This window comes from Cornus florida, unplaced genomic scaffold, assembly GCF_030987335.1.
Source record: "Cornus florida cultivar Cherokee Brave unplaced genomic scaffold, ASM3098733v1 CherokeeBrave_3.0.0_Hap2_Chr07, whole genome shotgun sequence".
In the NCBI taxonomy this organism is placed as follows: Eukaryota; Viridiplantae; Streptophyta; class Magnoliopsida; order Cornales; family Cornaceae; genus Cornus; species Cornus florida.
This window is the reverse complement of record NW_026775577.1, coordinates 52214668-52286756: the sequence shown is the minus strand read 5'-3', so window position 1 is coordinate 52286756 and position 72089 is coordinate 52214668. Positions and strand designations below refer to the sequence as shown.

The window sequence follows — 72089 nt, the reverse complement described above, 5'->3', positions numbered from 1 at the left end:
GGATAGTTGTATATGTATATGTAATAAATAAATAAATAAATAAATAAATAAATAAAAATATATATATATATATATATATATATATATATATATATATATATAAAGAAAGTCATTTAGTAATAATCGGATGTATATTTATTTATTATATATAAAAATAAATATACATAGATTATACGAAACGTATATTTTAGTTACCTTTTTAGTATTTAATTTTTTTTATTATTATTATTAGTTTGACTTGGATTGGGAAAAGGAGTATGGTTATTATTTAGCCTATAAATATATAATTATAGGGTTAGAAATATATCACGTAATATATTTTAGAGAGAGGGAAAGAAGGAAGAGGAAGGAATATAAAGAGGAAGAATGAGGCTAGGGTTTTTATCAAATCCCTAAAGGTAAGTTTTAATTATTCTCTTCTCCTTTGATTCGTACCCTATGCATGCTAGATTAAATATTTTAAAAGTTAGTCTAATTAATGTTGGGATAGTAAACTGTTATTATTGTTTTTGGTTGATGGATTAGTATTAAATATTTTTTTATTAGATTCATTAAGAATTGGATTGCATGATTTAAAATACTCATACTAAGTATGAAATTTAATTTAAAAGGTTAAATTAATTAAATAAGGTTGAGTTAAATTATTTAAATCAATTATTTGGGTTTAATTAATTTAATTAGATTGTGGAGGAGTGCAATTAATTGAGAAGCATGTTAATTTCTTATGAGGTAAATTAAATGCATGATACTTAGAATTGTTATTTTTGTTCAATTAAATGTAAAAGATGTATATATGATTTATATCATGTTTGTGTGAATTATTAGATGTAGATGTTGTTTGTATCTTTATATGGATATGGAAACCTTTATGTGGTTATATTGTGGATTAATGCAGCATTATGGGATGGGGGCATATAAGAGAATGGATTAACTAATAAAGTTAAATCGTACTTATTTTCCTGTTAGGTCAACGGAATAGTTGGATGACATATTATTAAAATAATATTTGGATAGTTTATTTTGATGGTTGGATAGGACGGATTTTACATATATAATTATACGGCATGATATGAACTTGAGTCTTAGTATCAGTGGTTAAGGTGCGTATATTGCCAGGAATGTGTAGCTAGATATAGTGTAGTTGTGTACCCTAGTAGGTCTAGGTACTCATACTAACTATATGTGCGTTTTGCATGTATTCAGGTTGAGACAACTCTATAGTCTAGTGAGGTTCCTTTAGTGTGTATATATCTATATATGGACTATTTAGTTATTGCTGAATTAATTAGGATGTGTACATATATCAGGTCTCTATTTGGAATGTAGTAGATTTTAACTTGTTTGTGGGCCTAACCCACCTTTATTTTTCAGGTATTCGTCAGTTTGAGTCTTAGAGATTGCTCATACCGAGCAAAGACAGTCATTCACTCTTCTGACTCTACGTAAAACTCTTCTTCATGTTTTAGTTATTGGATTTATTTCAGTTAGGATATTATTAGGGTTCTATAGTATAGATTCCCAAGTTGTAGTTTAAATAATTACTAGTATCAGAGGATTAAAGAATTTTATTATGGGATTTTAGTTATTATTTATTTAAGGATTTAGTTCTCTTCAACTTGTTATTTATTTATAATTTTATTATTCTTTTTGTATAAAAATGCTTGTTTAAATATTAATTGTTTGATATCCTTTGTATTCTGTGCTCGGACTTGATCACATGTGGCTCTAGAATCAAGGGGTATCACAATCATCTTCGTTTAGTTGATTTAGTTAGTTTATTTCTTATTCAGTAGACTTGGACGTTATTTCAGTTATGGGTTTTATTAGGGGTCCAAGGCATTCGGATTCCCGAGTTGTACATTGGAGATAATTGATATCAAAGATTTACTATTTATCATTTAGTTTTTCTTTTCAGCGCGTGTTATTATTTATTTTATTATATTATTCTTGTATTCTGTGTTCGTTTATTATAAATTGTTTTTTATATCCTCAAGTTTTTGAGTATGGGCCTCCCAACCTAAACGTGAAAATTCGGTGAAATCACAGTCGCGGATCTATATGAACATATCCCGTTCGGTCCACCTGTTGGTTGACATCTTCTACCTCCACCCTCTCAACCTCGAGCGGTGGCAAATCCTTTCGCTCCATCCTAGACTTGAGTTCAACGTTCTCTTGTCGCAGGGTCTCGATTATTTGCATTAGCTCATCATGCCTGGTTCGCTTGTTCTCGTTCTGTTGATGTGAGCTTCCTACGCCGATCATGGTTCTCGATTGGAACTGAGTCATAATTCAGTGCGAAAATCGATGGATCTTTATTTGGTTTCCTGCAGACGGCGCCAGATATAGGTACAAGAAAATTCTCTTTCTATTGATGGAAAGTTCTCTCTTATACCAAACACTCTATCTCTTTCATTCTCTTCTTTCTTTATTTATAGTACATTATATGTTACCCTAATTCCCTTTCTTGATTCGCAAAGTGGGGGTTGATTGGCTTTTTTTCGGCGTGGCCTGTTTGGGGTCCATTCTTATTTCTTTGTGCCCGATGTTCATTGTGCTCAGTCTTTTCTTTGGGTTAGGCCCGAGGGTTGCTAAATTATTTTCCCGAATAAATGGGTTGGCCTGAAACTGGCTTTCAGGTATTTTTGGTCATTTCACTCGTGTTATGACATTTCTTTCTATTTTTTTATGAGAAATAATAGGTTTTTCGACCTCAATTGTAGACTCCTTCTCCGAATACAACGTGGTTGGATCACGTTGGAACTCTTAAAAAAATTTCGTAAACATCTCTTTCTCTACGACTCATTCCGAACTACATTATATTAGGAGGAGCAATCGACAATTGAGGTCGAAAGACCTATTATTTCTCTTTTTTAATATTTCTGAATTACGCTTTCGGTGTTTCATATTATTTGCTTCTCTATTAATTCTCTCAGTCAGCAATCTTTTACTTTTTGCTCTATCAAACTTACTAAAAAATCATTTTGTGTAACTTTAATGAGGGTTTCTCTTACAATTTATATTTGAAACAACGAGAAGTTAATTAGTAATTACTGGTGTCACCAATGCCTAGACACCCAAGTCAACCAAGTAATATTTTTAATTAAAATGAGGAAATTCTAATGCCTCTGCCAATCTAGCCATTTTATTTTTGTTTTTATTAATTCTTGTAGAGGTTGATGACACAAAAGGCTTGCATGAAAGGTATTTATTTATTTATTGTTATTATTATTATTATTATTTGTTTTATATAATCCTTCACTACTCATCAACTTTGTTTAATCAATTATTATTATTATTATTTTTAATTTAAATTTGTTTCTTTGAGTAGATCACACGCACATCATAATTATCAATTATGGAAAATTAGATATTCAACTTTTTAGTTGAAAAATAGATGGAATGCTACTGAAGTTAAATTCTAGATATTTATTATTTTCTATATAATTATTGGAAGGAAATTAATTACTCGATAATATGAAGACCCGAGATTAATTAACAATCTGACATATGCAATAGTAAAATTAATTAACCCAAGACTGATTCAAGAATATAACGGTGAAAGAACGAGAATTGAACAAGACTTAGAATAGAATAAATAAAGAATAATGATAGGGAAAACGAAAAGGAATCTCTAATTAACACCGAATTTGACATGGTTGAATATACTTATCGCGTGTTAAATTATTATTTTTTAGAAATTATTTAAGTAAATGAAATAGACAAAAATACGTCAGATTTAAAAACTTATTTAAAAAAATTATTTGGTGAACCTATCATTTTTTATAAATAAATGTAAGTTTTCTTTCATGCCCATATGACATCACAGTATAATTTATATAATCATCGGAAGTTACCTAATCTTGTTTTTTTTTGGAAAAATAAATGGACTTTATACAAGTTGTCATATAAAATTAAATTTATTTCTTTACTCATTGGGTCACATCATATAAAATTAAATTTATTTCTTTACTCATTGGGTCGCATTAGTTGAATTGTCTCATCTTGACGAGTGCATTTAACATCGTAAATAACATTTAATTTTATACAACTTGTCCTATAAAAATTAATTTATTTCTTTACTAATTTGGTCACATTAGTTGAATTGTTCCGTCTTGAGGAGCTCAATTGATAATGATAAATTTAATTTATTATAAAAGTTGTCATATGGTTTATAAAGACAATTGGTATGATTGTTATAATTTTTTTAATCAGATTAAAAAATTTAAGTTATTAGATAATATTAACATTTAATTTATATATAATCAATTATTTTTCTGTTTAGATTTTATGTAGGATAAAACCACTTCTAATTGTTGCGTGCTTAGAAATTTTCACTTTTGTAAATATAAAGAGTCATGTCGGTCCATAAAACTGAATATAATTATAAGAGAGAGTCTTTGGGTTCGCAGTAGCTGAGAGCCTTAAGAGTGATTATTCTACTTGCACTCAGATCAATGCCATCCATTAAACTAATATAGAATAATTATAGCTGTCAACCATCAGTTTTTGTTTTCTTTCTGTTCTGTTTTTGATGTATCAGGGATATAATGCATATAAAGATTCTATATATTTTAGACATTGATTCTTTGGGTAATGTGTAGTAATATAATAATACAATATAATATATATATATATATATATATATATAAATAAATCCTATGTAAAGTGAGTGGCCGACAAAATCACAGAAGTAATGGTGTCACTTTTGATATATTAATATAATGTAATATATATAAATCCTATGTAAAGTGAGTGGCCGACAAAATCACAGAAGTAATGGTGTCACTTTTGATATATTAATATAATGTAATATATATATATATATATATATATATATATATATATCTAATTGGTTAATATACCGTTCAGTTCCAATTCTACCGTCTGCAGGACTTGGAATCGCAACCGAACAGTAATACAACATTCTTTATTTTTAGAATCGGAATCGGAACCGAATCGTGAAGATTCGAATTGAAACATCAGTTTTGATTCGATTCGATTCAATTCTCGATTTCACTATTTTTTTGTGCACTCTTAATTATTAATGAGAAAAAGTTAAAATTTTTTTTTTCAAATTTGGACATGGGTCCCGTGTTATGAGAATTGTGGGTTGTAGTATTAATCCTTTCTATATACTGTTTATATGCATGTAGGGGCCGTTGCCTGGTTCAAGGGAGTGAGTGGAATAGAGAGATCCAACGAGTTGAAATAAAGAGAGAAACATGGGAAAGAGATCAGAGCACAGTGAGGGTATTTTGGAATTTTTATAAAATATTTGATCAAAATTTATGATTAGGGAGTAATTGGCTCAAAAGAGTAATAATTCATAAAGTTACAGTAAGAGTGTTTTTATATGAGTGTTTCTTGCACATTTTTTATAGGAAAATGACAGAGTTACTGAATGATTTTTTTCGAATAAGTCTCGAATTAACGTGTTTTTGTCCACTTCATCTACTTAAATAATTTTTAAAAAATAATTATTTAAGACGTGATAAGTATAGCCAATTACGTCAAATTCGATGTTAATTCGGAGATTTCTTTTCGGTTTTCCTATCATTATTCTTTTTTATATGAGTAATGATAGAGGAACCGAAAAGGAATCCCCGAATTAATATCGAATTTGACGTGGCTGGCTATACTTATCAACGTGTTAAACAATTATTTTTTGAAAACTGTTTAAGTAGATGAGACGAACAAAAACACGTCAAATTCAGAACTTATTCGGAAAAATCATTCGGTAACTCTATCATTTTTTTTAATTTTTTTTATTATATATATATATATATATATATATATATATATATATATATAATGAGGATATTTTTTTTGTACTTAACCATCGCATAAATTATAAAGTTTAAACAAAATCAATTAATTTTATATCTTCAATTAGTCGTCTACAAAGGAAAAAAACCAAAAAAAAAAAAATAATAATAATTTACTTGTCCACCTGTATTTTATTTTATTTTTTATTATTATTGCAAATGCACAAAGCCCAAGTCATAAATGATGGTCCACATGTGTTGAACCTGGGAGAAAAATCGTCTTCATTCGTATCTCACTGGAACCAGTCCAGTGCTGGGCCCTCGACTGATGTGGCAAATGAGGTAAATTGGGTAGTCACTGTAGTTTTGCTTATACCATTTCTATACATACTCCTACTTCCTATACGCCCTTTCTGTACTCCATTTCCTTTGTGTATTTTATTTTAAAGTTAAAATTCCCCCCAAAACCAAAATTAAGGTTGGAGCCAAAACTGATCTGATATATGTATACAAATATATGCCTCTGCTTTACTCTATAAACCAAAAACACAGAATCGAAGCCTCTGCTCTGTAAAACAAAAACTTTCTTCTCAAACTGGTCAAAAACTCTCTGTTGTATGAACATAAAGATGAAGATACATTAGACACATAAAGATGAAGATTTATGAAGAGAAGGTCCCTGTTTAGACACATAAAGATTTTTGAAAAGAAGGACCCTGTTCAGAAGTTCGGTTCGAAAAAATCACCATACATTCCAGCAATAAGCTGAACTTCCGATCATCCCTTCCGACGAGAAGCTGAAGCTGCGATCATCCATTCCAACAAAAAGGTGAAGGATTCCGGCAAGAAGGTGAAGGTCCGATCATCCATTCCGATGATCAACTGGAGCTCCGATCAACCAGTCCGGCGAGAAGCTCTGATCATTATAAGTATTAGATTATTATTTTGAATTTCTTGTAACTTTATTCATAATGATATATCAAATCCGGTGGGGATTATTGGTAATCCAAAAATCTGAAAGCTGGGTTATTAGTCCTGATGAGTATGAATTATTCTTATTTTCAAGCAACCTGAGAATTAGGAAGCTTGTTGTTATGCGTATTTTATGTTCCTATTTATCTGTTTTAGCCTTTTTTTTCTTTTTCTGAATGAACCCTCTTAGTCATCACCGAACAAAGAAATTTTACAATTGTATATGCATATACTAGATTTTGAAGTTTGTTCTTGTGCCTATGATATGTCCATATTTATCTATTTTAGCCTTTGTGAAATAACTTTATTTGTAAATGAACTATATTAGTCATCAGTTATAATAAAAGTTTACGATTTTATATGCATATACCATTTTAAAGCTTGTTCTTGTGCCAATGTTATGTCCATATTCATCTGTTTTAGCTTTGTTCAATCCTAAACTTTATTACTTTTCAGTTTGAATAAAATTATAGAATAGTATTTGTATATCCCGAATATTGAAAGATGTGAGGTTATTTTTATGAAAGTGTTGACACATGTTATAGAAAAGTTGTGTTGTGAAGGTCAACATATGTCACATGTTATAAAACGGTTACATTAATGGCAATGCATTATAGTAGTGTAGAAGTCAATTATATGTGCATATGTTAGGTTTACCACCAATTGTGTGCATATATAGTGTACAGTTGTCGTATTTGAGATGTATTTGATCTGTTAACATATGGCACATGTTAGGAAATGGTAGCATGAATGGTAAAGCATTGTAGTAGTGTATAAGTAAATTTTATGTGGATATGTTAGGTGAAAGATGTGATATTATATTTATAAAACTGTTGACATATGTTATAAAAAAGTTGTGTTGTGAAGGTAAAATTATGTTTGCCAGAAATTGTTTGCATATCTATGTTAGATGTATTTGTTATGGCAACATATGCCACATGTTAGAAAAAAGTTCCATTAATGGTAATTCATTATAGTAGTGTATAAGTAAATTTTTAAGGATATGTTAGGTCAAATATGTGATATTATATTTATTAACTTGTTGACATATATTATATAAAAGTTGTGGTAAGAAAGTAAAATTATGTTTATCAATAATTGTTTTGACATCTAATGTACAGTTGAAGTTTGTTATATGAATTTGATTTGTTAACATATAGCACATGTTAGAAAATGGTTGCATGAATGCTAAAGCATTATAGTAGTGTAGAATTAAATTTTATGTGAATATATTAGCTAAAAGATGTGATATTCTATTTATGAAACTGTTGGCATATGTTATAAAAAGTTGTGATGTAACGGTCAAATTATGTTTGCCACCAATTGTTTGCATATCTAATTTAAGCTTGAATTATGTTAGATATATTTGTTATGGCAACATATGCCACATATTAGAAAAAAGTTTCATTAATGGTAATTCATTATAGTAGTGTAGAAGTAAATTTTTAATGGATATGTTATATCAAATATGTGATATTGTATTTATGAACTTGTTGACATATGTTATATAAAAGTTGTGGTGAGAAAGTCAAATTATGTTTGACACCAATTGTTTTGACATCTAATGTACAATTGAAGTTTGTTATATGAATATGATCTATTAACATATAGCACATGTTAGAAAATGGTTGCATGAATACTAAAGCATTATAGTAGTGTAGAAGTAAATTGTATGTAAATATGTTAGCTGAAAGATGTGATGTTCTATTTATGAAATTGTTGGCATATGTTATAAAAAAGTTGTAATGTAAAGGTCCAATTATGTTTGCCACCAATTATTTGCATATCTAATTTAAGTTTGAATTATGTTAGATATATTTGTTATGGCAACATATGCCACATGTTAGAAAAAAGTTTCATTAATGGTAATTCATTATAATAGTGTAGAAGTGAATTTTTAATGGATATGTTAGGTCAAATATGTGATGTTGTATTCCTGAACTTGTTGACATATGTTATATAAAATTTGTGACAAGAAAGTCAAATTATGGATGACACCATTTGTTTTGACATATAATGTGCAGTTGAAGTTTATTATATGAATTTGATTTGTTAATATATAGCACATGTTAGAAAATGGTTGTATGAATGCTAAAACATTATAGTACTGTAGAAGTAAATTTTATGTGAATATGTTAGCTGAAAGATGTGATGTTCTATTTATGAAACTGTTGGCGTATGTTATAAAAAAGTTGTGTTGTGAAGGTCAAATTATGCTTGCCACTAATTGTTTGCATATCTAATTTAAGCTTGAATTATGGTAGATGTATTTGTTATGACAACATATGCCACATGTTAGAAAAAAGTTCATTTAATGGTAATTCATTAATGTAATGTAGAAGTAAATTTTTAATGAATATGTTAGGTTAAATATGTGATGTTGTATTTCTGAACCTATTGACATATGTTATAAAAGTTATGGTGAGAAAGTCAAATTATGTTTGACACCATTTGTTTTGACATCTAATGTACAGTTGAAGTTTGTTATATGAATTTGATCTGTTAACATATAACACATGTTAGAAAATTCTTGCATGAATGCTAAAGTATTATAATAGTGTAGAAGTAAATTTTATGTGAATTTGTTAACTGAAAGATGTAATGTTCTATTTATGAAACTGTTGACATATGTTATAAAAAGTTGTGCTGTGAAGGTTAAATTATGTTTGCCACCAATTGTTTGCATATGTTGTGTGTACACTTGAATTTTGTTACATTTATTTCTTATGGTAACATATGACATATGTTACAAATTTCTTGGCTAGATATTAATGCATTATAGTAGTGTACAGCTAAATTTTATATAGATTTGTTATGTTAAATATGTGATGTTGTACTTCTGAAACTGGTGACATATGTTATAGAAAGGTTGTGCTGTGAATGTAAAATTATATTTGCAACCAATTATTTGCATATCTAGTGTACACTTGAATTGTGTTAGATTTATTTGTTATGGTAACATATATCAGATGTTAGAAAGTTCTTGTTTCAATGTTAATGCATTATAGTAGTGTAGAATTAAATTTTCAGTGGATATATTAGGTAAAAGATGTGATGTTGTATTTATGTATTTTACAGCAGTGTACAATTGTAGTATGTTGCATGTATTTGTTATGGAACATGTTACAAAATGGATGCATAAATGGTAATGCATTATAGTAATATAGAAGTAAAATTGATGTGTATATATTAGGTGAAATGTGTGATACTGTATTTATGAAATGGTTGACATATGTTATGCAAAAGTTGTGCTAGCAAAGTAATTTTATATTTGTCACCAATTGTTTGCATATCTAGTGTACAATTGAAACATGTTAGATATATTTGTGATGAAAACATATGGTACATGTGATAAAGTTCTTGCATGAATGGTAATGCATGATATTAGTGTAGAAGTAAATTTGATGTGGATATGTTAGGTGAATGATGTGATATTGTATTTATAAAAGTGTTGACATATGTCATATAAATATTGTGCTGTTAAGATATACTTACCTTTTTGTCATGTTTTTATAGGTCTGCTATTCTAGTTATGGTTATTGAAGAGGCAATTATTAACATTGAAGAGACAGATAACGATTCAGTTTGTGAAATTCCTGAAGTAGAATGGATACCCCGCGTTGATATGCAATTTGATTCCGAAGAAGCGGCTTATGATTTTTACAATGAATATGGTGGCAGAGTGGGTTTTAGTATTCAGAAAGAGTACAAAAACAACAGTCGAAAGGATGGAAAAGTAACATCTAGAAATTTTGTGTGTAGCAAGGAGGGAAAAAGAGGTCAAGACAAGAGGGACAGGAAAACAAAGAATTGAAGGGCTGAAACACGCACCGATTGTCGTGTACGTATGCTTATTGCCTTTAATGTGGAATTTGGTAAGTACATTGTCAAAGATTTTAAAGATACTCACATCCAACCCCTCATCAGTGAGGATTATGCCCATATGATGCCGTCGCAGCGAAAAATCAAGTCAGTGCAAGCTATTGATGTGGAGTTGGCTGCCGATTGCGGAATACCCGTTTGTAAAGCCTTTGAGTTAAGTTTGAGATAAGCTGGTAGTAGAGAAAGTATTGGCTTCACGAAGGTTAATGTACAAAATTATATTCGGACGAGAAGACAGAACGACCTTGAACTTGGTGATGCGAATTGGTTGATGAATTATTTCCAGACACAATGTTTGAAAGATCCATCATTCTTCTATGCTGTGCAATTGGATAGCAGTGCAATGATAACAAATATATTTTGGGTCGATTCAAAAATGATATCAGATTATGTGCATTTTGGAGATGTGTTGACATTTGATACCACGTACAAACTTGTTCATGGGAATCGGCCTTTTGTAGTTTTTCTCGGTTTGAACCATCACAGGGAGACAGTTGTGTTTGGAGCAGCTTTCATGTATGATGAGACAACTAATCTTTTGGTTGGTTATTCAATACATTCTTGAATGCCATGTCCTATAAAGCACCAGGGACGATCTTGACTGACCAAGACACTGCAATGGCAAAGGCATTAGTCCAGGTTATGCCCGATACAAAACACCGTCTATGTACATGGCACCTAATGCAAATGCCCAAAAGCATCTTGGGAATTTGTCTGTTGGTGGAAAAGGCATAAAAAGTGTGATATCAAAATTAATATACGAGATTGAGGGTGAGGAACAATTCTTAGTGGAATGGGCGTGGATGGAAAAGGAATTTGCTGTAGAGAATAACAAGTAGTTGGCCAATTTATTTAGTTTGAAACATGTATGGGCCAGGGCATACGTCAAACATGTGTGGTCGACTGGTATGCATACTACACAGCTTAGTGAGAGCTTCAATAAGTGCTTAAAATAGTACTTAGCAAGACAATATGCACTGCTAGAGTTTTTCAAGCATTTTGAAACGTTTTTGTTCGACATGCGATACAAGGAGTATGCAGCTGAGTATAACTTGCTACATAAGATACCTCGGCTGAAAACAAGGTCTCCTATTTTAGATCAAGTCGGATGTCTGTACACTACTAACATCTTTGACCTTTTTCAGGAACAGTTAATAGTAGCTGGCATGAGTGAAAATGTCCGTAAGTGTAACGACCTTGGTAATGGGGTTTTTTCATATGAAATTGCAGTTTATAATGATAACTTCCATCGGCTCGTCACAAGGACACATGACGACTTATTAGTATGTTAATGTGGAAATTTAAAATGGAGGGTATCATGTGCAGGGTATCATGTGCAGCCACACTCTGAAAGTCCTTAAAGATATGATGTATGCCAATGAAATACCCAGCCGCTATATTTTAAAAAGGTGGACCAGAAATGGCGTCTCCTATTTTAGATCAAGTCGGATGTCTATACACTACTAACATCTTTGACCTTTTTCAAGAACAGTTAATAGTAGCTGGCATGAGTGAAAATGTTCGTAAGTGCAACGACCTTGGTAACTGGGTTTTTTCATATGAAGTTGCGGTTTATAATGATAACTTCCATCAGCTCGTCACAAAGACACATGACGACTTATTATCATGTTCATGTGAAAAATTTAAAATGGAGGGTATCATGTGCAACCACACTTTGAAAGTCCTTAAAGATGTGATGTATGCCAATGAAATACCCAGCCGCTATATTTTAAAAAGGTGGACCAGAAATGGCAAGGACGGCAGGGTGGAAGACATACTTCGCAGCAATGTTATTACAGATCCTAGATTGGAAATTAAGCGACGACACAGGATCCTTTGTCGTTATCTAATTGAAATTTCTGCTATTGCATCAGTGAGCAAGGAGGGACTCAACAATGTTTTGGTACAAGTGAAAAGTTTGAAGAAGATTGCTCAAGGAGTAGAACCTAATCCTAGGCCTGCATGTAACCAAACCGCATGAGCCAATGCCATGGGAAATAGCTTTACAAATATAGAGCTGAATAGTCATGCGCAAACCATAGAAGGATTGGCTCTGAAAGGGATTACCACGAAAGATACATTGAAAGGAAGAAGGTGTAAGCTCATACCTACTTTGGAAAGAGCCATTGCGAAGAAGAGAAAGGTCGTTGTGCCAGGTTGCAGTCCTACTACGACAACCCCTACGTATATTTTAAACAATGTGAGTCTTGTTTTGTGTTTTATATATCCCCTACTTGATCTATAGTCTAACATACTGATGAATTGATGATTTTTGGTGAAGGGTGTTGAAATACAAGTAGAGTTTTTCTGCTCCGATGAATGTTATATGCCACCATGTTCAACACAGGGCCACGATTGGGATAACAGTCCGGTTACTTATTTTGGTCAGCCCATGACTCCATGAAATAACCAGGTATGTGGTTTCATCTAAATTAATTAAAGTCATGAAATTATTTAAGAAATTTAACGACCTCTTTTTGCATGTATGTGATATAAAAAGGGAGTTGACATAGATGTTGTACGTGACACAAATTTATCGCCAATGATCCAAATGCTAAACATGAATTCTACATTTGACCAACAAGGGTTCCAGGAATTACCATGATATGGTAGAATGGTATAAAAAGTGTACTTCATTGCGATTTCATCGTTATTGCCATGGTTGCACTTCCTTTATTTTGCTGAGTGCTCAAGATATTGTAGGGGTATCACTGTACATGATATCTTATACTCCAGTAAATTTCTTACGTTAAAAATATTGTATTTAAGTTAGAACTGCACTTCCCTTTTTATAGTGAACACTTTATATTTGACCATTTATTCTTTGTCTTCATTGCAATTGAATGGTTTGTTTAGAACATTAAAGACCCTACTTATTGATGAGCGCTGAAAAGTGCGTATTTAAACCCCTTAAGCTTAACCATTCTAGTACCTTTATCTATCTTACTTTACCGTTTTAGATTGATTTCGTATTATTTCCATTTTCAGGCACTTATCCCGAAAATAAGCTAACTCAGCCAAATAAGAGCTTAATTGAAGCAATTCTGGGATTAAACAAAGAAAGGAACAAAGTGGAGAAAGAAAGAAGCAAATGAAGCCAAAGGTGAGAAGCAGCAAAGTTCGATCGATCCAACTTCAAGGTTCGATCGATCGAACACTGATCGATCTTAGTACTTCAAGATAGATCCAAGCCTTGGCCCAGAGCAAAAAGTCCAAAGTTTGATCAATCCAACACCACCCTTCGATCGATCGAACACTTTTGTCCTTATTCAAATGATTGATCCTATCTACAGCTGTACCACCCACTAACCACTTTTGTCCTTTTCCTAAAAATATCTCCCAAAATATCTCGGATTTGTCTTTTCCCAAAAAACTCAACCAGTTGGATCGATCCAGGTTAGGTTTGATGGATCTCAGCCAGTTCGATCGATCCAAGTCCAAGGTTCGATTGATCAAACTTCCTCTAATGCGAAAAAGTTAAATTTCCATCTCATTGAAAATTGTCCTTTATCCAATCATTAGGGAATATTGTGTGTACGACCCTAGCTCATTTTTGGGTGTCATTTGACCTACCTATATAAGGATAAGGATTGCTTTTTACAAAGGGAGCCAATATCATTTTCATATCATCTCTTGGAGAGCAAGCTTAGAGGAGGAGGAGGAGGCTAGAAACACCATTGGAGTTCTTCATCAACAAGGAGCAGATTTCTTCTATGGAGTTAGCCCTTGAGGGTTGGAGCAACATCACCATGAGTGGCTAGACATCCTCTTGGGGCTAGAGTTAGCCCCAAACATGCTTTCTATATCTTAATCGTGTGTATTATTGAGGGATTAGTGTTGTAATTGATGTTTTGACACTTTGATATATATAGATCTTGATTATTCAATGATTTATGTGGTTAAATACTTTTAATTGATCATTTCATTCTATCAATTCGTCTATGTATGCTAGAATAGATGTTCATATGCTTTTCTCTAGATTTAGTGTTATTGATGCATGTCTATGTGTATTGATGCTATAGATTTAGAGATTGTCAAAACATAGTGCTTAATGGAATGCTCTTGTAATATTCTTGATGGTTCATACTTATTCCTTGATGGATTGTGCCTCTCCCCTAGTTTATTTTCATGCTAGTAGTGTAGATGTAGTGTAGTTGTAGTGTAGTGTTAAATGGAAGGACAATCCATGCTTGTTGTTTGATGATCCAAGCTTTTGAATACAAGTAACATATGTCTCTAACCTTGTGTTGTATTTAGATTGTGAGCTTAATGAAAGGTTTAATAACTTGTTTTGATCTATTGTGCCTTTCACATATTGTTTAAACAATATATGCTTCATTGCTTAGATATATTGTGCCTTTCACATGATGTTTAGACAATACATGCTTAACTAGTCATCCTTGCTTGTTGAATCAACCAAACACACACACACACCAAAATTGCAACACACCATTTGCCCTCATTAGTCATTTGTCAATGGTATAGAAATGCATTGCTTGGTGGTGATCTCTAAATCCCAAGATCTCTCTATCTCTTACTTACTCTTAATTGCATTCTTTTGTTATCACTTAGTTTAATTTAGTTGTTCTCTAATTAACCAACCAACCAATTGTTTGATCACTCGACCTACTAGCCCTAATAGCGATTCCACAACCTTGTTCAGTCCTCATAATCCCTTGGGACGATCCCTACTCGCCCTAGCTATATTTATAGTGAAAGGTAGTAGTGGCTTTTATAAATGTAAAACTCTTGGCCCTCGCCTTAAAATCCACACTCTCTTAAGCTTGACGGTAGTGTGGCAGACCGGTCAGTTTTTTGCTCCGTTGCCGGGGATTGATTGATTTGATTTGGCAACATTAGATGTATGGAATCAATTAGGATTAGTACTCTTTTGATCGTGTCTTTACTTTATTTTTATTTTTCTTTTTGGTTACTTATTGTGTTGTTCTTACTTGACTAGGTGCATTGTTGGAGAGGAAGTAAGCAAAGGAGCATTCAAGCTAAGCAAGCAAGAAAAAAAAACTAAAAATTTAAAAAATTTGCTAAGCTAAGCTTTAAATTTGGAGTTGAAGTGCTAAAGAACCTTTGTGAGACTTTCTTTACTCAATCCCTTAGTTAAATCGTTGGCCTGCGTAGAAGCTTATTTTTATTTTTTTTTGCAACATTATTGTTAAAGCATGGGAGTATGAATTAAGTATTTGTGGAAGAAGTCTAATTGCATTGTTGTGAAGGCATAGTGTCTGTCATTCTTTATGATTGTTATGTTTTGCATTGTGCATGCATGGACGTCGTTCATTGAGACCCACTCTTGTCCCTCTTGATTTGCATCTTGAATCCATCATTAGAAATCCTAGGGGAAGAGGAAGTTCAAATAGAACCAATAGATCAATGGATGACTATAATGATGATCATGTTGAGGACCTTGGTCACATAGACCAACAAGGTATTCTTCATCCTAATGTGCACAATGAGAACATACAACTACCATTAGGCATGCCTAGGCCATTCATTCACCAACCACCACAACAACAAAGCCAAGTTCCATATGGAATGCCTAGGCCAATGTATGCTCCGTAACCTCCCATCATCAATCAAGGAATTCAAAACCAAGGTGTTCATGTTACACCTCAAGTAGCTAATCCACCTCTTGCTTTAAGAGACCATTATGTGCCTAATGAGTATAATGTACCTACATGCATCCAATTGCCTCCATTTAGAGCACATCATTATAAAATTAAGTCACAAATCATTCAAATGCTTCCTAACTATCATGGACTTCCAAGTGAAGAACTGTGATACCTCTCGATTCTAGAGCCACGGGTGATCAAGTCCGAGCACAGATCCGAGGGATATCAGACAATTCATATGTAACTAAGCAAGAATAAAACTAAATTAAAAATAAAATAATAATGCGCTGGAAGAAACTAAAATGAAAATCCTCGAGCCTTAAATAATAAATTAATATAATTTAAATCCGTACAACTCGGGAATCCACCTAGTGGACCCCTAATTCCAAAACTTTAAATAAATTTACAGAATTAAAATCCAAAACCAAAATAGAAAGGAAATCCTATGTAACCGGAAGAGTGAGTGTCTGTATCTGCATCAACACGATCAAACTCTAAGCCTGGTATTGGCGAATACCTGAAAAATAGAAGTGGGTCAGGCCCACATGCAAGTTCCAATCTACTACAATCCGTACATAAACCCGATATGCAGATACATCCTTGATAGCTCGGTAATATCTACAATAGTCCATATATATATATACACACTATAGGATGCTCACTAGCCTATAACATAGTTCAGCCTGAGTTGAAGGTGACATATAAAACACGCTTTTCAGCGGCCAAGTACCTAGACCTACCAGGGAACATTAGCTATATCCAGCTACTCAACCTTTGCGATATACGCACCCTAACCGTGATCAGGAGACTCAAGCTCGTATCACGGTACCATAAATATATATATAAATTCCTTCCTAGTGCAGAAAGATAAAACAAATATCCATTATGTCGTTCAACTGTTTTAGTTGACAGGACATGCATCAATGTAGGATTTAACTGTTTTAGTTAATCCATTCCTTATGTATGAAGGGGTAGGACTTAACTTTTTGATCTAATCCATCCATGATATGTCACCGTCCCATACCGGTATATATAATGCAAATGATCCACCAGTGATGCACATTCATTATAACATCAAGTATATCCATGAACCAGCATAACAAAAAATAGGTATTATTAAGATCCTATTATGCATCCAGTATATGATTATAATCATAAAACTCCTATTAAATTGTTATAGTACTGTTAAACAATTTAAATTATCCACATCTATCCAATTGACAAAACAGAAACTAAATCAGTTCATCAATTAACAACCATAGCAGGGTATAATGATTTAACCATAAATCCTTCCTTTAAATTGTTAAAGTAATGATAACCAACTTAAATTATCCAATTCCCTACAATTGATCGAACATAAATTTTAACAGTTCATCAATTAACATCCATAGCACAAAATAATGACAAATAGAGTTATAACTGTGCACAGTATACTAGACTGCCAAAAATACCTCCATACTAGTCCAGTTCGTTTGCTAAAAAAAAACTAGTAATCACAACCTACATCATCCTTGACAGCATGCCAAGTAATGCTTAAATTACATGATGTCCCTTTAATCCTCACTATAAATCATGTGTCTGATATAACGACACTCAGAAATTTACCCGGAGTACATCCTATGAAACCCCAAAAGTATTCCCATACAAGTCCATTTAGTTCGCTAAAATAAAGCTAGCAACTAAAACTCCTACAACTCCTATCGGCATGCAACTTATCAATTAAAATTACATGACGACCCTAACCATAGCATAAACAACCCTCTTGGAACTGAAACATGTCATTTATATCATTGGTATAAATTCCTAACACTTACCTTTATAGCAGTTCATTTAATTTGCTAGCGAACCAACGATTCCAATTCTCCTTCCTTCTTGACAGTATTGAACATTCTTATTTTAAAATTTATGTTGTCCATTCCCATGACCTGAATCAATACATCTTAGGTCTTAAACATGCTCTGTACACCATTTAAGAACCCCCATGAAACTCCAAAATTACCCTTTTGCCCCTGAAGTATCAAAAATTACCAGAAATACCCCCGGAGGGGTTTCTGTTCAAAGGAGCCGGCTCCCCCCCATGGGAGCCGGATCTTCATCTTCCAGAGCCGGCTCTCCCTCATGGAGAGCCGGCTCTACCTTCTTGGGAGCCGGCTCTCTTCCCCTGAGAGCCGTCTCTACTCCATTGCTTCGTCTCTGCTTCGTCCGGTTGCCGTCTGTGCTTCCGGCGAAGTCCAGTGTTCTATTCCATACCTTTTTAAGATTATTAAGGTTCCATTAATGCTCTTAAACCCCTAGAGACTCCTCCTATTCCAGTGTGAACCAATTGACCAAAAACTTAAACTACACACAATAGCTTATGTAAGAATAAGTTTGAACGTTAAAAAAAACACAGAACAGATTACCGAAATCATCTAGCATGCATAAAGTCCATTTTTAAACGTTTAATTAAGTTCCTGGAGTCTATAAAAGATGCACAGAACACAAGTTTACAGGAGAGGAATAGACTGAAACTTGCCTCACGATTCCAGTTTGAAACCTTAAGTGTCGTCTCTAAGTTTCAGAATTCTCCAAGTCTGGTTCCCCTCTGCTCTGCTCACAGTTCCCTTCCTCTATTGCTTCTTGGTTCCATCCAGAAGCAGCCCCTCTGTTCTTCCTCCAATCTTCCTCCTTTAGCCTCACAGATTATATTCCGAGACTCTCTCTGTTTTCTTATAAAAGAAACTATTTCGTGAATAGGGTTTTTTTTCCTAACAGACGTAAAAGAACATAAATATATATAGCCGTCTATAAAATCCTAACCCTAATCTACGTAACTCTATATTTACCGAGTTTAATTTAAAACCTAATATAAGTCTGCATCCATACTATATAAAAAAAACCCTAATCCTATAACATATACAAGACCAAATAAAATAATTAATTTAGACAACTAAATAATTAAAATTAAACAATTACTTTAAAACAACTACACTATTAAAATTAAACAATTACTTTAAAACAAATACACTATTTAAATTAAACAATTACTTTAAAACAAATAAACAAGTAATTTAGAATCAAGAACAAATACACAATTAATTTAAAATAAAGAAACAATTAAACAATTACGCAAATGAGCACATAAATCACATAATGAAATAAAAATGCAATAAAATCAAATTTAAATTCCCATTGTATCCTTTTGAAAACTAGGGTTATTACAAGAACCTTACAAGCATTTGGATGAGTTTCTTGAAGTATGTTCCACCGTAAAATATACGGACATGCCGGAAGAGGTCTTGAGACTCAAACTTTTTCTATTCACCTTAAAAGACAAGGCAAAGTATTGGTTTAACAATCTTAGGCCTTTTTCAATTACTTCTTGGGCAGAAATGCAACAAGAGTTCTTGAAGAAGTATTATCCGGTTTCAAAGACCAATGCCATGAGAACCTTAATTCGAGAATTTTCACATGGGGATGGAGAAACGTTTCATGAGGCATGGGAACGCTTCAATGAGTTGCTTAGGAAGTGTCCACATCATGACATGCCCGAATGGTAATTAGTTCAATATTTCTTTGAGAGCTTATCGGACAATTATAAGGGTATGGTTGATGCTTCCATGGGTGGCTCATACATTAATAGGCATGAGGATGACATGTGGCGTCTTTATGAGAGCATGAGTAAAAATTCTTTGCATAGAACACTATCATCTAAGAATGGTAGAAATTCACAAGGTAGGAAGAGTGTTGGCTTACATCAAGTCGACCATTCAAATGAAATGACCGCCGAAATGAAGTCTTTAGCTCAAAGGTTTGATCAATTTTTGATTAACCAAAACTCAGCGAACCAAGTATCTTCCTTCCCTAACCATTCTCATCGTGCATCAAATGAAACATATATGACTTGTTCTAGTGTTCTTCATTCTACTTCTCATTGTCCTCACAGACAAATGCAAAATGAACCTAATGAATAAGTCAATGCAGCTTTTGTGAACCAAGGGAACAATCTTTATGGTACTCATTATAATCCAAGTTGGAGGAATCATCCGAATTTCTCTTGGAAAAACAAAGGAGAGGGCTCAAACCCTTCCCAATGCGGTTTTCAAGGGAAGTACATTCCACCTCCACTTCAAAACCAAGGATCCCAAGGTTATAGACCTTATCAATCACAAGGGAATCAATTTGCTAATTCTTTTTTTCCCAACCAATCTTATTCCCAAGGAAATATTAGAAGTCCCACCTTTGAAGAAAAAGTTTTGAATGTTTTGGGCACTTTAGAGGCTAACACTCAATTGCTGCATCCTCACTCTCAATCTATTGCGAAGCTAGAAACCCAAGTAGGGCAAATAGTAAGCACTCTCAATGCAAGAGAGAAGGGAAAGATGCCTATTAATGCCCCACCTAAGCAACAATGTGTTGTGGAAACCCATTCCTCATCGAAAGGCCACACCATTGAACATGTTAATGCGGTGACTACCTTGCAGAGTGGTAGGATTGTGGACAATCAAGTTGAAATGTCCAATGAAGAGAGTGAACTGGTGCAACCTCAAGTTGTTACCCGTCCCGTTTCACATCTCATTCCTCCTTCATTGCATATACATGATCTTGTAAATGAGAAAGTTTTGAAAAATGTGTTTGAAAAATGAGTTTTGAAAAATAATGTTGAAAAAGTTTTGTTGAAAAATGATTTGAAACAAAGTGATTTAAAAACTTCTTGTGTTGAAGAGAGTTCAAGAGAAAATTTTGAAAAAGTGTTTGAACCAAAAGTTTCATTTCTGGATGCCTTAAAAGAATCCATTTCAAAAGACAAGTAAAAGGCAAAAACCAATGAAATTATGGAAATATTTAGGCAAGTGAAAGTTAATCTTCCACTATTGGATGCAATCAAGCAAATTCCGGCTTATGCCAAATTCTTGAAAGACTTGTGTACCCAAAAGCGGAAGAACAAGAGCCAAGCACCAAGAAAAGTGATTTTGACCGACCAAGTAAGCTCAATTTTGCAACATAACACTCTTCCAAAGTTTAAGGACCTCGGTTCACCTACTATATCATGCATTATTGGTGATCATATAATTAATCGGGTGCTTCTTGACTTAGGAGCAAGTGTTAACCTTCTTCCATACTCGGTTTATGTCAAATTGGGCCTAGGTGAATTGAAACCGACGTCGGTAGTTTTGTAACTTACCGACCGATCCATTAAAAAGCCTAGGGGTATAATTGAGGATGTTTTGATTAAGATTGACAAATTCTTCTTTCCCGTTGATTTCGTTGTCATTGACACGGAACCGGTCCCCAATCCTAAGCGCCAAATTCCCGTTATCCTTGGCCGTCCTTTCTTGGCAACCGCTAATGCCAATATTAATTGTAGGATGGGGATAATGAAGATTTCATTTGGCTACATAAAGGTGAAGTTGAATATCTTTAATCCCACACCCAATTCATTTGACAAATATGAAGGAGAGGTTAATGTTATAGATAAATGTCATGATCTTCAATGTCAAGGAAATGAGCTTTTGTGTAAGACCAAAACTTCCAAAGGATCATCTTCAACCTTGTATTCTCAAAGTCTTGTTTCAAATTCTCGTTTTGAAAAGGCATGGAAGCCCAAAGGTTGTGATTACATAGACAAAGGATCAAAAGTTTCTTTTGAGCTTAATCCAACAAGTTCTTCAAAGAACCATTTGTTAGGTGAAATTCAAAGCATTTATCACCTCAACAAGGAGGGGATGCATTATAAGATCTTTGATCCGGGCTAAAAGAGCCAATGTCTTGCTAGAGACGTTAAAGACTAGCAACGACATTTCGTAGGGTGTCAAAACCCTATTTCTCCCTCATTTCTATCTTTCATTTCATTTTTTGCGAAATCTAGATACTTGTTTTTGATTCTCATATGCATTGAAAGGAACTTTCGTGAGGATTGCATGAACTTTCATGTCATTATTGAGCATTCTGCATAGTTCGATCGATCTCAAACCTGAGTTCGATCGATCGAACTCCATTCTGCATCCAACACTTAAATTTTTTTTCGACCTGCAGAAACCTGCATCCAAATCACCTCTTTGTCCCATTATTCGAACTAATTCTTAGATCGATCAGGAGACCTTCGATCGATCCAACTTCCAAGTTCGATCGATCTTCAAGTTCCAACACTTAGAAAAATTTTGAGCCTACATCAACCTGCATATTTCACCTCTCTATCTCATCGATCGAAACATTCCAAGATCGATCTGAAGTTCGATCCAACTTTCAAGTTCGATCGATCTTCAAGTTCCAACACTTAGCCAATTTTCTGAGCCAAAAACCTGCATATTTTTGCTTTCTGTCTGATCGATCGAACTCTTGTTTCAATCGATCTCAGTTCTTCATTTCATTATTTTGACTTTGTTTTGACTTTTCCAATTTTAAAAATCTAAAAATATTTTCACTTTTATTTTATTTTCATTTCATTTTATTTTATTTTTCAAAAAGTTTTCAAAAATTCAAAAATATTTTAATTTATTTAGTTTTTAATTATTATTGTTTATTCAATGAAAAAATATATATATATATTTTATTCTATTTTATTTTAATTTTAGTTTTGCATTTTTCAAAAATTTCAAAAATTCAAAAATACTTTGAAGAGAGTTCATTAAAGTTCGATCGATCTGAAGTTTTAGTTCGATCGATCGAACTGTATCGGGAATGTTTTTAAAATAGACCTGGAGGGTCTCAAGATCAATCATTTAGATCGATCCAACCCTCCAAACCCCAACTCCTCTCCGTCGCCACTGTGCAACCTCATCTCTCTCATCTCCGACGAGTTCCAAGCTACTCTCTCTCCCTCATCTCGGATTCCTCATCCAATCTTCGCATCCACTTCTCTCCCTTCGATTTGAGGTAAAATCCGAGATCTCACCTATGATTTAAGCTTCGATATGATGATTAGATGCTTTATATGTTGCATACTTGCTTTATACATGATTGAATCTCCATTTTTGAAGCTTCGAAGCACTGGGTTTCCATGTATATATATATATGTATATGCTTCATATGTATATGTATGTATTTGATCTATTTTGGGAGGATGGGCCATGATTAGGTGATGATATTTGTTGATGTGTCGTGTTGATGGGCCCACGAACACGTTCGTGTGGGCCCCATGCTTCCAAAGTCACAGATCTGTGACTGTTTGTATACATCGCACAGTTCGATCGATTGAACTTGTACCTCAGATCAATCTTGAAAGATCGATCGAACTCATGTCTCAGATCGATCGAAGTTGTGAGATCGATCTCACTTATTTTCGATCGATACAACTTTTGTGATCGATCTCACTTCTTTTTCTGATCGATCAAACTTCACAGATCTCACACACACACTTCATTCATCATGTTCATGCTATCTCATATATGCCTAATGCCTATGATATTCCATATTGGATGCATTTCATACTTACATTGTTTAGCATGTTTCATATCCTGCCACTTACATAGATTCATGTCATATCTGTTTTGTCTATTTTTACTTGACATACATGTTTCTATTGTGTTTAAAATTTCTTATTTTGGCACTAACTCTCATTGCAAGTTTTTCTTTTTCTTTTTGCAGGCCATGGTTAAGAGGAAGACCGTTGCCAATAGGCAACGTGGGCCTCAGCGCCATATCAGACCACGTACAGAGGAACCAGCAGAGCCTTCTCATGCACAGCAGGAGCCAGCACAGGCTACCCCACCTCAGTCACCATCTCATAAGGCTGAGGTAGAGGCTGATCATATTCCATCCACCTCTGTGGCTCATCCTGCATTTACTCCATCACCATCTCCACCACCTGCTGGAGCTGAGCATTCACTCGTACCATCTCCACCACGCCAGCCAGCTCAGGAGCGTGATAGGCCCATGCCTAGATATGCGCATATGGCAGTCGACCATAAGTCAGTGTTCGACACGGCCTTTTTCTCCAGATCGGTGCTGACCCGATCAGCTTACCATGACATCATTCAAAGGGACCTGGCAGCTATTCTTGCCCTAGTCACAGAGCCAGTCTACCCGTGGCTAGTACGATTGTTCTACCAGAACCTCCGACCATCCCCCCGTACCATAGCAGAGCTGGTCACTTCTGTAGTTGGCCATCAGATCACCATCACAATGGACTCACTAGCCCGCTCTTGCCACTGCCCATACCGCTGTCCTCCGGAGCTTTAGGAGACATATTCGAGGCTATACAGGCCTTCATATGCCGACATGGAAGTCTTTCTTACAGGTCACCATGCCGCTGGCAAGACCTTCGCCCCCCGGACATTCTTTCCAGATGACCTGTGGTTTATTGATTCTGTGCTCTTTTGAAACATCTATATGGCAGGGCACAAGATTCAGAGAAGGGGGGATTATTTGATAGCCCTCTACGCCTTCTACACCGGGCACTAGGTGTCCATTCCTGCACTCATATGGAGCTTGATGAGAAAGCCATATGATGAGTATATTAGCAAGGAGATGCCAGGACGGGCTAAGTCTCTCCCATTCAGCCACCTCATCACCCAGATTCTTATAAACCAGCACTACCCTATTCATCCTCGGGAGCACCCCGAGAGAGGTTCCTGCCACTTTCTGAAGAAGGACTGGACCAAGAGCTACAACGCCATTATTGCTAGACTGCAGGACCACGCAGTAGTGGCTGTAGAGGAGCTAGAGGCTGAGGAGGAGGCAGAGGCAGCAGCTCAGGCAGCCGCAGTAGATCCCACAGTGGACGACGCACCAGTCGATCCAGCTACCGAGCATATAGATATTGACTTAGAGCGCCCTGCAGACGCCACAAAGCAGTACTCTCCAGCTGGGTCGCCCATTCACGACCAGAAGCAGACTCATGAGCTTTCTTCTGACTCTTTTATACCTGAGGCTCTAGATCTGACCCCCGGTTTTGGAGTACGCCTGCAGACTCTTAAGGATGCTGTTGTTGCCATACGAGCTGATCTTACAGCTCATAAAGCTGATTTTGCTGCCTTCCGCACGGATGTCACGACTATGTTCCGAGATCTATCCAGAGATATCCGCGGAGCCCGACCTGCCCGTCCTACCTCATCCTTCTGAGTTCCCAGTTCCTTCTATCTCATGATCCCTCTCTATTATTGATACTTTATTTTTGTCACTGTACAGTACTATTATTTTTACAGCCGGTCTGTCGGCTTAGATCTTTTGATGTACCAGTACTTTATTTTATATATATATATATATATATATATATATATATATATCTGTTTTTATTATAGATGTCATATATTATATTCTCATATCTGTATGTTTGACTCCATCAGGTGCATCACAGTGAATTCAGTGAGAGAGTGCTACCCAATTTTCAGAACCACCCTTATACCTCTCTCATTTCTTTATCTGTTTATCCCATTTACACTTGCATGCCCACTATGCACTGATTATCCCATTTTGTTATCTGATGAGTTTATCCAAATGCCAATTTTCAGGACCACAGTTCATCCCAAGTTTGGGGGGGCCAAACCACCCACTTTGGATACTTCAGTCCTGATCATTCTTGCTTAGTTACACTGGTATACTCTTTCCTTTGTTCTCTTTGCACATTGAGGACATTGTGCCATTTAAGTTTGGGGGAATGGTACTTTACAGTGTTAGTTTTAAAATTCAAAATTTTGAGCATGACTTGTGTATTTAAAGGATATTTCTATGATTGGTCCATATCTAGTTATGATTTTGATCTTTTGAGGATTGTATTGCTTAAAATTTAAAAATTGCTTGACTTAAGAGTCCAATACTCCTTGTATGCCTTGTGGATGCCATTTATGAGTAAATTTTTTGAAAGATTGATATCTTGCTTGCACTTGTGATCCACATCATCTTGATTTTGTGATTGTTTTAAGATTCATTCTAGGATTTTATACTAGCACCGGCGCACACTAGCATTCATTTGTGGGGTACATGCTTTATTGATTTTTGAATTGGTTATATCCCAATTGAGCTAGTAGTATATTGAAAGTTTTCATTTTTGATAAAGGTGGATAACAACCTCTTTTTCACTAAATAGCCGAGATTCTAGTCTCATAAAGCACTGAATTTCTCGCGCCGAAAGGTGGAGGGCCCAAACTCTAGGTTAATAATTGTATTAAAAAAAAAAAAATGCAAAATCAATAAAAAAAGTGAGGACTTCTCCAAAAAGGTGAGAAGTGGGAAATGATTAGATGGAGATTGTCTTAATTTGTAACTTAGTTAATATGAGCTTGTAAGTCCGTAGGGGTGTTTGAACGCCTAATGCCCTAAAGCCGTTTGGTTTGGGAGTCATTGACCTAACGCTCGACCTCATGAATCACTAGAAAGCTTAATAGATCAACACATTGCACCATGCTTCCATCTTTGATCCTAAAAAAAAAAAAAAAAAAAATTGAGTGAAAAGAATAAGCGCACCTAGAACAATAAAGCTTTAATAAAAGGTCAACTTTTTGTCTTGATGATCGGTACTAGATTTGTGTGCTAGTTTGAGGGTAAGGATGTAATCATTTCTTTAGTTGGCTTAGATAGCAACATATTTGATGCTGGTCCACTCAAAAGGATTCTAGAGTTGTTTTGATTTACATGATCATTTTCTTGATGTGTGGAAGACCATACTTGCTTGCTTGATGTTGAGATTTTGGGAGATTGCTTGGAAATGTTTGAAAAATTGCATACTTGAGGTAGTTTTCTCCCAATGCTTATTTGAAATATTAGTGCCTCTTTTGAAAGAATGAGCTTAATGCTTGTGGGTAACATTTCTGGAAACCCTCACGAGACTTCACTCGTCCACTAGGGGTAACCTAGGGGTTTAAAAGGCTTGTTGCATATGCTAAGTGCAATCGTGTTCCCTACGAAAGTGGCGTTATCCATTTATTTTTTTCTAGTTCATAGTTGTATAGTTGTTCATTTCATTCCTTTACTTTCTAGTTCATTGGTAGGGACTAGCAATATTTAAGTTTGGGAGTGTGATGAGCGCTGAAAAGTGCGTATTTAAATCCCTTAAGCTTAAGCATTCTAGTACCTTTATCTATCTTACTTTACCATTTTAGATTGATTTCATATTATTTCCATTTTCAGGCACTTATCCCGAAAATAAGCTAACTCACCCAAATAAGAGCTTAATTGAAGCAATTCTGGGATTAAACAAAGAAAGGAGCAAAGCGGAGAAAGAAAGAAGCAAATGAAGCCAAAGGTGGGAAACAACAAAGTTCGATCGATCCAACTTCAAGGTTCGATCGATCGAACACTGATCGATCTTAGTACTTCAAGATAGATCCAAGCCTTGGCCCAAAGCAAAAAGTCCAAAGTTCGATCAATACAACACCACCCTTTAATCGATCGAACACTTTTGTCCTTATTCAAATGATTGATCCTATCCACAGCTGTACCACCCACTAACCACTTTTGTCATTTTCCCAAAAATATCTCCCAAAATATCCCAGATTTGTCTTTTCCCAAAAAACTCAACCAGTTGGATCGATCCAGCCTAAGTTCAATGGATCTCAGCCAATTCGATCGGTCCAAGTCCAAGGTTCGATCGATCGAACTTCCTCCAGTGCGAAAAAGTTAAATTTCCATCTCATTGAAAGTTGTCATTTATCCAATCATTAGGGAATATTGTGTGCATGACCCCAGCTCATTTTTGGGTGTCATTTGACCTACCTATATAAGGATAAGGATTGCTTTTTACAAAAGGAGCCAATATCATTTTCATATCATCTCTTGGAGAGCAAGCTTAGAGGAGGAGGAGGCTAGAGACACCATTGGAGTTCTTTATCAACAAAGAGCAGATTTCTTCCATGGAGTTAGCCCTTGAGGGTTGGAGCAACATCACCATGAGTGGCTAGACATCCTCTTGGGGCTAGAGTTAGCCCTAAGCATGCTTTCTATATCTTAATCTTGTGTATTATTGAGGGATTAGTGTTGTAATTGATGTTTTGACACTTTGATATATATAGATCTTGATTGTTCATTGATTTATGTGGTTAAATACTTCCAATTGATTATTTCATTCTATCCATATGTCTATGTATGCTAGAATAGATGTTCATGTGCTTGTCTCTAGATTTAGTGTTATTGATGCATGTCTATGTGTATTGATGGTACAGATTTAGAGATTGTCAAAACATAGTGCTTAATGGAATGCTCTTGTAATATTTTTGATGGTTCATACTTTTTCCTTGATGGATTGTGCCTCTCCCCTAGTTTATTTTCATGCTAGTAGTGTAGATGTAGTTAAGTTGTAGTGTAGTGTTAAATGGGAGGACAATCCATGCTTGTTGTTTAATGATCCAAGCTTTTGAATGCAAGTAGCATATGTCTCTAACCTTGTGTTGTATTTAGATTATGAGCTTAATGAAAGGATTAATGACTTGTTTTGATCTATTGTGCCTTTCACATGTTGTTTTGACAAGATATACTTCATTGCTTAGATATATTGTGCCTTTCACATGATGTTTAGACAATACATGCTTAACTAGTCATCATTGCTTGTTAAATCAACCAAACACACACACACACACACACACACTAATATTGCAACACACTATTTGCCCTCATTAGTCATTTGTCAATGGTATAGAAATGCATTGCTTGGTGGTGATCTCTAAACCCCAAGATCTCTCTTTCTCTCTTACTTATTCTTAATTACATTCGTTTGTTATCACTTAGTTTAATTTAGTTGTTCTCTAATTAACCAACCAACCAATTGTTTGATCACTCGACCTACTAGCCCTAATAGCGATTCTACAACCTTGTTCGATCCTCACAATCCCTTAGGACGATCCCTACTCGCCCTAGCTATATTTATATTGAAAGGCAGTAGTGGCTTCTATAAATGTAAAACTCTTGGCCCTCGCCTTAAAATCCGCACACTCTCTTAAGCTTGACGGTAGTGCGGCAGACCGGTCACTTATTATTTTCAACCTACACGATGCCTCAGATATATATTTAAGGCATGTTTATCTCTATTGTAGTCATCCCATCCCATTTTTAAATTGACAAGCAATGGCTGGCCGTCAGTTTTACGTTGTAATAAAGAGCTGGAATGTTAGTATATACACGAAGTTGGCGGAAGCAAAGGCATAGACACGAGGGTATGCTGATGTACGGTATTATCCATACAAAACTCATGTAGAAGTTGTTCAAGCCCTGGGTAGATGGAATGCCCACTTCCATGGTGAACTGTTAAACAAGAATATTGGTGCGGTAGAAGACGATATTGAAGTTGTGGAAGGCGGTCCACTCCACATCCGCCTGATCCAGAAAGTGAGCAACAACATCGTATTAGGTATAACGAGTTAACAAATGCTAGTGGTGTAATTGTGGCAGAGTGCAGAAGACAAGATCTGTCAATTCCAAGACCTCGTTCACTTGAAATGAAGGTCTTAGGTACATCAAATATGGATTTCGTGATTGGTCAAATCAAACGCGAGATTCGGCAACTATATGTGAGATGGCGTAAGTTCCAGAAAGTGAAACATGCTAAAGAAACATATGAAGATCTGACAGAACAGTTGGCCACCATCTTCAATGACCCAGACCTAAAATCAAATTCAGACATGTCTGATTTTTCAAACCCAACAGATGATGACTTTGTAATTCCACCTCCAAGATATGGTAGAAAGAAATAATGTGAGTGGATGTAACAAATATTATTTGTGGAGTTGTACCTTTATTGTAATAGTTATTTTCCAATTAAATTAGTGGGAATAACATCAGAACGATTTCATATATTTTGTCGTAATTAATTTATATGTACTGTAGGAATAATTTTGTAACAAAAGTGAAAACAAATATTACTGTTCAAAGAAAATTTTATTTTATAATGTACGCGTGTACACTTCGACAACATAAATGAAATTTAAAAAACATATTAATGATTGAGACGTGGGGACTTTCATCTTACCCTTCTAATGTAAGTGGATGTAACAAATATTATTCGTGGAGTTGTACCTTTATTGTAGTAGTTATTTCGTAATTAAATTACTGGGAATAACATTAGAACGATTTCATATGTTTTGTCGTAATTAATTTATATGTATTGTAGGAATGATTTCGTAACAGAAGTCAAAACAAACGTTACCGTTCAGAGAAAATTTTATTTTATAATGTACACGTGTACACTTCGACAACATAAATGAACTTTAAAAAAATATATTAATGATTGAGACGTGGGAACTTCCATCTTACCCTTCTAATGTAAATGGATATAACAAATATTATTTGTGGAGTTGTACCTTTATTGTAATAGTTATTTCGTAATTAAATTACTGGGAATAACATCAAAACGATTTCATATGTTTTGTCGTAATTAATTTATATGTACTGTAAGGATTATTTCGTAACAGAAGTTAACACAAAATTGACCGTTGAGATAAAATTTTATTTTATAATGTACACGTGTACAGTTCAGAGGACATAAATGAACTTTAAAAAAACGTAGTAATGATCGAGACTTGGGAACTTCCATATTACCCTTCTAACCGTTGTTATATTGAAACATTTTGACTTTTTAACTGCCCTAGGCAAAGTTTAAATGGTAAATTCATGTGTCTATTTATATTGCCATATCTAGTCGCTGCATGTATTCAAAAGCCATGGATTCTGTTCTACAGACTGCGATTGAAGATGTGGTTAGATGAGTTGAGGCTATAGCTTTTACAAATAATGCGGAGAAGCATGCATGGTGAGTTATGTTTCAGTTTATACTTTACAATTTACATGCATTATCGGGTTATGGTTCTATATTACTAAAGTGAGGAATATGGGTGTTCTTCATATTGAAAATGCAGGGAAACGGCAAAACTGGGCATTGGATCATGGACGACGGGTCTACAACGATATAATACAACAATTGAATTACTTGCACGTAATGGACCAAATGAAAGTATCCCAGCAAAACGTATGTACCTGGAACAATGTTTTCAATCTAAGGATCATGTTGCAAAGTTTATTAGGGGAGTGGTATGTTTACTAAGATCATGTGTACTCTTTTACGCATTACACTTTATTTTTTTGTAAAGTCTGACATGCAAAAAAATTTGCACAGGTTGATTGGTTTGTTTACAATGAAAAAATAGGGTTGACATTCCTCCGTAGAAATGGTTATCCGTCCCTTTATCCTATGTGTATTGCATTATTATTTTCCAGTGAAACGGACAAAGAGGCGGGGATTAATTTGTTAACGTTGTTGAGGACAAATTCAATACTGAGCCCTTCTATCAAGTTTGCCCGTAGAAAGATGTTAACAATTATTCAGAGGACTTTTTTCTACAATCGGTCATTCTTTACGCATGTTCCAAAATGTTGTCTCGAAGGCAACCATATTGATTGGCATTGCTGGATCATAAACGAGGATGTCAATAATTGTCATCGTTGTTGGTGTGATTTAAATATCATGGCTTTGCAAGGTCGTCTTTCGCCACATCACATAGAAGAATTATTTGGGTAGTTCTGCATTTTTATTAGGTTGGTGTGTGGACTTTCGGCACATCACAATGGACTTTATTCATTAATATTTGTAATTCTTAGTTAATTTATGTATGGATATTTGGGTAGTTTTTATTTATTTTATTTTATTTTATTTAATATATTCGGGTAGTACTGTTTTCATTGTATAATTTTTTTTTTTTTTGTTTTTTTGCTTATGTGAATTGTTCACATCCTTTTTTTTTTTTTTTTTTCAGCGGTCCCATTACTCCTTTTAAACTTCATACATACATACATACGTATATATATATATATATATATATATATATATATATATATAGTTAAGGTATGAATTCATACTAACCTTATATAAATATATTATTTATCTATATATATATATATATACATATACATATATATTTTAAATGTAAATTTTTCCTTGCAGAGGATCCATTCCCACATCACATAACATATGTCACAACTTTATATATATTTTAAACATGTGTCACAAGTACATAATATAAGTAAAATATTACAACAAAGCCATGAAGAACCACAAAACACTTATAAAAGTTATTTCATCCATCCACCTCTAAACTTCCGAGTCACAGTAGTAGAAGGATCAAAAGCAGGTAGCTAATGGATAACCTATTTCCTGTGTTTCAAAGAAAACAACCATCGTTCTACAGGGATATTTCAATTCAAACATCCTCGTCATATCTGAATCGCTGCTGAGCACCATTCTGTTAAGTGTGTCAGGGATAGAAGCATATACGTTCATGGCAAAAGGATGTGAAATAGCACGAATGAATGGCAATTCACACAAATCTTCTAAAAATTTCAGGTAACCATAATTTTCTAGGTTCACATTTCTGATTTCACCAACATGCCGACCATAGTGAATAATAATGGAAACCATGCCGCGAATGCAATCTGAAAAGTAAGTGCACAAAACTGACTAGTTCAGTGCTCAGACTGACAAGTATAAATTATATATACATAGTTAAGATAAAAAAAGAAAAGTGTAGTTAAGATAGGAAAACTCACCAACTTCTCGGGTTGCAATTTTATGCCTTGAAATATTTCTTGGGTTGCAAGAAGCTGCCTTGGATATATTTAGTAATCTGAATAGTAATTAGTAGTTGGGCACTATTAACTTTTCATTTATACCCAACAACTTCATTAAGTATACTTGTTTTACACAAATATCTTAGTTATTAATGCAATGCAGCTGCATCTCTTTTTTTGCCGAATAACTAATTGAATGCAACATTTCCACTCTGTTTTGACGAACAACTAATTGAATGCATCTGCATCTCTCCTTTTGCCACATAAACCTCTCTGATGCATCTATCTCTGATGCATCTCTAAATGCATTTATGTATGGTCAAATATGGTAGTTACATTTCTACCCTATAAAACCCATCTATCCTCACGTTGTCTATCCACAAGCACAACCAAGATGGAAAGGAAACCTAACCCATCTCCTCCACCACCAGTCCCCCATCCTCAAACAAGCACAGATGAGACTGATGAGTTTGATATGAACCATCCTAACTTTCCGAATACCGTGATGGGTAAGCTGACCCGTGTCATCAAGAAGATGCAGACGATGGAGAAAGAACTGCGCTGGGTGGAACATCGCTTAGCAAACCTAGAAACCGAGCATGACTATGCCGTCATGAACGAGCTCCTTCCTCCATCTCCCATATCCTCTCCAAATGAAGGTCAGAACCCAGACGATGCGTAGAAGGAAGCCAACAGTTCAAGTCTTTTGTTATGTCATAGTTAAGATCCATGTATTTGCAAGCCTTTTGTAGTTCCTATAAGGAACTTACTTTCATGCGTACTGCATGTAATATGAAATGTGAAATATGTACTTTTTGTATTACATATTATTTTATGTATTACATATAGATATCTGTTACAAGTAACTAAGATAAAAAAAAACATCATACTATTATACTAACTAACATCACAAATATATTTCATATAATGTAGGAACAAATTCATAACATAAGATTTATATTACATTTTTACACTATTTTTTATTTCAATAAAGATAATGATTTACAATATTATTTAGTATGAACTTGGGATTATGAAATATAGTGATATTATTTTATTTTGGAAAATGATTTAACGTACATAATAAGATGTAAACAATTTTTCTATATTTTGAACATTACGTACATATAATGTATTTGAAAATAATAATATATTTTTCGAAATATTTTAGAATACGGATTCGGGTTGTTACCATTTAAATCCAAACCTAACCCTAATTATATATGGGTTCATATTTTTCAACACAAACCCAACCGTAATGGTGAAATATCGTGCTATTTTGGAAATTTTTTACTTTATCTATTAAGGAAATTTTGACTTTATCTATTAAGGATATTTAAGGAATTAGAAGAGTAAAAGAGAAAATAAAGATAAAATTTTAGAAACTACAAAATTGAGGGGGGCACTATATAATTGTTTTCATATATATGGATAAAATATAAAAAATTACCACTTATATTGTAGGCAAACATAGCTTAGTCATCTAACTAGATATTTGTATTTATAAAACAATATAATTATAATATTGTATTTATGAATAATAGTATAATTTTTAGCTTTAAAATTCTTGACTGTTGAAATACAACCGTTAAGTCTGCGAAGGCCAGGAGCCGTTACAACACTGACAGTGGCACATTTATACACACACACACACACACACACGCATCCACACAAATACACACTCTTATTTCCCAAATCCTACCCTGATCTTTTTTCTGCTCGGTGGTATCCTTCTAACATAGTCTTCAATGGCTGAATCCAGCAATAGTAGAATATGTCGTAAGGGTGAAGTGGCACACCTAAAATGTTTTTGTGGAGAATTGAGTCTCTTGCATGTTTTGCAGACAAAAGAAAATCCAGGGAGGCGATTGTGCAGTAAGACGTTGTTCTTTTTTTGTGTGGGTGGATTCACCAGCACCTGTTCAAAACCCAGTTGGTCGGGCAACTACTTCTGTTCCTGCTCCAGACGCCGATCTTCTTAATCTATATTTGTCAATTGCAAAAGCTTTCTTTATCTTCTTTGTTGCAACAATGGTCTTCCTTGGATTGGTGGTTTTTTTACTTCTCATCACCTTACTGCATAAATGAAATATGATTTGGACTACTACTTTTGTACTGGGGTGATATGTTATGTAATTGCATAAATGAAATCTCAAATCGCATTACATTGACGGTTATCTTTCTGCAAGTTTTTTTTTTCTTATTTACATCATACTTTATTAGCAACTAACATCACAAATATTTTTCATCTATTGTATGAACATATTTATAACGTAACATTTATATATATAATATTATAACATAACAGTCATATAAATAATTCAATGCATAAATCTGATTAATTTAATTGTCATACAAACAAATGTTTTATAATCTCACTATATGTCAACTGTTACTTGGATATACCATCACAAACACGTTTTTATTTGATTTGGCATACATCATAGTGTATTACTAACTCAAACCACAAATGTTTTTTTATCTATTGTATGAACACATTTATAACGTAACATTTATATAAATAATATTATACATTTTCGTCTACATCATACTGTTTTATAAATCAACATCACAAATACATTTTATGTCGTGTAGAAATATATTTATAACAAAACAATCATATAAATAATTCAATGCATTTATCTGATTAATTTAATTGTCATACAAACAAATGTTTTATAATCTCACTATATGTCAACTGTTACTTGGATATACCATCACAAACACGTTTTTATCTGATTTGACATACATCATAATGTATTACTAACTAACATCACAAATATTTTTCATGTACTGTACGAACACATTTATAACATAAAATTTATATCAATAAATGAATAGACGTTCTATTTATCACATGTTTTTACCGACTAACATCACAAATACAAATCAATGGTGCCTACCAAATTTTGATTTATGTTATACAGCCAAAAATGGTAACATATGTACAAATATTGGTTTTTTGTTTTACATTCATTCATGGAAGAGATTCTACCAGCGAGTATAAATCACGTCTTATTTCATTCCTATCGTTATCAATCAATTACAGTAGTGTCTCAGAACACATTGCTTTCATGTCTTCTTGCAACATTATCAATATTGTATGAATAAATGTAAGTATCAATTAAATTACTTTAAATATGCTTGCACGTAAAACTTATTAACATATTTACTTACATGTTCAAATTCACGGGAAAAACATTTTCCATTCCACGTCTCCATAAACCTCATCACATAAAGTCCACATGATTCGCTGAAACAAAAATATAAAAACAAGTCAAACCGGTCAACTATATTATAATTGGTTTACAACTAACTCGCCAAAACCGTATAACCTCATTTTTACATGAAACACACATTCAATTATATATACCTGTCAGGTTGCTGGGATATTTTCTTTGGTATGTACGTACGATATTTTTTCAAATCTTCACCAACCACAATCCCAGCAAACTCTTTCTGTTGATTAAAACAAGTTTTTTTAAAAATATATTGGCACTAAAAATTCTTTATATCAACTGAAACTGCATATACGTACCAACAAATTAACATACGAAATACATGTATGGGTTCTTCCCTTTGAACAAATGTAATCCACCGTTCGCTTGCGACAGTTTACCACAAATAATAACCAATACCCATCTATGCATGATGGGAATAATAACTGCACCAACATCAGTATCAAGTTAATCATACAAAAACCAAGGTTTAAAAATTTATATCCAATAAATAAAAGATATACTCACCAACTGCGCTTGCATCAGACGTGGAAGAAAAGTCATCTCAGAATCCTTAATGTATTTTGACCAGACTTGCTGTAGGATAGGCCAGCGTTCAGCTTTAGTCTTTATCTTCATCACATTGAAATCAATTATGAATTGTACCGCTCTACTACTAAAGTAGTACTTTTCTCCAACAGGTCCTTCCTCCATGTTTAGTATATTCCCAAAGAAATTAATCACCTTTAAATAAATACATTTAATTTAGATAAATTCAATTTTTATACCATCAACAACCATAACTATGCAATAGTAATGTGCGAAATTCATTAAACTCACATCATCGGACAACCACCTATCATGGAATACACTTTGAATCTGGTGACGACTTATAATGCGACCAAATATGGAAACGATTATTTCATTGAAGAGACAATTAACAACAATGCTTGTAAATTAAGGGCCTATTTGTTAAGTGTTTTACTTTGGTGTTTTTGTTGCAGGGCTTCATTTCAGGGCCAAAAACATGTTTGGTAGCACTTGTTTTGTTTTAAACAGTACAAAAACATTGTTTTAAACAGTACTCAATTTTGGCCCAAAAGTGAACACCGAAATGGTGTTTTTTGTTGTTTCTAAACTATAGCCCAATAAAAAGCACTGTAGCCGTTGAAGTAAGTTGGGTCTAACACTGTAGCGGTTGAAGTAACTTTAAAACGCGTTTGCAACATTTGGCCCGATCTTTTCTTTCTCCTCTGAAAACCTAGAGAAGGCGATTTGGGAGGCGACGAAGATTTGGGAGGTGATTTGGGAGGCGACGAAAAGGAATCGGTGAGTAAACAACAACGAACTCCTTATTTATTTAAATGGGATCTCAAAATCCATTGTTATTGCTGAAGGAATCGATAATTGATTTGTTATTTTAAGACAGACCAAAGGTTTTTTGTTTCCCTTCCTCCAGTTGCTATAGACTCTAGATTCTTGCTCCTTGTCTTTGTATGAAAAGAACTAGACTACAAACTTTAGTGAGATGCAGAAAATTTTCTGTTTATATTATTCTTGGAATCTGATGCGCAACCGTGACTGTTCCCCTAGTTGTTTTAAGATTAATTATGGTTGATAAATTCCTTAAGCACAAGATCCAAGTTAACTGTGAGAAGAAATTAAGGAAACTCCGAATGTGTGATTTTTTTAATTTTTATTTATTTATTTTTAATTTTAATTTTAATTTTATTTTATTTTTTCGTGTTAGTTGGCAGAGTCCCTACTAATAGGTTTTCAAATTCAGAGGGGCTAGTAGGGACTATAATATTAAATGTCATCAAATTATTCCTTTTGATCAAGTGGGTAGGTTGAATGTCTGCTCTGGCTCCTCCAGGTTGCCTTCTTCTGAATGCTTGAGTTTTTCTTATTTTATTTTATCTTTTTTCTTTTGATTATCAAGAAATGCCTTATAAAGAATATAGAAGAATCGAAAAACAAATTAGATGTCATGAAAAAGTAAACAATATTTTCATTTTGGAAATTTCAACTCTGTATTTGTTGAGCCTGTGTCTTTTGAACTTTAATTCTGTAATTTTTTCCCATAAGAATTTGTAATTTTACTAAAAATATTCAAAGTTTTCACGTGAGTCAAAGGATTTTCATGTCCTATGATTTGTCAACTTCCATGTTCTTTTCATTCCCATCTTTCTATATAAATTCCCGAGATTGAAAATATAGTTTTCTTTTCTCATTATATTTTATAGTATCACATAAACTCTCATGATTTAAGAGTTTCGTGTAGGTTCAAATTTGGATTGATCTGACCTAGAATGAAACAAAATAATCAGTGTTCTGAATTTTAGGTAGTTGTAATCATTTAAGACCAAAACAAAGAAAATTACACAAAATCATGAACATGCATGTCGTGATTCCCTTCGCAAATGATAAGAAGTCATGAACACATGCAACATGACCAGTCTTTTTCTAATTCACTATCATCAAAAGAAATACATTTGTCTGTTAGAATGTTGATAAGTTATGGCAAAACTTTCTGCTTATATGGATAATTTTTGCTAATATGGTTTGTTGTGCCAGATTAATGTATTATGTATAACAAAATTAGTAATGCATACAAAGCATAAATAATTAAAAAAGTATATTGAAAATCTCGAATAAGAAAACAGTATAAGAGTACAATTTATTACATGTAATATGACTATGAATTTTGTGGCATGCATTACCTCATTGGTTATCATACTGCTTAATAGAATATATATATTAAGGATGTCGCTTTAGTTTAAAAAGTCTATTTAATAATGGTTTATTTTTTCCTTAGTAAACAAGATGTTGTTTAATGATCTGAATATTAATGCTGATAATTGAATATCTCTTTCATATTTGTTGAACAAGGTCCATGATTAGTGACTGACCCAGAAATTTGTTTCGATGGGGGCGATTTTAAACAATAATTAGGGCGTGAGTGAGAGAAGGCAAAAAAAAAAAGGGGTCAAAGGATAAAGTTATGGGCCATTTATAAAGTTTTGCAAGATTTTCTAGGTAAAAATAGAAAATTTTAAAATTCCAGTAGGGGCAAAGGATATAGGTATGAGGGTATTTATATAATTACCTAAGATTTTCTAGGTAAAATACAAAATTCTAAAATTTCAGTGGGGCCAAGTGCCCCCACTGGGCCTCATATAGATCCGTCCCCGTCCATGATGTTCATGTCTATGATAGATAACAGCATAAGATAGAAAATTTGGATGATACCTGCGTATGTGTAGAGACCATGAAGAACTGGTTCCTGTCCCTTATAAAATTTATAATCTCATGGTTAATGGTACATGTGACCTGGGAGACTATTTAAAAAAATACATGTAACCTGGGAGACTATTTGTTTGTATCACTATGAATTATGGATGTTTGTAGCATTTTTCGGGATCTGGCAAATCATTCTCACTTTTCTAGGTATTTATGTGAATTTATACATTGGTATTGTGAATTTCACATTAATTGCTCCTAGATGTTCCTATATAAAATTACACTGTGGTAACATTTTTCCTAACAGTAAATTACTAGGGGAAAGTACATAAATTATCTTCATTTGGACTATGTACTAGGTTCAAGATGCTTCTCTAGAAGAACTTACGTGTCCAAAGCAATTATAAAACATCAAACAATTGATAGAGATCGACTAAAATTGATATGAGTGAATACATCAGTCTGGAACACAGTTTCGTGCTCAATGCATATATAGATTGTTGCAAGTAGTTTTCTTTCCTGTGTGGGTTGGAATAGTGTTCGTATTGGATTCCTAGATGATATACCATCACTTGAATGTGCCTGCATTTGGTTTTTTTACAATATTTAGTGAACTTTAGAAACATTTTCTTACTTTAATTAAAAATCATAGATTTGAGTATTATTTATGGCATTTAAGCTTAAGGTAAGAAAGCCATAGATTTGAGTATTATTTATTGCATCTAATAGTATAAACATTCATGAATTCAGTATCAATAGTTGTGATAGAGTAGCTTTAATAACATCAATAGTTTTTCCTAGTTTAATATTATTTTTGTTGTTATTAATTATAGTGTTGTTATTAATATGTTAGATGGATATGAATGTTGAGAATGTGGAACAATGCGGTGATTATCTCATAATTGAAGAAGTGGTTGAAGTTACGAAGGATGGAAAATTATTATGGGATGAGTCACTCATTGAAAAATTCGTGAATATTATGGTGGAAGAAGTTAAGGCTAATAATCGTAGTGGCACAACATTTAGTAAAAGTGGTTGGAATAATTTTCTCAAAGAAATGAATGTTCAAAAAGGGAGAAAATTTGGTTTAACCCAACTTCGGAATAAGTTTAATGGTTTGAGGAAAATTTATTTCGTGTTTAAGAAATTATTATCGGAGACTGGCATGGGATATGACCATGAGACGGGCATGGTTATAGTTGAGGAAGAGAGATGCGACAGGTTGTGCAAGGTTAGTAATTTAATTGTTAGTCCTAAATAAATAATAAAATCTTGTATATTATTGGTTATGAGGTTAATATTGTAACAAAATTAGTAGGTTGTTGCGAATGCAAATAAGTTTAAAAAGCATGGATGTAAGCATTTTGATAAGATGTCGACTATATTTGGGGACACATATGCAACAAGGATGCATGCCCACCTGTCCACTACAGCAACCCCCGCAATCATTTTGCCCACTCCCAATGATGATGATGATGAGGAAGAAGGTTGTGATGTCAGTCTCCCACCTTTACGTAAAGGTAAGAAAGCCAAAAGATATGGTTTATCTCCTAGTATAGCTGTACTCTTGTAAAACATGAATGAGAATTATGAGAGGAGAACCGAGAGAATGGAAGCTGAAATAGAGAAAGCAGCTAAAGCATCTTCTACTTCTACTCTTGTATCTTCATGTGATAAAGGAGATGAAGTTCTCTTTCCCTCTAAAAAGGACAGAGATGATGAAATGTTTGACGACTCCATGCTCCTTTTACAAAAAATACCTGGAATTGAGATGGCCCAATTCGTTAAGGTATCGAAGTTATTACATGATTCTGAGAAGTGGCAGAAATTTTTTCTTTCGGCACCTGAGGAGATGAGAATTGGTTGGGCACTGAATGTTTGAGTTTTTCTTTATGGATGATTGTGTTTTGTGTCATTGTTAAACTTATTACTATCTCACATTTGGATGACTGTAATAATTTAAATACTTTTATTATCTCACATTTGGATTACTGTAATAACTTAAATACTTTTATTATCTCACATTTGGATGACTGTAATAACTTAAATACTTTTATTTCTTGGATGCCTGTTACTACTGAAATGCTTTAATATCATTATTTAAATGTTTGTTTTATTATTTAAATGTTTTGTTTATTATTTAATTGATTTGCTTATCAACTTAAATGCTTTGATTGTATTAAATATTTAAATAGGGCAATGAATATGTGGAATAATATAAGAAGAATAATTCAATTATATGACGATGAGGATGACAATGAGAGTGTCTTAATATTTGCTGCTATTTTAGAAGAGCAGAACTTCTATCAAAAGAGCCATTGTAGGGATTTAATTTTACAAGGGGAAGCGTATGTTATGGAGATTCTAAACGGCCATAAAGAAAGATGTTATGAAAATTTTAGGATGTACCCTGAAATTTTCAGAACATTGTGTAGTACCCTGAAAGGTATAGGGCTGAAGGATTCTAAATTTTTAACTGTATATGAACAAGTGACAATCTTTTTGCTCACTTTATCTCATAATTAAAGGAATCGTGTTGTAGCAGATAGATTTCAACACTCCACTAAAACCATTTCCAGACACTTCCATACTATGTTGCATGCAGTATGTCAGTTGGGCACCCATATCATTGCCCCTCCTGATTTTTCTGTGATTCCGAATAAGATTAAAGATTCTTCTAGGTTTAACCCTTACTTCAAGCATTACGTGGGAGCTATAGATGGAACCCACATTCCTGCAACTCTGCCAGTAGCTACACAACTTCCATTTCGTGGTAGAAAGGGTTATACCACACAAAATGTAATGGCTGTATGTGACTTTGACATGAGATTCACATATGTGCTAGCTGGGTGGGAAGGCTCCGCTAATGATTCGAGAATTTTAAAAGAGTATATTGAGAATGAGGCAATGAACTTTCCAGCTCCACCACCAGGTATTATTATCTTACAAATTCATTTAATGTATGGTCAGTTTATCATAGTATATATATATTTACGTATTCTAAACATTGCAGAAAAGTATTATTTGGTGGACTCAGGGTATGCCAATAAGCTTGGTTATTTGGCCCCATTTTGAGGTCATACTTACCACTTTCAGGAATACCGTAGGAGTAAACCACCCCGTGGTCGGGAGGAAGTGTTCAATCATAGGCATTCATTTTTTAGAAATATAATTGAGCAATGCTTTGGGTTGTTGAAGATGAGATTCGTTATTTTGAAGGCAATGCCTCCTTATAAGTTTTCAACACAAGTATTGATTGTAATGGCTTGTTGCACATTACACAACTTCATTAGAAATCAATATCAGCCTGATGATTTATTTGATGGTGATGATCCTCCTCAAAGAGATGGTGAAGACGATGAGATTGTTGAGCATGTGCTTCCGGCTCAGCTTCGAGAAATGGATCAGTTGCGTAATACTATTGCTGATTGAATCTGGAATTCTCTTGGGCACTCTTGATCTTCCTGAAACTGATGGAATGTTTTTTTTTTATTTTTTTTATATCTAATAAATTTGTTGCTATTGTGGGCTTGTAATATATATATGTACTATATATCATTTTTGTTGTTACTATTTTGTTTTTACTATTGCTGACAGATATTATTGTTAATATTTTTCGACTTAAATTCTACCATTGCAGATATGAAGTGTGTTGATACTCTCTTGAAGGTGATGTGTGCTGTTATGAAGATGACGTGTCCTACTATTGAAACTTGTTCCATGGAAATGAAATTTGTGCTTTTTTAAGTATGTCTCTTGTAAGATCTTTTGAGTTTTTCTGATACCTTCCTAACAGTGAAGGAAAACATAAGGAAACATCTTTTTATTTGTTAAGCATCTTTTTCTTTGTTTTTGAATCCTATTGTTGAAATTTGTAAACAATGAAGTGAATTGTGTTTGAACTTTGAATTATATCTCTTATTTAATTTAATCTACTGTTTAATTTGTTCTCAATTTCTTTGTCATTTTTCCTAATACAGAAGAATGAGTATGATTTGAGAAGCTTCCTTGTAAGCTTCCATTCTAGCAGGGTGTTTTTTTTATATTTTTTTATTTTTTATGTTATGACTCCTTGATAGATGTTTTGTGAAGTTTGACTTCAAATAGATGGATTAGAAATAGAAAAGGTGATCTTAATATCTAGATCATAAAAACACAGTAAAAAGATGGAACTCTACATGTCAAATTATATATATATGTGTTTGTGTGTTCAAATTTTAATATATTTATTAAAATATATATATACTATTTATATAGAAATAAATTTATAAATAAATTTAAAATTTATAAAAATAAATTAAAAAAAATGATAACCAAACATGTTTTTTGTTTCTGTTTTATTTTATTTTTACAACAGTTGAAGTTACCAAACATGTTTTATTTTCAAAATTTTTGAAACGCATGGCTTACCAAACATGTTTTTCATGTTTCTGTTTCCGACAATTCCACAACAAAACATCGTTCCCAAACGTGCTTCCGATTTTTGCCAAAACACTCCAATAGTAAAAACACAGTTTCTGTTTTAGCCAAAAACAAAACGCCTAAAGTAAAACGCATGCCAAACGGACCTAAGTATCATACTCACACATTACATATAAAAACATGCAATAATTATTTAAACGCAAACATATGTAATGCAGAAGATGACAAGTGTGCATTAAAAAACTTACGAATTTTCTCCATCAAACTTTCCCACATATGTTAACAGCGTTTTCTGCTCCTTCGTGAGACGAACCATTTTATTATTTTTCTTTACATAGTGATTGTAAGCATATCCACAACTCTTTATTTTCCTCTTCCTCCTTGCAACCCTTACAAGTCCTTCATTCTCTGTTAACTCAATGTGGTCCGAACTTAACTCATTGTCTCGACAAGTGGCCGCAACAGCATCATTCAACTCATTATTTTCCTCGGTAGTTAGCAAAAGACTGTGAGTTGGAGTAGAACAGCTCTCATTCTTTTCACCCTGCTCCTGCTCATCATCATCATTACACTCTTCCTCACTTTTTTTTATCAGTTTCTTCATTTTTGCTTATTTCATTGCCATTGCTAGACTCTCCATCATTTTCTTCATCCTTACCTTCCTCATTGGCCTCATTGCCATCTGCAGAGTCTCCATCACTTTCTTCATCATCAGCTTCCTCATTGTCACCATCACTTTCTTCATCCTCAACTTCTTTATCATTATTTTTTTCATCCTGAACTTCTTCATTCCCACCTGATTCCTCAATACAGTCAACATCATCATCATTACCATCTGCATCACTTGGTTGCCCATCCAACCCATCATTCTTCTCTTTGTTCTCCCTTGACAGTCTTGTTTTTTTTTTTTCATGTCCCGCTTCTTGAAGGCAGACAACATTTTTGTTAGACTTCTTTTAGATTTTAATAGAGGCAATTCAGCCATTTGTATGTCCATTCACACTTTAGTTATGCAAGCCTGCATAAAATAAGGACAATTAGTTCACAAAACTTTTTCAAACATATCTTGTAAATAGAGAAAATGTATTTTAAACACAATTACCTCCACATCCGAGTCAGAAAAATGATAATCATCAAAATCAATGTTTAAAGAAGGGCCAAAGCCATCTTCGGCTGGCACATCATTACCACTGCTGCTGTTGCTACATGTTTTCAGCTTCAGAGGGATCAACTATTTCCATTCCATATTTAGATAATACTAGTCTATCATCAAATTATATATATATATATATATATATATATATATATATATTTTCAACAATACAAAATACTATTCGTAAATATACCTGTCCATACATGACAAAAATAATTACCTGTCCATGTCCAAAACCTCCATTACCCATCTCCCATCTGATTCGTGATCGCACAACCTCTGATGTCCAAAAACCTAAGCTTTTAATATCTCCCTCAGGATAAGCTCGGTATTGCGTATCACAATGTATCAGATAAAACAGCTGATTTAACAGACCAATAAGTAAAGTAATTATTACTTCTGTTTCATAAAATTAATATGTAATTCACACACATTTTAAAGGCAAATGTATAAAAATCATAACCAAGGATACCTGCAAAAAAATCATACAACCACCATATGACTTTTTTAGCTTGCCGTTTGCAGATGGTTCCAGGGTTCTCACCAAACAATCACGGACATATTCACACCAGTTGTAACTGCTAATTACATTCACATCATCAACAGTTTTCAACAAGCCCTAATGACAATTATTACGACCGGTGGGACTGAGTACAATACTGCAAGCAAAGAGCACAAACGCTCGCTTGAATTCATTAATTCCCTTTACCGTTAAAACTTGCTCTAATAATACATCTTGGTGCATTCGACTAGCTTCCTTATAACCACCTTCATCTATCCACTTAGAATCAAGATACTGATTATTTTTCGGTACTTTTGGAACACCAAATGGTATGCCAAGGATCGAGTGGATATCAGTTGAATGGATGGGTATATAACCTATGTCCTCAACTTTTATACAACATTTTTCAGAGTCAAAAACTTTGATTAAATACATACATAACTTCCGGGACAAAAAAGAACATTTAAGTTCCAGCAATTTTCCAAATCCAAGCTCCTCAACAGTCTTTATCTTTTCCTCATTAAGCTGTGACACTACTTGGCGGAACTTGGAAAGAGAACATCTGTGCCAGGCACCTTAGGTCAGATTGATCTTTTTTCTTTTTCTTCTGCTTCAAAGGCATATGATTATAACACATCATGCATACATTCTGAGTTTCGTCATCAAATAAAATATTTACATTAAAATTTAATCAGCCTTTCTTTTTTTGGGGCCTTTATTTCTTCAGGAAGCTTGTCGTACTCTTCATTTCATCTTGTACGCTCCCTGATCCATGGCTCTTTATCAACAGCGACATTACATTCTCTAGCAGATTTGTGCACCGCAAGCATCACTGCCTTCGGTAACCTGTCATGTTTTGCATGCTCTTGCCAGTACTTTCTAATGCACTCGGCCCTCATGTATGCATTGCATATTATCACAACTTATTTTTACATGTATCATGTATGAATTGCATATTGCATCAACATATTTTTCTAACACGTTAAAACAATTAACTTCCCCAACTCAGTTTCACAATTCATAAATTAATAATAAGAACCACAAATACTTTCAACATATATGTAAGAAGATTTGCATATTTCATCGCCTACTATTTGTAACGCAATACAATACAAAAGTTGGACAAATCAATGTATTATGCTCACAACTTATCTAAACATGTATCATGTATGAAATTAACTTATTTTTTTTTATTGCATCAACATATTGACCTAATAACTTAAAAAATTAACTTCCACAACTCAATCTCACAATTCCTAAATTCATAATAACAACCACAAACACTTTCAGTATATGTAGGAAGATTTCATATTCGGAAACAATAAATTATTATTATCACCACTTTTTAACACATGTATCATGTATCAATTGCATATACCATCATAATATTTTCCTAACACGTTAAAACAATTAACTTCCAAAACTCAATTTCACCATTCCCAACCATAAAATTTGAAATAAATTTCTAAACCCTAAAACAAACCGATATATAATCAATGTTTACCTATACATTAAGAACACTGTGGGAGGCCGGTTCACCAAATTCTACTTGCCACCGGAAATACCAACATTGCTTCGTCCTTCACGTGAGGTTTGTCCTTCATGTGAGACGTTTTCTGTTCTAGCGTCATTGGTAGAAATTGACTTCTTCTTCTTAGATGCCTGGAACGTATGTTTATTGGTTTTTTTCCTCGCTATAGATTTTAACCTAGCCATTAAATTTTGAAATTTTGAACTTCAGACGAAGACGAAGAGGAGACTACAAGAGTTGGAAGGAAGAAGAACAGTGGAACAAGGTTCAGAGGACGCGACGAAGACGAAGAGCAGAGGAGAGAGATTAGGGTTCTGTAATTTTATCCCCAAAGGTAAAGTTGAAAGTAATTTTTTACAAAAAAATATTAAATGTAATTGTAAATTATGTATTCTGATTTCGTATAATATATAAGTGTATAGTGTATTAGTATAAGTGTAAGGGGTATTCGTAAATGTGGTAAATGAAAATAGTACATCAGTAATTTTTTTATGTAAATGCTGACTGGGTGCTGACTGGATGTTGACTGGGCCATGATGTGGCAAATGGGCTGAGGTGGTTTCACCTCAACCCTTGGATGTGCACTGGATCTGAGGTGGTTTCACATCAACCCTTGGATGTGCACTGGATCTGCACCAATGCCATTAACATCCGTGAACCTATGGATCTTCACCAATGCCATTAACATCCGTGGTTTACTAAATTAATTATTTAGATTTTTTTTTTCCAAAGGTAATTAATTATATAAGTTGCAAGATGAAAGGAAAGACAGAATGGTTTCAAGTTTTTTATTTTTTTATTTTTTATCTTTTATATCTATTTATATAAGTTGCAAGATGAAATTAAAGATAGAGTCACAGATTGGTTTCAAGTTTTTTATTTTTTATTTTTTATTTTATCTTTTATATCTTTTTGTCATTTTTTAGAGGTGATATGCAATTATATAGTGTGTGTGTGTGTGTGTGTTTTTTTTTTTTTTTTTTTTTGCCTCTATTGGTTTTGGTCTACTGACTCCAAACAATCTATTTTTTTCCACTTCAAAAGTTTGGTTAGGAGGAAAGAAAGAAATTGAGGAAAAATTACTTCTATAATTACCTAACTGTCTCAAAAAATTTCTTCTAAAAATCACTGATATTGTGATTTCTTGAAAATGTTTTATGAATTTATAACAATGACATTTCTTTTATGGTAAGTTCATATAATTCAAACCATAAAATAAAATAATAATTTTCTATTCATGCTAAATAAATACACAATGAAGAATTTACTCATTTCATTTGCTTCACTTTCTTTTATGATAATTTTCTTCCAATCTAACCATTTTATTTTTGTTTTTACTAACTCTTGTTTTTAGGGCAAGTTTGGAGACCCTTCTATGTCAATGGAGATGGGGATATAAGTAGTTTACTAAATGCGGACGGGATGGGGTGGGGGCTGGGTGATGGGGATAGGGTAAACACGCCCCGCCCCGCCCATTTATATTGCAAGTTTACAAAAATACTTTTTAGATATATATATTTGTATATACAACATGTGGAAAAATTTTAAATTTAGTAGACAATATTTTATTTTTATGCAAGTATGAGGGCGGGGATGAGGGTGAAAAAATTCAGCGAATATTGGGATAAAAAAAATCACCGGAAATGAGGATGAGAATGGGGAATGAGATCGCCATCCCGCCCCTTGTATAGGTTGATGACAAGAAAAGCTTGCATGAATTTTTTACTTTTTGTTACTTCTAATCCTTCGATGTTTATCAGCTTTGTTTAATCAATTATTTTTTTATTTAAATTTGTTTCTTTGAGTAGAACACACGCACATCACAATTATCAACCAAGGAAAATTAGACATTCAACTTTTCAGTGGAATGCTAATTATTAGAAGTAAATTAATTACTCGATAATATGAAGATCTAAGATTAATTACGATAATATGAAGATCCAAGATTAATTAACAATCTAACATATGCAATAGTAAAATTAATTAACCCAAGATTGAGTCAATAATATAGAACAGTGAAAGAACGAGAATTGAGCAAAACTGAGAATAAAATAAATAAATGTAAGTTTTCTTTCATGCCCATATGAGATCACATTATAATATACATAATCATAGGAAGTCACTTAATCTTGTTTTCTTTTGAAAAATAAATGGACTTTATACAAATTGTCATATAAAATTAAATTTATTTCTTTACTCATTGGGTCACATTAGTGAATTGTTCCATCTTTTTTTTTTTTCGAAGTTGAATTGTTCCATCTTGAGAAGCGCAATTAACAATGGATTAATTTAAAGAGTCATGTCACTCATTGTCCATCTGAGGGGTCAAGCAACTAACATCCTGGTTTATTTATAATTATTAAAAAAGTTGCAATTTGAAACGAAAGAGTAAAACACAGACTAATTGGTCCACAGAACAAACCAACCGACCAATAATTTGAAAATACTGCATAAACAACAATGCCTTCCCAATATCAAAGCCACTTGTTTTCAATTATTTTTGAATAGTTATGTTAGAGCATGATGTTGTACAGATACCATTAATATTACAATATCAATACTTTATATATATATATGATATTGTAATATTAATGGTATCTGTACAACATCATGCTCTAACATAACTATTCAAAAATAATTAAAAACAAGTGACATTGTTGTTTATGCAGTATTTTACTAAATAATAATATACAGTTAGAAAGTAATAATTTTAGGGCTCTTACTAATAGCTGCAATTGGTTGGAGTCTAATAATATAAGAAAATAAAAATGTAGACGTCACACATGTCTCCTCTTTATTAACCGTTAAACATGTTGAACAACAAAAATGCTTATGTTAAACATGTTTATTATAATAAAATACTCCCTTCGTTTCAATTCAATTGTCGTTTTTGGGGACCAGTAATTTTTAAAGAGATATGTGAGCATACATTGTCTCCCTAAAAAATTATTAAATTACCCTTTTAAGTTTTGAATATTTAAATTTAAAATTTAAAAAAATATTTTGGAATAGACAAAAAAAAAAAAATATGATACTTATTTTGGGACAAAGGAAGTACAACATAGTTACAAATCTGACAAGAAACATTTAATGTATATTGACGAAACTTCAAAGAGGTTATTGCAATTACATTTGTTTTTTTTATTGGTAAACCTTTATTGCTTACATTTGTTTTTGATTTACTTCTCATTCTCTACTCACCGTCTCCAATCTCGCAAAATCTATTAAATTTATTCAAGTTGTCATATAAAATTAAATTTATTTCTTTATTCATTGGGTCACATTAGTTGAATTGTTCAATCTTGAGGAGCGCAATTAACAATGGATTAATTTAAAGAGTTATGTCACTAATTCGGCCACATGAGTTGAATTGGGGTCAAGCAACTAACATCCTGGTTTATTTAATTATTAAAAAAGTTGCAATTTCAAACGAAAGAGTAAAACACAGTAATTGGTCCACAGAACAAACCAACCGACCAATAATTTTAAAATACTGCATAAACAACAACGCCACTTGTTTTCTATTATTTTTGAATTGTTATGTTAGAGCATGAGGTTGTGCAGATACCATTGATATTATATTTGGGAGTATTGAATCGATATTTTAGATATGATATTGTAATAAGTTTAGTTTAAAATTTTTACTAGTAGTTTGTTTGGGTGCATAAAATTGGAGGCTTAAAAATAGAATTGATGGAATTGGAAAAAATTTTAATTTAATTTGCAGAGTTGTTTTTATCCAATTCTAATTACAAGGCTTAAATTCCATGCGACCTAATGTAACTTAAATTTTCTCTAATTTCACATTTAAGGTGCTGGTGTCACCAAACATAACCAGGGACTGCTCAATATAATTTTAAGTCTTAGGCAAAAATTATAAAAGTTATGTCATAATATGTTAACAATCTTTATTTAAACCAAAACTCTTTGACAATAGGGCTCACACATTTGATTATAATTATGAATCAAGTGAATACATTTTTTTTTTTTTACTATTGTTTAATTTTTAATTATTTTAAATAATTAAAAAATTAAGTATCACAATTATTAGTAAAAGATATATTCAATAAAATCATGGAAGAAGAAAGGGAAGAGGGAAAAAAAAAAAAAAAACAATAGACAAGCATAAAATTAAGAATTTTGATACAAAGTGAAATTTTAGAATGAATCAAACCATTAAATAGCTATGATTGGTTCGAGTAGTCTAATAATATAGGAAAATGAAAAAGTCCAATAATATACAATATTGCTAAATAATAATAATAAAATACAATAAGAAAGTAATAATTTTAGGGCTCTTACTAATAGCTACAATTGGTTGGAGGCGTCTAATAATATAAGAAAATAAAAATGTAGATGTCACACATGGCTCCTCTTTATTAACCGTTAAACATAGTGAACAACAAAAATGCTTATGTTAAACATGTTTATTGTAATAAAATACTCTCTCCATTTCAATTCAACTGTTATTTTTAGGGAATAGTAATTTTTAAAGAGACATATGGACATACATTGTCTCTCTAAAATGTTACTAAATTATCCTTTTAAGTTATATATATATATATATATATATATATTTTGGGACGGACAAAAATAAAAAAAATGACAATTATTTTGGAAGAGAGGGAGTACAACGTAGTTACAAATATGACAAGGGACATTTAGTGTACATTGATTAAACTTCGAAGAGGTTATTGCAATTACGTTTGTGTTTTTTGTAGCTTACTGTTAATGGGGGAGCTAGCAATTGAAGAGGTCATTCTCTACTCGCCATCTCCAATCTCGCAAAATCTGCTATATCACCATATTCGACTTGAAAAAACCCCCTTGCCATTTCTTCCGATCATCCTTGGTTTACTTTTCTTTTTTTTAATTCGTTTTCTCCTAAATCTGAATTTGCATCTCTCTTCTTTTGCAATTACCTTCACTTCTCTTTAGCTTGTTTCTCACTCAGAAAATCCAACTTGGTGTGTCTGTTCTTGCTGGATTTGAAACGCTTACTAGCTCCATCCAACAAAATCCATAAGCTAGAGGTATTATCTTTTCTTTTGCTTTCTTAATTTCAAAATCAAAAAAATAAAAAAATAAAAATTTGCTGCCATTTGTTTTGTAATATCTTTTGTATTTCTTGCTTATACATAAAAAAATAAAAATAAAAATAAAACTTTTGTACTGCATCATCTCCTTCGATTTCTATCTCTATTTGTGAACTCAAACCTCTCTATCTGCATACTCTCACCCTCTTGCAAAATTTGAGTAAGCTTTTTCTCAATTGTTTTGTAATATCTTTTGTATTGCTTCCTTATAAAAAAATAAAAAATAAAAAAAACTTTTGTATTGCATCATCTCCTTCAAAAAAAAAAAACTTCAAAAAAAAAAAAAAAAATTTGATTCAGCTTTTTCTCAATTGTTTTGTAATATCTTTTGTATTGCTTTCTTTTAAAAAAAAAAAAAAAAAAACAAAACAAAACTTTTGTACTGCATCATCTCCTTCATTTTTTTTTTATCCTTCCTTTTATGTTTGCTTCTAATCTTTCTTGAATTTGGCGCACTCTGTCTGTCTGTCTGTGAACTCAAACCTCTCAATCTGCAATATCTATTACTCTCACGGTCTCACCCTCTTGACTTTTCTGCAAAATTTGAGTAAGCTTTGTCTCTTGATTGCCCTTGTGAATCTTCACTTTTCTGTACTTTCCTTTCTCTTGTTTCTCAATTAAAATCAGACTTCGTGTGTTGGTTGAATTTTAGTTTTTTCTGTTAGAACTCTTCATTATATCATTTCCACCCCCCAAAAAAGCAAAAAAAGGGTAGATAGCTAGTGAGTTGAAAATGGATGTTGGCAATACTATTGTGGGACAAATGTTGAAGCCAATGATAGAGCTTTTGGTCACATCCACTCGGCGTCAAATTGGTTATGTGTTTCACTACAAGCACAACATCAAGAATTTTGAAGTTGAAGTTGAGAATCTCAGAGCTTGTATGAAGAGGGTCCAAGACGATGTCGAAATGGCCAAGGACAATGGGATGGTAGTGGAGGAAGATGTTTCAAAGTGGCTTGAGAAAGTAGAGAGGTCGTTGATCACGTTTGAAGAAGTGAAGAAGTTATTGCACGACAGACAGAACCTCTGTTGTCTTGATGTTTGCTCGAGGCATCAGCTAGGTAGGGAAGGAAAGAAGAAGACTTTGGTTGTTACTGGCCTAAAAGATGAAGGTAAGTTTGAGAGACTTGCACATACTCCTCATCTCACTGGTATTTGGAATGTCTCCTCCACAAATTTTGAGCAATTTGAATCCAGAAATTCAGTTTTTAACAAGATCATTGAGGCGATGAAAGATGACAGTAATTACAAAATTGGAATATATGGAATGCCCGGTGTTGGAAAGACAACAATGGTGGAAGAAGCTGGAAAACAAGCTGATAAAGGCCTATTTGATGAGGTTGCAATGGCAGTTTTCTCCCACACTCCAGATCTGAGAAAAATCCAAGGAAAACTTGCAGACTGCTTAAATCTGACACTAAGTAAAGAGAGTGAAGAAGGCAGAGCGGGTGAACTACGCAATCGATTGAAGAACGGGAGAAAAATCCTTGTGATATTGGATGACGTTTGGGGTGATCAGATCACACTGAAGAAAATCGGAATTCCAGATGATATAGATAATAGCAAGGGTTGCAAGATTTTGCTTACCTCTCGAAGGCTAGAAGTGTGCACATGGATGGGGTTTGGAACCAACTTTGAAATTGGGCTCCTAACGAAACCTGAAGCTTGGCAACTATTCAAGAGAACGGTTGGAGACTATATTGAAGCTGATCCGGAAATGCTTTCTATAGCAGGAAAAGTGTGCAGAGAATGTGGTTGTTTGCCTTTGGCAATTCTTGTAATTGGATCAGCACTGAAGGATGAGAAAGAAAAGCACGTGTGGAATGATGCACATGAACAATTGAGGAATTCTCAGGGATATCAAATTGAGGGAGTGCCACAAAAACTATATTCAAACATAGAGTGGAGCTACGACTATCTGAAGCAAACAGATTCGCAGTCATGCTTTCTACATTGTTGTTTGTTTCCAGAAGATACAGAGATTTATATTGATGATTTGGTGAAGTATGGAGTGGGAACAGGGTTTCTTCGAAGCTCGGATACAATGAAAAAGAAAAGAGATAGAGCAAAAACGTTGGTTAATATCCTTAAGAAATCTAATTTATTGTTGGAAGGTAAAGATGAAAATTCCGTCAAAATGCATGACGTAATTCGGGATGTTGCTATTTCAATTGCATCAAAAGATCCGAATGTGTTTCTCGTAAAAGATGTTGTCAATGTTTGGCCCGAAAAAAATGATTATAGACGTTGCACAGCAATATCATTAAGGACTTCCCACAATGTTAGTCGGCTTCCGGATCAATTAGTTTGCCGAGAACTACGCACCCTAGTGTTGGGATGCAACACACCTGGTGGTTCACAATTACTAGAACTCCCTAGTAACTTTTTTAAATGGGTAAAAAATCTGGAAGTTTTGGATTTGTATAGAATAAATCTATTGCAATCATCACTTTCAAATCTGGTTAATCTTCGGATGTTGCGTCTGCACTACTGTAAGTTGGTGGATCTATCTTTCCTCAAGAATTTTAAAATCCTTGATATCCTAAGTATTGATGATGATTTCCAACATAAACTGATGGTTGATGAAGTAGTACAGTTAAATCATCTGCGTTCGTTGGATTTAAGAAAATGTAATTGTGAGATGGCTGAAATATTTCAGTCGGGCGTCCTATCACATCTATCCGGCCTGGAGGAATTGTACCTTCCGTTGAGATTTGACACATGGGGTGATGAAGGCAATGTAAGTATTGCAGAGCTACATTGTTTGAGTAGCTTAACCAGTTTACATATTCGTATACCAAAACATATCATCTTATTGCCCAAGAATGACCTTCCCAGCTTTCAATCGTTGACAACATTTCATATTTGGATTGGGGATTATGATGGGAGGTGCAATCATGAATACACGAAAACAAAGATCTTGGGACTCAAGAATGTTCCTTGGAAAATTGAGTTCAATGTTTTGATGAAGAATGTTGAAGTACTATTTTTGCTTAATTCGGAAGGTGCAAAGAAGGTGCTTCACCACATTGACGGAGAGTGGTTTTTAGACTTGGAGTCTCTTAAAGTTAAGAATTGTGATGACATGGAATATCTACTAGGAAAACCTCATACACCATGCCCGTTGGGTTCTTTTGGTAAACTCAGCATATTAGAAGTTGGAAAATGTAGATCAATCAAGTATCTCTTTTCTCCTTCCACCGCAAGATGTCTTTCAAATCTGCATAATCTCACAATTACAAATTGTGAGATGTTGGAAGAAATAGTTGGAGGTGATGAGGACGTCATGGATAATGTTTTTTTTGGTCAGTTAAAGAAATTGTGGTTAGTGAATTTGCCGAATCTCAGAAGCATCTATTCCGATACGAAAAAGACATCAACTACAGAGTGCAACCCTTCCACCATTGAACAAGCTCTCTTTAATGAAAAGGTATGCTCTCTCTCTCTATATATATATATATTCTATGATTCCTTGAAATTATTTGCAGACCTATTAATCCAATTGAGTTTTGAAAACCAAAATTAACAACAAAGATGAATTAACCATCTTGGGTTTCGACCTTACTTCCCCCGACAATTTTTTTCATAGGTTAAGCAAATGTGTGTATATATATTTATATACACACACACACTATTATTAAATGTGTGAAGAGTTTCAATGTTTCACTATTTATTTATTTATTAATACAAAAATACATTTATTAATTGATATAAAATGAAATAAAATAAAAGAGTTTCTATAAATAAAATGAATTAAAATAAAAGAGTTTCAGTGTTTCAGTATTTATTTATTAATATAAAAATATACTTATTAATTGATATAAAATGAATTAAAATAAAAGTGTTTTTATAAATAAAATGAATTATAGAATTTCAGTATTTATTTATTAATATAAAAAAATATTTAATAATTGATATAAAATAAAATGAGTATTTTAATATTTATTTATTAATATAAAAAATAATTAATAATTGATATAAATAAAATGAATTACAAATTGAATAGATAATTGTTTAATTGAAATTTGATGTTTCAAATCATTAAATAAATACCATTTAAAATTAAATAGGTAATTGTTTAATTGAAATTCAATCAAGATGTTTCAAATCTTATAACAACTAAAACAAGTTACGTATTAAAATCAAATAGATAATTTTTTAATAAAATAATTTATCAAATAATAAAATAAATTATCAATTACCAATTAAAATTAAATAGGTAATTATTTAATTAAAATTCAATTAAGATGTTTCAATTCATTTTAGATTAGGTAATTGTTTAATTGAAATTTTATCAACATGTTTTAAACCATTAAATATATTAACAATTAAAATTAAATAGGTAATTGTTTAATTGAAATTCAATCAAGATGTTTCAAATCATTTATAGGTAAAAGAACAAAATAATTTACCAAATAATAAAATAAGTTACCAATTAAAATAAATCCTATTGATGTTTCAAATCATTAAATAAATTACAAATTAAAATTAAATAAGTAATTGTTAATTAAAATTCAATCAAGATGTTTCATTTCTTATAACAACTTAAACAAGTTGCTTATATTCTTTGTTTTATTACAGGTGCATTATTCTTTGAATTGCATTAATCATGTTGATTTTTTTTAATTATGTTTTATTCTTTGAATTGCATTAATCATGCTAATTGAATTACATTATAATATTATAATTTTATAATTAAATTATTCTTATGATTTATTATAATAAATGGTGAGATACATTAGTTACATTTGTACGTGAAAAATTGAGAAGGTGATATAACACATGATGGTTCAAAATTCTTTGCTTTTAATTTATTTTGATTGATTGGTTTCGCAGCATGGTTCAAAGTTCTTTATTTTATTATAGGTACATTATTTTTTAAATTGCATTAATCATGTTGATTTTTTTAAAAAAAAAATTATGTTTTATTCTTTGAATCGTGTTTTTTTTTTTTTTTTTTTGTATTTGTTTAATTATGTCATGTCACCATTTATTTTTAAAAAAATACCTTAATTTATTTTGATTGATTTCGCAGCATGGTTCAAATTCTTTATTTTATTATAGGTATATTATGTTTTCTTTCAACAAGTTATTAATCAATTATTTGAAAAAGTGAATTTATTTTGATAATTTTTATATAAATTTTTTAATTAAGATTATAATATAACTTTTCATTACGATTGCACATGTGCTTTACTAGTGTGTGTATGACTCCAAGAATACATGCTGGCCGAAGAGGCGGCTTTGCAAAAAGAGGCCATACACACCCAAGCTGATATAGGCAGCCCAAAACACAAAAGGGAAAACCTTAAGACCAAAAAGTAAGAAAGCCCAATAACAGGCCCATCAGATAATCAGAAGTCCAGATAAAATTTTGCTTTGCTATTTAAACGTTTTGGGAAATGCTTTTTATTATTATTATTATTATGATTTTTGTTTTTTTTGTTTCTCATGTAACTGGGGTTTGGATGGTAGATGAAGTAGATTGGAAATAAGATGGACTCTTCTTGGAAGATATTTAATGAGAGTAATTGAATTATTTATTTATATTTTGTGTGAACATAGAACCAAAAAATATATATGAAATATATATGTATTTATAGTAGACTGTAACTAAGAGAGACAAATATGGTTGTTAATGATATACCATTTTTTTTTTATAGTTAAAATCGTATACGTACGAGTTCATTAGTTAACAAAATTTAATGTAATGAATCACAGATTAATTGTCCTGTCTTGGAGGTATTGGACATTCAAAAATTGAATAGCATTATAGCTATATGCGACAATCAATTACTCCCGGTTCAAGAAGCAAACACAAGTCATGAGATTACCATGTTCACGAAGTTGAAGATTTTGAGACTTGACGAGTTGCCAAGCTTGAAAAGTTTCTGCAAAAGTCGTGATTCTGAAAAAGAAGAAATATCAGAGGAAGGCATTTCCGAAATACAAGCTCTCTTCAACTGCAAGGTACGTATATATATCATGGAAAATAAAAAAACTAATTTCTACCCAAATTTCATGTTTGAAAGTTCTGAATATATATATATCACGTACCCCCCTCACTTTGCTCCAACCTTCTATACATATGTACATATTTTTTTGTATATATATATACTTACATGGTAATTTTAAATAGTGCCCCTCCTCCCCCCCTCCTCAAATTTTCAAATTCTTTTAATTTCCTTTTTTTAAAAAAAAATTACATATATCCCTTCTTCAAATATACAATATATTTTTCCTTTTCTAATTTTTGTTTCCTTTTTCAAAAAATTTCTTTTTTCACTTATGTATAATTATGTATTTTTCTATTTTTTTAAAACTTATTTCTTTTTATCGATGACATTTGTGATTGTATTTAATTAAAATATTATTAATTAATATTTTGATTCTTATATTGGTAACTATATATTTTTTACGGTATTTATTTAGCATATTATTTTACAACTATTATTATTATTATTTTCTTATTTGGCCTTTTGATTTAAAAAATTATATTGTCGTATTTATTAAAAATATATTTTTTTTAATAAGTGCATTGTGCCCCCTCTGACATAAATTACTGGCTCCGCCCCTGTATATATATATATTTCATCTCTATTGTGGACCTATTAATCCGTTTAAATTTTGAAAACCAAATTAACAACAAAAATGGATAAACAATTTTGATACAAATTGAGGTAAACAATTTTATTAAAAGGTTAAGCAAATGCCTATATCATATTTATCTATATCTATACTTATTATTAAAAGTACAATATTGTGTTTCAATACATATTGTTTACTCCATTATTTTTTGCCCAATGGAAAGGCAACATGTGGCGAGTTCCAATGAGCTTGCCACACTAAATTGGTGCTTTAAATGTCCAAAGGAGGAAGCATAGTATGGAATTGCTGAAGGTTAATTTTGTGTTATCCACCAATAAGGAGGAAGTATGTGGCGAGTTCCAATAGAACTTACCACGCTGGATCGCAACTCTTATGAATTATTATTAGAAGCTATGTAATATTACGTAGTAATTAGACAAGTGGGTAAATATAATCCTACCATGTGGGGTTTTCTATTTTAAAAGGAAAAGAGGTAAGTCCTATTAGGACTTGCCATCTTTAAAACAAGGACCCACCTCTTCATATATGGAATGAAGAGATTACATGGAAATACCATACTATATTTAACCTCATACACTTATCCAAGTCATATTCATCCAACCAATGGTTTATTAACACATCGCGAGTTCTATTGAGTTTGCCATGGTGCTAGCCACGATAGATCAATTCTTTTAAGAGTTGGTTTTATTGAAGGTTCATGGAAAATCTTATTTTTAAAGGATACCAATTAAATGGATATTTTTCATTTAATTATGAAATCAGGGTTGACTAAGCAAGATGTGGGACTAGATTTTCTCCTAAAAACTAGAAGGCTTCAACAACTACTTCTGACTAGATTAAACAACGTGGTTATTTACAAAGGAAGTGGAGTGATGTTTTACAGAAATGAAAAATATATTTCTATATATATATATATATATATGTAGCCCACGATAAATAAAGGAGTTGCTAAAGAAGCCACGACGCCATAAATTCTGAACCTGGAAGGAAATTCTCAAGAAGAGAAGTTATAAAAATTGAGGATGCCAATCCATGATGAGAAGAACATTGAAATTAAGGAGTCCATGGCATCATGAAGTCTAAAAACTAGAAAGGAAAGTCTGGTTAAGGGAGATTATTGAAATCAAGGAAATGTAGGTGCAGAAGAAAAGGGGATGATGTATATTTATGTATATATATAAATGTATATATATTCGTATCAGATACAACCCACGACGCTATGGAAAGAAATGACTCCTAAAATCATGGGATACTTGGCCAAATATAAACACGTCGGTTGAAAGTGGTGGAAATTCATATGAGAACTACCACTAACCGGGGGAAGTTATCAAGGATCATGGGTGACAAGGCTAAAGTTGATAAGATCATGTCTGAAGTTAAGGAAAGAAGTCGACAACATGAGGAAGAAAAACAGGAACGTGGGACACATAGAGGTTCATGAAGAAGACAAGTGGAAAACCCACTCCAAAACTACCCACTATTCATGATTATGGAAAACTAAGAAGACATGGCAAGAATTATGTTCGGAAGAAACACAAAGAAGGAAGAAGACAGAGAAAGATGGTTGTAAAACTGGGAATAACCACCAAAGACATGTGACATTTGGCAACTTCAGGCTAATCCACGTGGAAATCACTGAAGTTGCGACATCAAGCTACAACATGCATAGAGGAGCTCTATAAATAGAATACCTAGAGCTAGTTTGCAAATCCTGTTCAAATCACACAGCAATACAGCACTTCAATTACTTTACATTCATGTATCTTTACATTCATGTAATGCACTTTCAATATATTTAATTCAAGTCCCGTACTTATCTTTCTTACTTTCCAGCATGTTACTTTGAAGTCTTGCACTTTCAATACCGCTTTCCTTTCCACTAGCCATAGAGTAATCCAGAAGTCCTTTTTCAAGGAAAAAAGAACCCTTGAAGGTGGTAATTCCAGTCCTTTGTACGATCGCCTGATCCTTGCAATCTCCTATTGGATAATTGTTCGGATATCCACTTTAGAACAACAGCAGTTCCTGGCACGCCCGACACTCACCCTCCTTTTCGCACTTGGAAAGGACCACGGTTTTTAGGAGTCGAACATCTTGGCAAGCCCGGTGGACATCTCAACAGATTGTTCAATGTCCTGTGGAAGAAGGCAAGGCAAGTCTGTCCAAGACCCTGCCGAACTAGAAAAGATGCAAGCCAGTGAACTTCCAGTGGAAAGTTCATGATTTGCACCTGATGAAAATGATATGGTGGAAAATTTTGCTCAAACAATGGCAAATAGACCCATCATGGACATTATCTGCATGGTGGCAATGCATTAAGATAGGTTTGCGCAAGACCAAGGAAAAGTCACTCAAGACTTAGCCAGAGTTGCTCAAAACCAATCTAAAGCTGCTCTTTCTCAAGAACGGAATCTAACAGAAATGGTGGACCAAATCTCTCATAAGTTTGAGTCCATGTTGGAACGGTCCCTTTGAGGTTTGACTCAAGGTTTGGCCCTTCGGTCAAATAACTCTGAAGGGTTTCAATAGTCGACCTTCCAAGCTAGCAGGCCAGCCATATTTGTTGAAGGTACTTCCTCTCAACAACATGCAAGGCCGTTCCCTCCAACTCAGTAGCAGGTGCAGTCCCTTCCAATGGCACAGACTTACATTCCAACTGCACCTGTGACCACTCCAGTGGCACAGATGACTGTTCCACAAACGGCACCCATGCCAGCCATTCAGCAAGTCCAGAACCCTCAACCTATGGCTTTTCCACAACAGACTTGGCATGATTAGTCTGGCCAACCATGGCCATATCACATTCCTCAAGCACAACGGAATGTTCCACCTGTAAATATTCAGCTAGCCGCACTTATTCCTTTAAGCCACCAATGGTCATTCCTATGGCAATTGGGGGCAACCTTTTCCAAGGAAGCCACTTTTTAACCAAGGAGGAAGGAACCATGGCAGGAATAATTATACAGATGCCAACCCACTGCTAATGGTGGGTTTGGGGCATCAAGTGGCCAATCCACCTCAAGGTTGGCCTAACTCGAAGGGGTAGAAGGCCAACCTACAGAAAGCCCTATCCAGAGTTCATTGATGAAGTTGAATTTTCAAGGAATTTCAGAATTCCAGAGTTTGCAACGTTCAATGGAGAGGGCAAACAGTCCACATTGGAACATATCAGTTTTTTCACTATCCAATGTGGAGAAGCAATAGCCAATCCATGGCTGAAGGTACGCTTATTTCCAAACACATTGACTGGCTATGCTTTCAGGTAGTATTCCAACTTGCCAGCCAACTCCATCTAAAGTTGGCAGCAATTTGAGGATTCATTCCATACTAAGTTCTGTAGAGCTAAGCTTGAAGTGTCTATGGCAGACCTTTCCAGACTTCATCAACTATATAATTTGTCTTTCTAGATTCAGAAGGGCCAAGTATAAATGTAATTTGTCTATGCCACCAGAAGAATATGTAAAGATGGCTGTAAATGGCCTAGAATTTGAACTTTGTAAGAAGTTTGAAGGAATACAATTCCATGATTTGTTCGACTTGGCCGGCAGAGTAGTGGCCAAGTATGAAGAGCTCCTTCACGAGGAGCAAGACAAGAAGAGCTCCTCCAAGGGCACTTACTATCGTGATCCTAACTATGAGGTGTATACCACTGAAGTTGAAAGAGAGTTTGAGGTGAATATGGCTGAGCTCAACATAGAGAAGGCCTATACTTGTGAGGCTTTGGCAAAACCAAAATCAGCCTATGGCCAACTTGCAAGCCGCCTCTAGTTCCAAGTGAATGGGGCAGACACTTCCAGAAGCTACTCTTTTGATATCTCTAATGCTCCATCCAGTAGGAACGAAAAAAAATTGGACGGAAGGGAGAGAAGAAGAGAATGATGAGACATCCCTAAGAAAGAGATTATGAACTCTCTCACTTTGTTCAGTTGGATAGAAGAGAAGAGAAGAAGATAACAACCTATTTTGTTCATTTAGGAAAAGAGAGAAGAGAGAATTTCAAATTATTTTTACCCATCCCTATTTTTACTACTCATTTGACCCTTTATTATGTTATAAGTACAATTAATTTACTATAATTTGTCGTTAGAATCATATTTCATCATAAAAAAAATAATATAAAAAATAGGCCACTTGCGTTGAAAAAAAAAAGAAAAAATCCATTAATCATAGAATGTCAATTATAAATTGTTAAGAAAAAGATAGATTGAATTGATTTTAATAATTCTATACTCCATTAAAATGATTCTTGTAAATTATGAAGGGAGAGAAATTCAGAACAAAGGAAAAGGTTAAGATAATTCTATACTATATTTCTCTTCAAATGCAGAAGAAATAGCTTGCTGAGAGCTACAATTGTTTCAGCCGGAGCAGCAGTATTGGAAACGTCCTTAGAAATTAGGTCTTTGATTCATTCCTTGGCAGCCACTTTAGAGAGAGAATAATTTAATCAAATACCTAATGCTCCAATTAAAATGTCCTTATTGGAATGCACTTTGATTCATTCCATGGAATCGTCCTTACAATAATTCCTTGGCAGCCACTTTGATTCATACCTAGGAAATGTCCTTACCGAAATGCTCCAATTGAAGTAATTAATCTAATCCTCCCTGACATATATATATATATATATAGATATCACATGAATTTGATCAGTTTATAAATATTGCCAATATCAATAAATTAATCATATTTATATGTGGATCCATGTATATATAGAGAGTGATAGCAAGCAAGAGTTTGTTATATGCGTGAGAGAGATCGGTTGAGAGAGTCAGAGTTCTTCTTGATAGGGTTTTGCTTGAGATGTGATTGTGGAGTTTATTAATATTTGTGAAGGAGGAGGGATGAGTCATCCCTCCTCTTTTCTTTTCTCTCTCTGTCTCTTCCCTACCGAACAAAAGAACTTTGTTCCTTCCCTCATATTTTCCTTCCACCCTCCTTCCCTTTTTCCTACCGAACAGAGTATAAAGCCGAGTAAATTTTTGATTTGCTCATGGTTGACAAGCAACTGATTTTCACAGCAGGCCACAAGATACCAACAGCCTCAGAAATGGCCGAGAAAGAGTATTGCAAATTTCACAATTCATGGAGGCATTCCACTAATAATTGTGTAATTTTCCGCAATATTGTGTAGAAGGCAATTGAAGATGGCAGGTTGAAGTTTCTAAAAAAGACAGAAGTCATGGGTGTTGATGGAAATCCTTTCCCCAAGGTCGTTGCCACAAATGTTACTTCTTTAGCCTCAGAACACCTTAAGAAGAAGGTGGACTTAGCAGGTCCAGGGTTCAGTGGAAGACTAAAAATTCCTGACGATGCAACATCCATGGAGAAAACAGTGGCCGAGTTGAAAAAGTAACTCATTAGGCTCAGATTGCCTTAATCCAGTAAGGTTGTTGTCCCAAGTCTAAAATTCAGAATAGAGGATGCCATAGGGACTTTCCAAAAGAGGAGCAGAAGGAAAGGCTTTCCAACACTGACAGAGGATAGAAACGAAAGGTCCATGACCGATAAACTTTCCAAAAGGTAAAAAACTCAGTTACTGTGACCACTCCAGAGAAGGAAAGCCGAGTCTATACAGAAAGAAGGTCCGCAGCAAGGAAATCAGAATTCCTTCCAAGAAGCATGGAAAGGAATAGGCTTCCTTATGAGGCAAGTTTTCATCCTAGCAGGAAGAATGAAAACAGCAGTTGGTAAGGAAAAAATTCTGAAGGTGATAGGCATTCCAGGCCAAAATTGGCCTCGGAAGTGTGGGTCAGAAAGGGGAATGAGCATCTCCGTCCAAGAATGGTTAAGCCTCCCACCTTGCAAAATGATAAGTGGAAGAGGGTTAATCATCCCAAGTTTCCAGTTCATGATGATTCCTATTTGACCCGAACACAAAAACAAAGGCATGAAAGGAAAAGGGCTGACAGAAGGAAATTATGGGAGAAAGACCATGGTTGGACTAACTGGCCAAAGAAGATACCTAAACCATCAAGCTTATCAGAACTTCCAGCTAAATGAGGAGTTAGAGATCCTGATGATTTGCTAAATCTTGATTCAGAAGTTAAAAATTCCTTGTTGGCAGATGACCCTCCTACAAAAGATGGAACAGACATGAAAATCTCCAACAGTTCTAGCAGCAGCAAGAAGATCTATTTTGGGAGCCTTCCAGGTGAATTTACTTGCAATATGGTAGTGGTTCTCCCTTTATTTTTTGAGCCACAGCCAAATCAACCAACTTCAATGGAAGGAAATGTAGTAGATACAAGTCCTCCTATGGAAAGCCCTGGACAGTCTAGTTTTGGGCCATTCATAATGGAACCGAATAATGATATCCATATAGAAGAAGTTTTTCAGGATGAAGCTGAGCATCTTCAAAAATTAAAAGGGGTTGTAGTTGAAAAAAAAAAAGCCCCACAGCTCTAAAGAAAATTGTCTTGGAAAAGCCATCATATGGCATGACTCAACAGCTCAAACCTTTATTTATCAAGGTATTGGTGGAAAGGAGGCCCCTATTCTGGTAGATAACGGTTCAATATTAAACGTTGTTCCAGTCAATGTCATGCACATGCTTGGAAAGTCACCTGAAGACATTATTCCAACCGACGTATCCATTAGTGGATTTACGGGAGGAATAGTAAAGACACAAGGCATTCTACCGTTGGAATTAACGGTGGGAGATAGAACTTCAATCACAGCCTTCTTCGTCATTGAGTCCACAATAGCCTATAACTTGCTTTTAGGCTGCGAATGGATTCACCCAAACTTTTACATTCCATCTTCACTCCATCAAATGCTGATATTTTGGGATGGAGATGAGGTAAAAGTGGTGGAGACTGAAAACTTGTCATTTGTGGCAAGGGTCCACCATGCTGATGCCGAGCTATACAGTGAATAATTCGTTCTAAACAGATTTATTGGAAAAGATAGCAAGGGCCGTCCAAGGAAGGCCATTGTGAGGAGAACCCTCACCGAAGAGGATATAAGGGAGCTTTTCCAAGGAACACCAAGGCCAACAATTCTACCCAAGGCTGGTGTCCAACACTACATTTCAAACAAAAGTTTTTATGGAAGAGAAACCTAAAGAAGATAGAATACTTGGCCAGGCGGTTAATTGCTGCCTTGCCAGGTTGAAAGCATATCTAACTGAACTACGGCTAGAAAGGACTGCAGCTACCAGTATTTCATTTTCAACCAATGTTTTGGAGATTATGGAAGATACTGAAGACAAATTAGATGTTATCCAACTGATAGACTTAAAGGCAGCATCAATAAAGCTTGATGATCTTAGGGCCGAAGTGTAAGATTCCTTGTTAGAAGTCAATCTTAGAATGGAGCAAGACCCACGGCATACCTACATCAGTAAGCTTCTGGAACCAACCTTTAGAGAAAAATTGATTTCCTTACTTTATGAATACAAGGATTGTTTTGCATGGACGTATGAGGAAGTGTCAGGACTTTCCAGAGTTGATGAGCATAAGCTGCCAATCAAGGAAGGTTTCAAGCCTTTCAAGCAGCCTCCAAGAAAGATATCCCAATAAGTTGTTCTAAAGGTTAAAGAAGAGATAGAAAGGCTACACAAGGCTGGTTTTATAAGAACTGCAAGGTATGTTGACTGGATTTCCAACATAGTTCTAGTTATTAAGAAAAATAGCAAGCTAAGGATATGTGTGGATTTCCAGAATATTAATCTTGCAATTCCAAAAGATGAATACCCCATGCTTGTTACTGATCGACCAGTTAGTAGATTCTGCTGCTAAGAATGAAATTATTTCATTCATGGATGGAAATTTCGGGTACAACAAGATTTACATTGTAGAGGAAGATATTGCTAAGACAACCTTCAGATGTCCAGGATCCATTGGAACCTTTGAATGGGTCGCTAAGCCATTTGGGTTGAAGAATGCCGGAGCAACATATCAAAGGGCCATGAATGCCATTTTCCATGACATGATCGGCCATTTTTTGGAAGTCTACATTGTATGTAGTCATCAAATTCTCGGCCAAGGTTCAACATCTCCATAATCTAAAGATGGCTTTTGAAAGAATGAGGCAGCATAAGTTGAAGATGAATACCTTGAAGTGCGCCTTTGGAGTTTCAGCTAAAAACTTCCTGGGTTTCCTAGTCCATTAGAGAGGTATTGAGATAGACCAAAATAAAGTAAAGGCAATTATTGAAGCAAAGCTACCGGCCACTAAGAAAGAATTACAAAGATTTCTTGGCCAGGTTGGATATTTAAAGAGGTTCATTGCCAACCATGCTGGAAAGACTCATACTTTCTCTCCATTGCTGAAATTGAAAGGTGCTGTAGAATTCAAGTGGACAGAATAGCACCAGCAAGCCTTTGAAGGTTTGAAAAGCTACCTAGCCAACCCTCTAATGATGATGCCTCCAATCAAGAAGCGGCCTTAAGATTATACTTATTGGCCGCTGATGAATCAATTGGAACCCTTCTGGCCCAGAATAATGAATGGGGAAAGGAGCAAGCCATCTTTTATCTAAGTAAGGTGTTTACTCTAGTGAAATGTAGGTACATTTCCATTGAAAAGTTATGCCTTTTCTTATATTATGCAGCTATGAAGTTGAGAACCTACATGTTGCCAGTGGCCGTGTATATTATTTCTCAGACAGATTTGATTAAGTACATGCTTTCGAGGCCTTTGATTACTGGACGTATTAGAAAGTGTTTATTGGCCTTAATGGAGTTTTTTTTTAAGTATATTCCACAAAAGGCAGTTAAAGGAAGGGAGGTGGCAGAATTTCTAGCAGATTATTCTTTTGCTAAGATAGATTCAGAAGTATGTGATGAGGTGGATAATCTCTACCTTGACTATACACCTTGGACTCTCATGTTTGATGGATGAAGCACTCATGATGGAGGAGGAGCTAGAATAGTCATCATTTCACATTTTCTTTCTTCTTGGATTTCAAGTGTACAAATAACCAAGCTGAGTATGAGGCACTAATTATTGGGCTAGAAATCCTGCTTGAGCTAAAGATGGATATGGTTCAGATTATTGGAGATTCCAACTTGATACTTAGCCAACTTTCTGAAGAATATAGATGTCTCAACTGGCATTTGAGACCTTTTCACTCTTTGGCCTTAGAATTACTATGCCAGTTTAATGATTTCCAATTCAAATATTCGCCAAGACATTTGAACACGGAGGCTGATGATCTAGCACAATTAGCTTCTTGAGTGAAAGTCCCACTGGGTGTAGAAGAGACTTTGATCACAATAAAAAAAATAAAAATAAAAATAAAAATAAAAAGGGACTCTCCCTTTTGTAGAGTCACAGCATGAGATGGTAGGTCACTTCCAGACTGACGAGCCAGAAAAGATCCTGCCAAAAAGACATAGAAGATTTTCAATGTTGATATAGATGGATTAGACTTGGAAGATTGGAGAACACCAATTATCCATTTCTTGCAGGATCCTAGTGCCAATGTGGACAAGAAAGTTTAGTTTATGACACCTTATTATATTTTGATTGATGGATATCTCTACGAAAAGAATAAAGAAGATGGACTCCTGCTAAGATGCCTTGGTTGGAATGAGTCCATGAGAATAATGGCAGAATCACACCTTGGAAAATGTGGAGCTCATCAGGTAGAATCAAGATGAGGTGGCTTCTTAGAAGGTACGACTATTATTGGAAAGGTATATTGAAAGATTGCATAGAGTTTGCAAAGACTTGTACGGCATGTCAAGAACTTGGCCCGGTCTAAAGAGTTCCAACTATCAACATATAGCCAGTAGTGAAAATATGACCATTCAAAGGGTGGGCTTTGGACTTTATTGGAAAGTTAACACCATAATCTGCAGATGGCCATACTCATATTGTGGTGGCAACAGATCATTTCACGAAGTGGGTGGAGGCCATTCCATTAAATACCTGTGAACAGTCAACAGTGATTGATTTTATTAAGAAGCACATTACACATAGGTTTGGAATTCCAGAGACTATCACCATTGATAGAGGTCTTTCCTTTGTTGGAAACAAAGTTCTTGATTATTGTGCTGAGTGTGGCGTCCAAGTGATCAGTTTCACTCCATATTTTGCCTAATCAAATAAACAGACAGAAGCTTCCAACAAAGTAATTCTTAACATCCTTGAAAAGATGATTGAGAATCATCCAAAGAAGTTGCATCACCTACTTTCTGAGGCTCTTTGGGCTTACAGAAATTCAAAAAGATCAAATACTGGCATCACACCATATATGCTTACATATGGACATGATGCTGTTCTTCCAGTGGAAATAACCATAAAGTCTACAAGGGTGGCTTTCCAAAACAAGCTTACTCTAACAGATTACAACCATATCATGTTGGTGGAATTAGAGACCTTGATGAAGTCCGTCTTAATACCTTAGACCATATTATTGCTCAAAAGAAGAAAGCCATGCGTGCATATAACAAGAAGGTTAAAGCAAAGACTTTTGTTGAAGGAGACCTGGTATGGCAAGTTAGATTTTCCACTAGGAGTCAAAGACAAGGAATATGGAAAGTGGACCCCAAATTAGAATGGTCCTTACTTGGTAGAACGAGTCCTTGGAAAAGGGGCTTATAGATTGATGGATATAGATGGAGGATCCCACAAGCATCCTGTGAATGGTGTATACTTAAAAGAGTATCACCCTTCTATCTATGAAAATTGAAAATTCTCAATTATGCTACCAGTCACATAACTTGGTTGGCACCTTTTTTTCCAAGTAAATTGGAAAGCTGGAAAGGAAACATAATGGCCATACTTTGACCATTTTTGATAGTTAAGTAAAAATTCATTTCAAAGAGAAAATGTTAAGCACTTGAAAGGGTACATTGGCTAGAACCATGAAGCTGACTTAGCTGAATTTTAAGGATCAGCTAATTTCCTAAGTATGGATCATTTCATAGAAAAGAGACTACATTACATGGTCCAGGTTTTATTCATCTTGGATATTACTGATCTTGCTTGTATATACATGTTTTTCCATGTTAGTAAGTTCTTTTGTTTTCTGAATTCCTTTGTTATGGAAAGTCATTTTATGACTAAGCCTTATTGTTAATATATGTGACGGAATTTTCCAGTTTCAATGATTTAGAAATTTTCCATGCAAGAGGCACATACAAAAGAATTGAGAAATGAACATCACTTCCATTAGATACTTGATTTTATGACATGTTCCAAAATTGGCCGCTAAACCTAAAAGTTAGCCATGCAATAGATTTCAAAACTAACTTAATTATTTTCTACTAACAACCACAAGTTCTTTCCAAAAACAAACACATAAATATCTTGTAAAGAACCACATTACATGGCGGCAAGGACGCCTCCAAGTGCCATCTAAATTTTCCTTGCTTCTTCAAGATTAGCTAGTGCCTTGTTCTTTGTTTCTTTAAGTTGAGGAAATTCGTTTACCAGACTTTCCCATTCTTTCCTGTAAGGCTCAGACTCAGTGAGGATGGCACTAGCTGTTTGGTCCAACTCAAATTCATCATATTCTACTTGTTCTAACTCTTTTTGAATTTTGTTTAGCTCCTCAGTCAACATATTTTTCTTGGCTACAAACTCCTCAGCTCGTGCCTTGATTTCTAGGTAGGGTTCTAAAGCAAGATAAAAGCTTTCAAAGGCTTTGTCCCTAAGTTTAGCTTTTCTTTCATATTCTGAGAGAGAGGAAGAACTGGAACTCATATATGAAACAAGAAATTGAAGTTGATGCTACAAAATGGTTAAGGAAGTTTGAGTGTGATCAGGAAATCTAGGGTGTTTCTTCAGAGTAACTATAGTGCTGGCCAAGTCTTGATGGAAGGTTACAACTTTTTACACATCATAAGATAAGATAACAATTTTCTTTTGGCTGCTGTGATAGGGTACTCTGAAGGATCTGGAAGTATGAGTACATTGGCACTTGAAGTTGAAGTGCTTGAAGATTGAGTGGCCTTGATCACTTTGTATAGATCGGCCAATGCAAGAAGAGATCCTCTATGCATCGTGAAAGATGTTGATGTTGACAAAGAGAGGGTAGCCTGAAGGAAAGAAAAGTTTTGCTTATTAGACAGAGTAAGAAATGAGGCAAAGTTTAAAAGCATAAAGACTTGCCTCTAGGTTGGAAGGAGGAGGGCCTGTAGAAGTTCCACCAATACCAGAAGGAATAGATGTTCCAATAGTGGGAGTTGGAATGGGCAGACTTTTTCCACTTTGACCAGCCAGAATTTCCATAATAGAGGCTTGAAGGTCTAAGTCCTTTCCATAGGCAACTTGTACATCTGGTTGAATGTTGGTAGAGCCCTATTGATCAAGTATAAAAGGGAATTATGAATACTTTAAGAAATTAAAAGGGTGAAGGAGATAGCAAATGAGACTTACCAAAACAATCTCCTTGGTTGGTTTTAACTTTTTCACTTTTGGAAAGTCTCTAGGCTATTTGAAGTCCTCGGCCTTTTCCAAGTCAATCTTCATTTTTTGCCTTTCCAGCAACTTTTCCAGAGGGGCTACGCTTGGTGAGCGTTTTGCTAGAATGTTGAGTATGAGTTTGCCCTTTGGAAATATGATCATCATCGGAAGAATTTTCATCAGAGGAAGAAAGTTGGGGTTGAAACTCCTTCTTCACAATAGCCAGTCCCTACAAAGGAGATATCAGGGAATCCAGAAGTTGGAAAAGTTAAGTCTAGTTTTGCTGGAAATACCTGAGAGATTTTTTCTTTTCCATTTACCTTATACAAAACATCCTCTTCTTCTTCTTCCCCAACTTCTTCTTCTTTTCCATCATCACTAGAAGAAATACTTTCATGACTCACATCACTGCTTTCAGCCACACCCTTAACCTTGCTGGGTAAGACAACAGTTTTTTCTCCACCCTCGTCGTCATCACTTTCCTCAGGCATTTCTTCTTCTCCATCTGGAATTCAACAGTTTAAATTTCAGAGTATGGAAAGTTTACAGTAATATAAAAGAAAAGAGAAAGTTTGAAGTGAAACACTTTTATACCTAGAGACAAGGGTTTGAAGGAGGCTAAAATAGTGTCACAAATGGCCTTATGATTCTTATTCTAGTGGAAGAAATGTAGGCCGTCCACCGTATAGTAAACTCATTAGAGGACTAAGGCTTGTTAGTATGGCCTTGAAAGTTAAAAACCGACCGTTCCACTTCATAAGCCTTATCAATTGCTACAAATTTTGCAACATCCTGTGATTCTTACCCGTTTATCAAAGTATCTATTTTGAGATTTATATGGTGGCAAGGGAATAAGCTGGGTGAACCCCATTTGCCTAACCAGTTGAGCCGGATCGTAGAATTCCACACCACAAAAGCTATTCCTTAGGTTAGGGTTGGTCGTGCTATAATAAAGGTCTCGAGCAAGTAAAAAGCTTGCCCAAATACTTTTCCACTCTCCAGAATGTTTTTTGGTGGAAACCCCCGGAGAATTAACTAACCATGATGGCATACGACCAAGGAAAGTAAAGGGATCGAAGAACTTGTCATCTCCAGTTTCACATTGGTTGTAAAAATACTTAAAGTTTTTAGCAAAGTTGAAAGTGAAAGGGGATGTTGTTGCCAAGGGATAGCATAGAAGGGTTTTTCGAGTCTGCATGGCAAGAGGGGAAGTTCTATCTTGGAAATATACCTTAAGCC

At 34.0% G+C, this 72089-nt stretch overlaps 5 protein-coding genes and 1 non-coding gene across 6 annotated transcripts; 5 read left to right on the top strand and 1 right to left on the bottom strand.

Annotated features, from left to right (window-relative positions):
* Positions 1–10584: 10584 nt before the first annotated feature.
* Positions 10585–11184, top strand: LOC132266215 (protein FAR1-RELATED SEQUENCE 5-like). Its single transcript, XM_059767068.1, has 2 exons — positions 10585–10755; positions 10906–11184. The coding sequence occupies exons 1-2, from the start codon at positions 10585–10587 to the stop codon at positions 11182–11184; spliced, it is 450 nt and encodes a 149-aa protein (XP_059623051.1).
* Positions 11185–19665: 8481 nt separating this feature from the next.
* LOC132267977 (small nucleolar RNA R71) lies at positions 19666–19772 on the bottom strand. The gene has a single exon (XR_009469147.1). It is a non-coding gene; the product is annotated as a small nucleolar RNA R71 (small nucleolar RNA).
* A 20255-nt stretch (positions 19773–40027) lies between these two features.
* LOC132266214 (uncharacterized) lies at positions 40028–40747 on the top strand. The gene is made up of 2 exons (XM_059767067.1): positions 40028–40405; positions 40493–40747. The coding sequence occupies exons 1-2, from the start codon at positions 40028–40030 to the stop codon at positions 40745–40747; spliced, it is 633 nt and encodes a 210-aa protein (XP_059623050.1).
* Positions 40748–41373: 626 nt separating this feature from the next.
* On the top strand, positions 41374–42606 carry LOC132266213 (uncharacterized). Its single transcript, XM_059767066.1, has 3 exons — positions 41374–41620; positions 41780–42078; positions 42271–42606. The coding sequence occupies exons 1-3, from the start codon at positions 41374–41376 to the stop codon at positions 42604–42606; spliced, it is 882 nt and encodes a 293-aa protein (XP_059623049.1).
* An 8883-nt stretch (positions 42607–51489) lies between these two features.
* On the top strand, positions 51490–59100 carry LOC132267203 (probable disease resistance protein At1g61300). Its single transcript, XM_059768294.1, has 2 exons — positions 51490–55311; positions 57603–59100. Exons 1-2 carry the CDS (start codon positions 52612–52614, stop codon positions 58008–58010), a joined length of 3108 nt encoding a protein of 1035 aa, XP_059624277.1. The 5' UTR covers positions 51490–52611; the 3' UTR covers positions 58011–59100.
* An 8967-nt stretch (positions 59101–68067) lies between these two features.
* LOC132266212 (uncharacterized) lies at positions 68068–68847 on the top strand. Its single transcript, XM_059767065.1, has 3 exons — positions 68068–68134; positions 68300–68511; positions 68554–68847. Exons 1-3 carry the CDS (start codon positions 68068–68070, stop codon positions 68845–68847), a joined length of 573 nt encoding a protein of 190 aa, XP_059623048.1.
* Positions 68848–72089: the final 3242 nt, after the last annotated feature.

What these genes read in the sequence shown, in the direction of transcription:
- LOC132266215 (XM_059767068.1), top strand. Translation starts at nt 10,585, where the DNA reads ATGCTTATTGCCTTTAATGTGGAATTTGGTAAGTACATTGTCAAAGAT. An exon ending in CTGCCGATTGCGGAATACCC is followed by an intron (nt 10,756 to 10,905) that starts GTTTGTAAAGCC and finishes AATTATTTCCAG; the next exon opens with ACACAATGTTTGAAAGATCC.
- LOC132266214 (XM_059767067.1), top strand. Translation starts at nt 40,028, where the DNA reads ATGGATATGAATGTTGAGAATGTGGAACAATGCGGTGATTATCTCATA. An exon ending in GATGCGACAGGTTGTGCAAG is followed by an intron (nt 40,406 to 40,492) that starts GTTAGTAATTTA and finishes CAAAATTAGTAG; the next exon opens with GTTGTTGCGAATGCAAATAA.
- LOC132266213 (XM_059767066.1), top strand. Translation starts at nt 41,374, where the DNA reads ATGAATATGTGGAATAATATAAGAAGAATAATTCAATTATATGACGAT. An exon ending in ATTGTGTAGTACCCTGAAAG is followed by an intron (nt 41,621 to 41,779) that starts GTATAGGGCTGA and finishes TGTTGCATGCAG; the next exon opens with TATGTCAGTTGGGCACCCAT. An exon ending in AAGAGTATATTGAGAATGAG is followed by an intron (nt 42,079 to 42,270) that starts GCAATGAACTTT and finishes TACCACTTTCAG; the next exon opens with GAATACCGTAGGAGTAAACC.
- LOC132267203 (XM_059768294.1), top strand. Translation starts at nt 52,612, where the DNA reads ATGGATGTTGGCAATACTATTGTGGGACAAATGTTGAAGCCAATGATA. An exon ending in AAGCTCTCTTTAATGAAAAG is followed by an intron (nt 55,312 to 57,602) that starts GTATGCTCTCTC and finishes AATGAATCACAG; the next exon opens with ATTAATTGTCCTGTCTTGGA.
- LOC132266212 (XM_059767065.1), top strand. Translation starts at nt 68,068, where the DNA reads ATGTGGAGCTCATCAGGTAGAATCAAGATGAGGTGGCTTCTTAGAAGG. An exon ending in GTACGACTATTATTGGAAAG is followed by an intron (nt 68,135 to 68,299) that starts GTATATTGAAAG and finishes CATAATCTGCAG; the next exon opens with ATGGCCATACTCATATTGTG. An exon ending in GTGCTGAGTGTGGCGTCCAA is followed by an intron (nt 68,512 to 68,553) that starts GTGATCAGTTTC and finishes TCAAATAAACAG; the next exon opens with ACAGAAGCTTCCAACAAAGT.